The sequence below is a fragment of the Bactrocera neohumeralis genome, chromosome 4, assembly GCF_024586455.1.
Source record: "Bactrocera neohumeralis isolate Rockhampton chromosome 4, APGP_CSIRO_Bneo_wtdbg2-racon-allhic-juicebox.fasta_v2, whole genome shotgun sequence".
In the NCBI taxonomy this organism is placed as follows: Eukaryota; Metazoa; Arthropoda; class Insecta; order Diptera; family Tephritidae; genus Bactrocera; species Bactrocera neohumeralis.
The window spans coordinates 32,654,614-32,726,702 of NC_065921.1; the positions used below are offsets into that span (position 1 = coordinate 32,654,614).

The following is a 72,089-nucleotide window of genomic DNA, read 5'->3' on the forward strand; positions in this document are numbered from 1 at the left end:
AGTCCTCTCTCGACGAACAAAAGCCAAACTCTATAAGTCCCTCATAATTCCCGTCCTGCTATATGGTGCAGAGGCTTGGACGATGTCAACAACTGATGAGTCGACATTGCGAGTTTTCGAGAGAAAAGTTCTGCGAAAGATTTATGGTCCTTTGCGCGTTGGCCACGGCGAATATCGCATTCGATGGAACGATGAGCTGTACGAGATATACGACGACATTGACATAGTTCAGCGAATTAAAAGACAGCGGCTACGCTGGCTAGGTCATGTTGTCCGGATGGACGAAAACACTCCAGCTCTGAAAGTATTCGACGCTGTACCCGCCGGGGGAAGCAGAGGAAGAGGAAGACCTCCACTCCTTTGGAAGGACCAAGTGGAGAAGGACCTGGCTACGCTTGGAATATCCAATTGGCGCCACGTAGCGAAAAGGAGAAACGACTGGCGCGCTGTTGTTAGCTCGGCTATAATCGCGTAAGCGGTGTCTACGCCAATTAAGAAGAAGAATACTTCTCTAAAATATATTTGATCAAATAGTTGATATACTGTATATTTCAAGTATAATGTCACTGGCAATTTTCCTTCTTTATTTTTTAGCGATGTCCATGCCCAGATTTTCGAATTTTTTGCACAACGTCAAAAGCGTATGTAACACGAACTATTAGATATTTTTCAGTACTAGTATCGAAGGTTTACTGTACTGTTTTATTTTACAAATGACTGTAATACTGACTTCGAAATCGTCAATTGTAATGTATGTATAAGAAAAAAGTATAATATTCTGTAATTTTCTGACATTTCATCATGTGTTATTATGTTTTATTGTTTTTTCAAAAATTTCCATTTAATTAAAATATTATGGCATAAAATGCAATTTTGTTGGCAGGATTATATCTATTGTGGTTTTCAACTCCACGCGGAATTTATTTATTGCCCATTTATTGCTTTTCGTTGTTGCTCGCGAAAAGGTAAACACTTATTTAAATGGACATTCCTTTTGATTTATATATATCATGACAAAAATTTTAGGGCCAAACCTGATATGCTTCGCATAAGGAAAAGACTTAGAAATTCATAAGGCCAAGTAAGTCAATCACTTTAAGAAAAGAAAGTACTCTCCAGTTCCTTGCTGCCGATAGTTATGAAGAATGCATTTTAAATGATTTTTTGGGCTGAAGAAACCTACGCTATCTATGGTTGTTACAAAACCTGCTTCTAAATATTATGAGCACCATATTTGTGCGCTGTGGATAAAAATCCAATGACTGACGCTTCAAAATTTTAATTTTACGAAAAACGCATATTTCTAGGAGTGGTAGATTGTATTCAGTTTTTATGTTCGAAACACTTCCCACGATCCCTTAATTTTTTTTAATGTTTCCAAATTTTGGCTTGTCTCGTGCGCGTACTCATTTTTCACTTTTCAATGGATTTCTACGTAACTGATGAAAATAGTTTGAAATTATAAATAAAATAGTTCTTTTTACCCATTTTCCATTTTCTATTAATATTTTTACCAAATAAATGAATTAATGTTTACCTACAACTGATTGTTAGCAGTTGAAAATGCTTGATACTCTAGTCAACCCCACTGGGATAGAGTGTAAAATAGTAAAACCAAAAAAATTGGAATTTGAACGAGTTCAAACGAAATTTGGGTTGAAAACCATAAAACCGAGTTTCAAAACTTCAACCAAAACGCAATTGGGTTTATACCATAGTATCTTAAATATGTTTGTGTTTTTATACTCTTGCAACCAGTTATTACAGAGTATTATAGTTTTGTTCACCTAACGGTTGTACGTATCACCTTAAACTAAACGAAATAGATACTGAGTTATATGTATGTATACAAATGATCAGAGTGACGAGAAAAGTTGAAATCCAGTATGGAAATTGGACAATGGGCGTGGCACTGCCCACTTTTCTGTTAAATCCGATATCTCAGGACCCGACTAATCGATTTCAACAAAATTTAGCACGTAGCATCGCTTTCATATTCTTATATCACAGTACGAAAATGGTCGAAACTGGACTAAAACTACTACTATACGACGATATTGACATAATTCAGCGAATTAAAAGGCTACGCTGGCTAGGTCATGTCGTCCGCAAGGACGAAATCACTCCAGTTCTGAAAGTTTTTGACGAAGTACCTCCACTTCGTTGGAAAGATCAGGTGGAGAAGGACCTGGCTTCGCCTTAAATTTCCAATTGCCGCCAAGCAACGAAAAAGAAGAACGAAACTCGGCTATAACCACATAAGCCGCATCTACGCCAATAAAAAAGAAAAGAAAAGGAACGTTTTTCAGTTGGCAAAGTTTAAAATATTTGTCCAGCACTTGTCCAAAGTCACTTTTCTCAACTTCCTCCAAAGATGTAACAGCATCTCTGAAATAAAATTTTTTATTAATACGAACAATTCCCATTCATCGGAGAAAATGGCTGTCAAGAGGAAATTTCGGTAAAGTAACTTTGGTATTCTTATTGCGTTTTGAATCAAAGGAATGACATTGTAATTGAGCCATCTTCAAACTTTAATTAATCCTCGTTAGAAATCGAAAGTTCGTTGTCAAGAAGAAGTAAAGACTTTTGAGGCAATCCGACTAGGATTTCGTCTAGTTAAAGAATATATTTGCTAGAGGGTATCAAGTTTATGGTGTAGTTGAAGAAGAAGAAGAAGAAAAAAGTAGTAAAAGTAAATTACAATTTACGGGATCTCGAATTTGGCAATGCAGAATATTTGGTGATATTTATATACATAAATTTAAAAAAATAAATTACTTACAAGAAAGCGAGCATTTTAAAGCTTCTGTAATATATTAAGGGGTCAGTAGGGTAATCTGGCCTGTTGTTTTGCCTTTTTTTCATATTATAGAAATTTTTATTCTACAATAGAACTTTTCTCACATATCATGAGGTATATCGTGGAGTGTACATATAAACAAATTTTTTCGGAATTCTTTGATGACATTTGTCGGAAAAATGGCTGGGTGAAGGAGATGCGTTTTTTCACTGGCGGACACGATTTCTCATGTTTGGATCATCTGAAACACAAAAACCCAATTTATTCTTAAAAAGTACGTGAATGGTTATCGACCCTACTAGAATCATGAAAATATGTTGATCAATAAAAAAGTAATTAACATTTTTTTTTTAATTTAATGATCATTGTCAATAAATTATAAACAAAATATGGGACGATAGCCAGGCGTTTTGTGAACATTAAAAAAAAAATTAAGCAAATCGGCTGAGTAGTTACTGTAGTTAGTGCAAAAAAAAAATATTTTTGAAAAAAGATTACCCTACTGACCCCTTAAGCTACTAAGGGATCCGGCCTCGCGTTGCTGTGGTATACATTTTATACTATCATTTATATAATAAACTATTAAATACAGTGAAAATTTTATTTGCGAATAAATGCGAAAACGTTTTTGTCGGTATAAATATCCAAGGGGTTGTACTTGAGGTTTAATTTTCAATATGTTCATACAAATAAATTTCATTGGAAAAAGTAACGAGTTGTCCGCTTAATAGATTGTACTTAATAAACATTAGCAATGTGCATGGTTAATGCAAATGTCCGCTTAATAGAGCGTTCATTTAATAGAGCTTTCACTGTATTTTTATTTATGAATTGTTTTTACTATCCTATCTTCTAAGTTAGTTCGAACTGGACACAGTGTGCTAAATTTTACTAAAATCGGTTCAGTAGTTTAGGAGTCCATTGCGGACAAACAACGTGACACGTACTTTTTTTATATGTATAAAGATTTCAAAATTTAATTCGTAACCTTGTTTTCTATGAACGTTGGTTTTCACTCACTCACGTCACTAACTTTGAAATAAGTTAGTCTAGGACTGAATGTGTTTTGTTTTTAACTTTTAATATTTTTGATGTTAGTTACTTATTTCTAAATTTAAAAAAATCCATACCGCATCAGTTACCGCTATAAAATGCTGCCAAATATGCGTACCGCTCTGAACACATAGAGAGCGACACGACATGACTGCACGACAGTGAACTGTAAAGTGCTGAACACATAGACATCTGTCAAATATTAAAATACACACGTTCTAATCGACAGTTATTTAGAAAGCTGCACGACTACACGACTGCAGGCCGACAGTTGTCGCTCTCGCTTACTTCAAAATATTCTTATATTTTCCAACAACAGTAAAGTAGACAGTAGAGAGAAGTGATGCCACTGATATGTAAAATGTAAAATTACTCAAAGCTCTAACAAACCTGACGTTATTTTATAAATAAAAGCAAAAAATAGCTCTGTTATATCATTTGTAATAACAATTGACAATTTAAAACAAGTAAATTTACCTATTTACTTATTTTTTCATACAAAATTTCACTTTGAACAAAATATTAAAATTTCATTGAAGTGAAAGGGACAGCTGTGTTGTCTTGTGTACATGCCGGCCATTGTTATGTCGCTGCCTTCTTACAAATGTTAATGTAGAAGGATTCACGACGTCATTTACAGTTCACTGTCGTGCTGCCATGTCGTATTGCTCTCTATGTGTTCAGCACTTATCACATAGAGAGCAACAGACTTCTAGCGACATCTGTCAAAAATTAAAATTCACGCGTTCTTAAGGACACAGTTATTTAGGTAGCTGCCCGACTCCATAAGAACGTGTGTATTTTAATATTTGACAGATGTCGCTTGGAGTCTGCTCTCTATGTGTTCCATTACCGTTTGCGAAGTGAGCTTAATAGAAAATTTTTGAGACTTGAGACGATTTTGCTATTCTGTAAGCGACAGTGACAAAATCTATTACATTTCATTATTCAGAGATGTTTTTACACTTGAATGAAAATAAATATGTCGATAACAAATATTAAATTTTCTATAACATAGTAGAAAAATATAATTACCAATAAAAATAAAAATATATGTTGACTTTGTTTCATAATATTTACGAAATCTATGTAAAATTGATTTATTTTTAACCTTTTCGTGTTTGAGTTGCTTACAAAATATAAAACAACGACAATCGATTAATATCTATGATGATCTCTATTCAGTATATTCAAAATGGCAAACAAGAGTTCTTTTTAGTTTTGTGACCTGCTAACAATCAGGTCTCAAATTTGAGGCAATATTTTGAGACTAACGCTAGAGACTGTTTAGTGAATATGAACTAGTCACAAATTGAGACTTCAAAATGTCTTAAATAGTGACTACAGACTGTTTACAAAATCGCGCTATTAGAGACTTGTGTTGGTACCACTGTACGGAATCGCGCTGTAAATGGAGGTGTTTACAAAAATTAAATGATTTCTATGATATTCGGTCCTACCCCCGTTGACCTTTTAATTTTCGTTTGCTAGTTGTTATCGTCGTTTCGTTTCTAAATTCCTATTCTTCAAACGTCAAAGAAAAGTTATCGAAATTTTAAATTAAAATTAAGAAACTATGATAACGGCCAAACGACATTATTTTTCTTTTAGAGAGCATGTTTGAACTATTTTTCGAGTTTCAGTACAATAAGACAACAATCAAAAACTCTTCCTAGCTTCTGAATTCGGAACATATTTTTTATTTTGAATTTTAAAGACTTCCATACCTTAAATATATAAATCATAAATCTTAAACTCCGTCATAGATAAAAAAATCAATTTTACAAACTTTATATACTTTATACCATCTCCTTCGCGACATGGAGGTGCAAATTAATTAAATTTTATCGAAATACCCTTTCAGAAAATATTGAAATTCAATGAATTTGTAAAAAAAATAATTTTTGACAAAGTTGCAGACAAAACAGTATGTTTTAAGTCTATTTTTTATTACAAGTTTCTTTTAAAAAAATTAGAAATTGAAAAACAAAAAATCTTGCGATCAATCTCAAAGCCATCCTATTTGTAGAACTATGAACCATTTCAATAAGATCTACTAAATACTAGTTACTAAAAACTACTAGTTTCTAAAAATCATGACGTCCGTCTATCGGAACGCTGTTTCGAAAAAAACACGATCAAAGATTAAAGTAAGCGACCGGTCTAGGAAGAGGGCCACTCTCCCAAAGGTATTATCTCTTACATTTTTATTTCGATTGCTTGAAATTTTGGGATTATTCTAGACACAACATAGTGTTAAAAAAGATATAAAATAAAAACAATGTTTTGAAATTTCAAAACCCCTTAACTCTTTGAGCAACATAGATTTCAGAAATAATGAGCGATAAGAAAATTTTATTTTCGTTTCAATCAACTTCATTTTATTTAATATAACGTAAAAATTAAAAAACAAAACAATAATAGCGTTAATTTACAAAATTCGTGTAGTTCAAATTATAGACCGCCACTGCTGCCAACTCTATGATACTCTTTGAAACATGTTTTATTCTTCATACATACTTGATTTTTGGATGTATTGCACAAAGCACATCGTCTTCGGCTGTTTTTTCGGCGCTTGTCCATATTTTCTCTTCACAAAATAAACAAAATATTTTTCAGTACAAAACTCGCGGTGGTTTAAAATGAGTACCACTATTAAAATTACTACTTCTAACCATAGCACTTCCGCATAATTTTTGAAATGAATGAATAGTTACCCTAGCAGTATACTCCAAAGTAAAAAAAATATTTTTTACCAATATATTATTATAAAAATATTTTCTGCATTTGAATTCAACACCAAACTGATGCACACACAAATCAAAATAATTTCAAAAAGTTTACTTATTTATGTTTGTATCTTTATTATATGATTTTACAATCTTACAGAATCCGCTTTATGCGCATAGAATTTAAATCCTATATACTTAATAAAATAGCCATAAGAAAAATAGCAGACCAAAGCGTTACAAATAATATTTTATAATATTGTTAGTAAATTGTTGGTTTTACGCACATGTTTCGACAAATGAAACTGCTAATAACTACGTAAACTCCTCTTTAATTTTAGTAGCCCATACAACTAGTGCAGTTAGTGTTTAATCTATTTGGTATAGTTCTTCTATTTTCACAATCTTATCAAAAATATTGTGTATCAATGCCAGTCCGTACCAACCTCAGTGGTATTCGTCAGAAGTTAGGAAGAACAAAAATATATAATCTTAACTTTATCGGACCATACTAGATCTTGCATGTATTGAAGTAATGCTCTTCACAGGCGAAGATTGCAAGTAATAAGTTTTTTTTCGTTACAAGTATTCAAGTAACAAGATCCAGTTCGAAGCGATTAAAATGGCCCAATTACCGTTTGAATAATGATTTAATTGAGGCACCCTATTCGGCAGGACTGCATATTTTACAATTATGCATATTCTTGATACTTCCATTCATTTGGAATTTACTTAGTATTAGCTGTTACGATAATAATCAAGAAAATTACTGGTGGGAATTTATAAAAAAAAAAGGTCGACAGCGCTTATTTTCATACATAAATAAGTGTTATTCGCTTATTTGGTCTTTTTAATTGTTCGTTTAGTTCCAATTAAAAACGAATATTGCGGTATACATATATTCAAATAATTTCTACAGTTAATGAAATTTAAGGAGCTTGTAAGTCTTAGAATTAAATTTTTGCGTATATATGATATATATGCTGACGCCGTGTTATTGGCCCTATCTCGACGGCATCTGGTTTAGAAGTTACGCCTGCCGTTGTTGTTCTCGTGCACACTGCAAAACATAAAAAAAATAATTATTAATATGAGTGTATTTTAAACATACATATGTATGTATATGTAGATACACATTAACAATACTAAAATAAATTAATTTCACACATATGCACAAATTATTTTAACACACTGGAGTACACCCATTTAGTAAAAAAAAAAACCGATTTGCTATATATGTATCTAAACGTATGTATAGAATGAAGGCGTCAATACACTTTGTAAGAAGACAAGGGATTTATTGTTACTCGTGAAACAAAACAACAAAATCACTAGTCTTCCATGCAAAATGTATCTTATTAAAATTAGTTTAGCGAAATATGTAGTTACACAAGCGTTTTAAGCGACCATACCATATTTAACAGCACATTTTTCACCCCTTTAGCCACAGCCACAATCACCACTTTTTTAGTACACAAAAATGAATTAGATGAACAATTATTCAATGTTTATGGATTAGTATGTTTTTCTTTGTCGTTAAAAGTACAATGAATATGAGTATTGTAGAAAACAAAAAATCATGAGTTAGAGAATGTGTTCATACTTTTAGGATGTGTTGGACACCAACCTCTGTTGTAAAAGATACTGAGCCATTTGGATTTGTTTTGGGTTACCGGAAATGGTAATAATACGATCGGTTGATCCGGGTAATGGTTCATCAATTGTGATATAGGCACCAGACTCATTGCGAATGCGTCGGATGCGGCCACCTCCCTTTCCAATGATAGCACCAGCCAACTATAAAAAAAAAAACAAAAACAATATTTCTTAGGACCTATTAAGGCTTGTAACTATATACTCACATCTTTTGGAATTGTAACTTGCGTACTGTTTTTGGGATCATGGCCATTTGGAAGATTTCCTGAATTGCCACCATTAGGCCCATTATTGTTTGGGCCAGGCCCAAAGCCTCCAGCACCGCCAGATCCCATACCACCACCAACAGATCCCATGCCATTATTATTGATTGGTCCACCAAATCCGCCGCCTTGATTCATCCCACCTCCGAAGTTTCCACCACTACTCATTTGGTTGCCACCGAAACCACCTCCCGGGTTACCACCACCGAAGTTGCCTTGATTTCCCGGACCAAACCCACCGCCATTGCCGCCGAAATTGCCACCGGATGGACCGTTATTTCCTCCAAATCCTCCACCGCCATTACCACCGAAATTTCCTCCACCGAAGCCACCACCAAAGTTACCGCCGCCGAAATTACCACCACCGTTATTGTTTCCGAAACCATCATCATTAGCCCATGGATTAATAAATGGGTTGTCACGGCGGCCACCACTGCGGCTACGGTCATTGCGTCCTCCGCGATCGTTGCCAAAATTGCCGCCACCTCCATTACCCATACCCCCACCTCCGCCGCCGCCACCACCGCGACCACCACGTGATTGACGGTTGTTACCACCGCCGTTGCCGCCACCGCCACCGCCGGATCCATATCCACCATATGCATCCGCGTACATACGATCGAAATTGGTGGGATCATAATTGTGTACTGGACCCTTAATAGGAGTCTGAAATTATTCATTAATATATATTATTTATATAAGCTGATTCTTATTATTCAACCGTAAACACTAATCTTACCTCTCGTGTCAGCGTAATCACCTCCCTTATAGCTTCAATCACTTGCGATTGTTTTCCGACGGTCTGTACTACTCGGTCTGTGCTTTGTGGGGCAACATTCGAGAATACCTTCAAAATACGACATCCGATTTTCTGAAAAAGACGTATTCAATTACTATTAATTCAAATAAAATACACACAAGAGAGTTGAATAGCTTTGTTCAAATAATTTTAGACGGCTAACGATTTAATAGACCGAACAGAAATCCGGATCCGTTCCGGTAACATTGAGCTACCTCCTTTCAACATTTATTTCCGAAGAACGTCACTCAAACTGTGTGTCATGTTAAAGATGTCCTTAGGGAATCGAAAATATTGATATCCTTTGAACTTAAATGGTTACTACATACGGATTATTGCATCATTTCAAAACTATATATTTCTAGTCAGTACTTTCTACATTCTCTCTTTCTTATTTGGAACTTGACACTGTGCGAAATAATACGGCACAATAGAGGCTGACCAATGAAACAGTCAATAGTTAAATACGGTGGTCGGGGCGGTCGGACGAACGGATAAAAGGCGACAATTTTACACACCGAAACCTCACACGAAGCTAAAGAGTTGAGTCACAGCCTTGTAAAGTGAATTAAAAACCTTTTTTATTCGCCCTTACAGTATCTACTAACCAATACTCAACCAGTCAAACAAACTTTTATACACTTCACACGTCAATATAAGCATGTAACAAAACAATTTTATTAATTATGAACAGAATCTACATATAACCGCGAATACATACTCATATTGAGCCAAACACAATCATACCAATACATGTGAGTCCAGAAATTATACACCGAGGAATAGAATTGGATGTAATGTTAGCAACTGAAGTGGCTGTGTCATGGTTCCCTTCCGTCATCATAGCATCTATTACAGCCGTCTGAAATATACCGTTCTTTCCTTCCATCGTTATTTTATTAACATTTATTTCGTCAACTAATAACCATCCATCTTATTGATTAATTCAAGCAGAGCATTTTTCACATTCGCAATATATTCGCGTTAAATAAAGTTCAAATATATACAACTGAGTATAAAGAGCGATGACCGAAAACTAAAGGCAGACATCACTGTTCAGACGAGGATACAAATACCGAAATGCCGAAGTATGATGTTACCGTGACCAATCTTAATATTGAACTAGTTGGACTGAATTCATAAATGCCAAAACGCTGTGTCAGCATTGACAATGGTTATCGCCGACTGCTGTTAATATCCACGCGCACGCAACTCATAGGGGAGAACGATACTGAGAAATGACCAAAGCAGCACAAAATGACAGGAAGAGTCGTTCGCGTGGTACACATAAAATTCCATCCATGCTAGTACATACATATGTACTTATAATGGGCCGAATGGATGATGGAGTTTGTAAATGACACAACACTTTCACACACACACCCAAACCGCATACAACAAAAATTCATTCGATATATAGACATGGATATGGCCACGCACTCACACCACGACAGCAGGCAGGCAGTCTCTTCTCTCTAACGTGACTCCATGCTCACAGGACAAAAAGGACAAAATCAACCGAACTTGACAATAAACACATATAAACGATTGTGTGACTGCCTCACGCAACGGAACCGGTGTTCGGCAAACACATGCGCAGTTCTTCGTTTCTCGTATTTTATTGAACATTTACCTACGTACTCACGCATATGTATATATATATACTATGGATGTGGATGTGCATACTCTTATATGTATATTTACTACCGATGTAGGTACATATATTGTATAGAAATAAACTCACCTACCTGCAACATTGTATGAAAAATAAAAGTGATACTGACACTCAAAATCAGCAACTTATCAAATACCAGGCAGCTGAATGCCAGAAGACAAAAAAAAGAGACGAATGCCGAATTTTTCGAAGTAAGAAATAGATGCATTGTTCCACGTAATGTGGTGTTCTCTTATCTACAACATCTAAGAAATTCAGGGAGATTAGAAAGTAGTGCAATTAAAGCTTAGTGAGACAATAATACACTCGTGTCCACCTACTGTACACAAATATGTTATAATTACTGCTGTTCAGTGTGAATTTATGTTCAACGTCACATATGTATATACATATGTATGTACATATGTTCGTGAAAATATCTAATAAAAATTAAAAATGTCCTAATTGATGTCATTGCATGAAACAGTTGTAGAAATATGCGGGGAAAAAGAACATGTATTTGTGGGTATCAGCGGCAGATATTTAAGTCATTCAGGTAGTATGTTTCACAGCCAGCGAATTCGCTTGTACACGTCCACCAGCTGTCGTTCAATTATTGTTGAACCTTAAAAACACAGGAAGAGGCGGATACGCACACTGCCACAAACACACATTGATATAGGTATATGCATAATATATACAGTTACGGTCAAAATAATAGTAGTGCTTCTTTCTGTGGCATATAGTTTAGGATTTATAATTTCTTCCGTTTCGTTATTTATTGTCTTCTCCTCCAGATACTTTTATATACATAGGTAAAATGCAATAAGAAAAGTACTACAATAAATAAATAACTTATCGCTTGCTATTGTAATTTCATAAATGTGAGCTAATCAGGCAGCCAAATTAATAGGAGCGCGTCAAGATTGTAAATATAAAATATTTATTTGGAATAAAAAATTTTCTATCATTTTGTGAAAATCTGATTCAAAAGTTTTCAGCAATGGGATATATTGAAAGGGAAAATTTTAAAGAAGTTAGAAATTGTATAGCGTGGTCCAAAGTCTTTATTAAGAAAACCATAGATCGTTCTGTAAATCTTATGCAGAAAGTCACTCTATGCCCACGAAAAAAGATCTCTACTTTGGGTCTTTTAACATAATAATAACCCAAAGCAAACAAGGAAGTTTACTCCTTGTGGTTTCTAAAAAATATTCTTTGAATTAAAATGAGAATAATCCATATACATTATATGTGACCTGGTCTACGAAAAGGGAGCTAACGTGCGAAAACTAGTTTTCTGGGAAACACCGTTATCTCGTTATTTCTCCGTTCACCGTTATCTCATTAATTTTGACACCTAAGCCCCCTTTCCGTAGACCAGGTCACATATATTTGAATATAATTTTCCACGTAAATCTTTAACGTTGATAATTATTTCTACCAACAATTTACTCACCTAAATTATAACTATTATTTTTTTGACCGCCTAAATATGCCCATTTTTCCAAATGTATGTACATACATATACATATTACGAATATATTATTAAACGAAGAGAACCCAATTGTACATACAATTATGGATACAGTCTTATATGTGCAGAAACGTCTACTGATATTCTTCAACAGAGAATTCAAAGCGGAAATGGGGAAGAATGCATCTGGATTCAATTTAGCAGTTGACTTAAAATTCACCAGTATATCATTTTATGGAGAGGAAAGCATATCGAGTTGAACAATGCAATCTGATCTAAATTTTAACACCAAAGTACTTTAAAAAGCATTGTAAATTAATATGAAATCCCAAGTATGACTTGAAGCAGATGCTAAATGCAGCTGTAAAGGTTCGTTAAACTAGCGTTAAGCGAATTAGACCAAAAATAAATCGTTTACTTAGGATATAGAAAAAAACATTTATACCCTCGATTGAAAGGTAAAACAATTTTCATCTCGTGAGTTTTAAAATAAGGTGCAAAGTTTCGATCTGAACAGTTCCTAACAAGTATTAATATGATATATTAGTATATCACCAATATTATCTATGCCGGGTTTCTGTCTATACTCATAACAGTACTATTCATATAAAAGTAATATTGATCTTTTCATACCATTTCATGTTCATGAAAGGTATAATTAAAGGCAAATACGAAAGTTCCTCACAAAATGCATTTCAAGATCAATGATGAATAGGATACATAAATCCAAAGCGCATCTGTCGCTTGACGCATCTTTGAAAATCTACCTATCACATGCACAAGTATAAACACACACTTAGTTTATGTATGCATGTGTGCCTAAAACTGAAAATACGCTTAAGGAAGAATAGGGCGAAGAATGAGTTCGAAGGACAGATGTTTTTGCTTAGTTTAAATACAGCACCTGTTCAACATTCGTTAGGATCAAATAATTGTAAATCCAAATATTAAGCAAGAAGACTCGGTCCGTTGCGCGGCGAGTGGCAAACGACAGCTGGGAATTTCTTTGCAAGCAATATTAAATTAAATATGGATTTACTTACACCAAAGAAGTGCATGTACATATGTTTCACATTTGTACATGCACACACATACATATGTACGTGTAGTGCATATGCATACATTGTGATTAATATTAAGTTTCGAGAAATTTGTTTCAGAATTGAGGATTTAAATATACTTTGGAAATCTTAATGTAAATAGTGATTTTATAGCCTTGACAGACGGCAGCTTAATCTGGATTCACTGGATTAATCCGGATTGATTAATTCAGGAGTTAGTGAAGATAACTCCGTTGCTAACTCCCATTTAATCCTCAAAATTTTAGAGAGTTAGCTGCATTTTCGTTGACAACATTGTTAAAAATGGCCAATTTTATCTATTGTGTATGAAAATCAAGCTACACAGACAGCTGTTTTTCAAATTTTCAATACTAAAACAAGAAGTTTTATGTTATGATGCAGTTTTAAAAATAGCATGTTGATATGTTTTTGTAATAAAAAATGATTTTGTAACTATTGGGTGGCTAACAACCGCAATGTTTATCTTCTATCCATTTTCATTGAAAATATTTTAAAATTGACTATCAGCTGTTCACAAGAGTTTCAAACCCGCATAACCCATCTCTGTTACCTACAAATTTGGAACTGATTAAGTGCTTAGTTAATCCGGATTAACAATGTCGTCTGTCAAGGCTATTAGTGGCCATTTAAAATACAGAAAGTTGAAGTAGAAAATAAAACCTAAAAGAGCAACAAATCTTTACAATTCGCTGGGCAGAACTTTAATCTAAGCAACAGTAAACTGATCGAACAAACTCAAATGACTGTATGGAGAACTTTTTTATATGCCAAGTATCTTCACGAAAGTTGATCTAGATTATTTCCCAGACAACGCTAAAAACTTCTTACAAATCGTTCAGGTCGGACAACTATAGCATATTGCTGCCATACAAACTGGCCGTTCAAATTCAAGTCCTTGGAGGGAAACTTTTTTTGGTATCTTCACGAAATTGTCATAGATTATTGTCCAAGGTATCTGTACAATCTCTGAGAAAACTGTTCAAATTGGACCCGTTATAGCTTATAACTGCCACTCAAAATGAACGATCAAAATTAAGATATATATTTTTATCCTCATTCACGCTTTCGGTGCAGCCGAAGCAAATTGAGATCTGAAGCTCACCAATCGCATCAATAATGACCTCTGAAAACCGGAATTAGTTTATTAAAAATATTTGCTAACAATTTCTGGCAATAATGGCAAAAATATTATGAAAATGATAGTAGCGGATACAGAAAATATGTTCGGCCGCACTAAAAACTTATTGTAAACTTTCCAAAGATTTGAAATTAATTATTAATGTACCCTTGGAAGTTTTTTAATATATGCAGTACTAATTGAAGACACAGATTTTCTGTTTCTAAAACTTAAAAATATATGTTCGTGGATAGAGTAAAATTTTTGTGTACTTACATCTCGAATTTCCTTAATTTTTTGACCACCTTTGCCAATAATACATCCAGCAAGGCTTTGATGAATAAGTAGGCGCACGTCGACCTCATCATCGCGCTGTAAATGAATTTAATTTCGGTTAATACAAATTATACATATGTACATATACAAGTTTGATCCTAAAATTTATTTAATGGAAACATGTTCAGCTTACCTCTTCGAAATATTTTAACATCTCCGTTACAATTTGCAGTGTTGCCTCAAGATCAGATGATATCAATATGGTGCTATTAGAAAATCGAAAGAAAAGGAGTAAATTTATTTGATAAATAAGCAACAATTTGTCTTCTACATGTTTATGCGCGGCGTTCAGCAATTATCTTCTGACTCTATTTGGCTAAAGACCGGAATTAGATTATCCCATTGCTTGTTACAAAGTCTCATTATAGATAGACTTGTTAAAGGAATGTAAATGTTCATAATAGTTGGCAAACCGACACAAACTCCTAATGAATACAACATCAATACTATCGACAATGGCACTGGATTGGTTAATGTTAAAATATGTTGGTTATGAAAGTTAGTAAATAAGTATTATAATTAATCGTTGATCGATTTCCCAAAATAAATGTTTACAATTACTCCAATACCGATTGTTAATGAATGCATTGTAGAATAAATTTATTATCATAACCGAACGCACATACATAAATTTAAAAATAAATGGGTTTGAATGCAAGCATCAATATATGTAAGTACATGCAGCACAATTACTGCTGGTCATTTATCTTGTTCGACCATAGCTTGGCATGTTCTTGTTTGCACCACACACTGGTTTGGTTTGGGCAGATAAATGTACACGGAGATTTAGCTTGGGCCAAATGGAGGTACAGAGGTGTCAATTCGTGGTCGAGTCTTTATAGACAGGTGGAGCAAATAGTGCTACAAACAAAAATGTATACATGAGGCTGAGGAAATGAAACCAAATTAAGTCAGAGTTATTGAGAAATAGCTAAATGTAAAAATTAGATGAGGTGTCCATGAATTGGTAGTTCAGTTTCATTATGCATTATACTTAAATAATGAGAAAAAGTTTGACAAGTGAACTATATTTATTTTCGGGGTGATTTATGGTAAGTTATTCATGTTTCAAAATATCTGCAAACACAGCAGAAAATCATTAGGAAAGTAAAATGTTTATATGGAAACTCGGAATGTGTGTGTGGGTTGTGGGTGATTTTATACAATTAATTACTAGTTTTGTTTATTAAATCAACTAACGTACGGTGTGTACGATAGGAAGTATATATGTATGTATAAATGGGTTCATATATATCACAAATACTTATGTACCTATAGACGCACCTAGTTTTCTTATTTATAACTTTAAGGAAAAAAAAATTAGCATAAGATAAGAGAAATCAATCCATTACGAGATTAGAGTGCAAGTATGTTAAAAAATACGAAATGCGAATGTACGATATACGACATACGGAATTTTGCAATGGAACAACCAAAAAGTTAAACATAAATTTTACCTAGATCTAAAGTACTGATAAAGTACATAAATTACTTTGATATTTCACAATCTTCGATTTAGATAAAAGGAATCTAAAATATTTTAATGGATAAGTGTTTACCGTTCGGGGCCTTGAGAATCGTCGACAGATACAGTGGCTTTATACTGCATTTGCATTTCATTGGTTGATTGGCACAGTGTTAGGTTTACGGATAACATTTGGTCAGGTTGTTTCATTGGTGGCGTACAATATTGGTGACGGTTTAGCAGTACAATTGGTTGTTGTTGGTCAGTTCGTGTTAAGCACAATTTTTAAAAATGTGATCATTTTCATTACCGGAAATCCCGAGAATTATTTTCACATTTTGGTGAATTGGTACGTAGACGAAATGCATTTTTGTTTATGGATCAGTTTATATATTCAATTAAGTCAATTATATTATATATTATTGTTATTATTAATTTTTTTTAATGACAGATCAGCAATGATTGCATTACGGCACAGCGACAATCAAAATGTCAATGTGAATTTGAATATCAGAGTTGAAACAGATTTGTTGATTTAAAGAGTTTAGATATAGATAGATTTGTTTGTTATATATTGTTCGAAGATACATCGATGTTGGCCAAACAGTTGTTTGGTGGTGGTGGTGGTGATGGTGTTCAGATTAGACCAGGGCCATTTCAGTTGTGAGACGGGCGATCGGGCGTGCAAATAAACGAGCAGGCGGGCGGGCAATCGGGCAGATGAATGGGCATTATATCGTTCAATTTCAATTTTTATGTACATATACATAATATATACGGTATTTTTTGTTGGGTTTGCCGTTGAAAATTTTATTTGAGAACAAACCAGTACGGGGCAGATCAAATCAGGCAGTAGATGGGCGATCGAGCGGGCAGTCACGGCAACGTATATATTTCAACGTTTACGATTTGAGTTTTTTACAATCGAATCGAATCGTTTCATTTCGAGTCGCATATGTACGACACAGTTACATAAAACGAGAGAGTGGGACAAGAGAAAAGAGAGAAAAATTTTCATTTAGTTATGAGGTTAAGTGCAATGGCTTATTAAAAAAGTAAAATTATTTTTTTCTTATTATACAATAGAAAAATAGATCCTAAGCTTAAATAGGTGTACGATGCTTTTTAGATTGAACAGTCCAAAACTTTTAATACCAATAAAAGTATGGAAAGCATAGAGAAAAAAATTATTCAATAATTATTAAAAAATGGTTAGAATGATACGATCTAACTTCATCAAGCTAGAATATCAGTTACCCAAAGTTATTTTGCTTTTTATTTGCAGTTATTTAAGCAATTAACATTATTGATTTGTAATACGATATAATTTTATTTTCTATCATCTAGTGGTGATTATTGTGTTAAAATTTTCACAAAAATTTATCTTACTTATAAAATGTCTGTCTTTATTTTCATAAGATTTAATTTTAATACAACTTGTAAACGGATCGATATTGTCTAATTCTAAAGTAACTTGGGACATATAGAAGCAATGCACTTTGGAATTTTCATAAAACTATTAGAAGCCATTAAAAATCAATTCTTTAAAATATTTTACCTGAGTGCGCATTTTTTGAATATGCTGTCCCCCTTTGCCAATGACGGCACCAGCAATCTAAAATTGAAAAATTTAAAGCTGAATGACTCCACAATTTTGGAACATCAGAATGTCTACTTACATTACTAGGTATGAGGATACGTATTTGGTCATCATTGCGTCGACTACGCTTATCAGCATGTGGGCCATCGTCGTTATTTTCTCGCTTCATCTTCATTTTTTCTGTAAATAGATTCATTGAATTGAATTGAATTGAAATTTTAAAGTTAGCTACAGCTATATAATGTTCTGAAAAACAAATAACCGTACCTCAGAACTATCAAATTAGTATAGATTTTATCGGTTTTACTATCAGAAACAAAGCAAGAAGATAGTCGCTGACAGATTTGAAATGTAAGTTTGGAATCAAATAATTTTTTTTTTGCGAATTAATTTACCTTTATTTTTAAAGGGCAAATATAAGAATAAAACACAAAATTACCTAATTATTGAGTATATGGAAAGAAATCATGATATTTTAAGATTTACAAAACGTAATATACTTAATTTAAAACCCATTCGTCTTTTCAGTCGATAATGCTATATAAATCCGTAAAGTAAGTCGACAATGTTATATAAATTCGTAAAGTAAGCATGTATACGAAGATACAAATTATTCCAAGCTAAATTTCGCAACCGATTCCTCCAGTTCATCAAGTGGACTAGTCTGATCCCTTAAAAACTTCCTTTTAATTTTTCCGTTGCTTTTTTCTTCCAATAAAATTAAAGCTAAAATAGCGGAGCTCATTACTCAACTTTAATAGAATTTGCTTCCAAATTTATTCATTGCTGGTTTTGTCCCATTAGGCTGAACCCACACCGGGTTAGTCAAAACCGTTTTTCTTGTCTCATACGACAACTGCCCATAGCTTCATATGTGACAACCCACACCGAAAAAGACGAAACGAAAACGCATGTTCGTGCTTTGACTTGTTTGAAGAGCTGTTGTCGAACTTCTTATGTATTTTCATACAGCCAACGCACACCAAATGACAAAACCGTCTTCGTTGTCGATCAATACATGCTGAGCTACGGTGCAACCCACAACCGAATGAAGAAAACAAGATAAGACAAAACAAGGCAGAAAAACATGTTTCGTTACTTATAGCTGCACCGTTGTTTTTCATAGGCAAAATGTTATAACTAATCTTTTTGCAGGAGTTATGCTTTTGCGGTAATTTGTATTTTGCTTAAAAATTAATTGTTTTATTAAATACAGCAAATATTCGAATGTTGACACCTGCATCCTTGTGAAATTTCGAAATTTTCTCGGATGCATTCTCTGTTCAGACATCAAATGTGTAATAATATGTTCTGAATCGCGCTTCTGATTGTACGGATGCACCCACCATTCTCTTTTATTTCTTTCATTTCAAAAAACTCAATTACTGAAAATATAAGCGAGACAAAAAGACAAAATGTCGCATTTTGCTTCTCTTGGTGTGGGTTATAGCACAAGACGTTTTTGTGTCTTATTAGTCAAAGACGTTTTTGACTAATCCGATGTGGGTTCAGCCTTAGTAAACAGCTGATGCGAATACATATACATATACATAAATGTTCAAAAAAACGAAAATTCAATCATATTATGTAACAGCATTGGAAATCAGAATTGTGTTGCAATTTTGACAAATACGCAAATCTGTCTTGGATTCCACAACACCCCTGAATACATAATGTAGCTTTTGTAGTCAGTAAAGTGTCATCACTTTTTGACACCAGACAACCAGAGAATCTTTGTAGAGAAACACGGAAGCTATAATACCCATTTTTTATAGCATAAAAGGTTCAATCAGTTCATTCAAACATATTGGTCTTTGATCACCGTCGCCTTCTTGTTTGCAAATTCTCAATGTCGTGAACTCTATAAAATTTGTCAGCAAAATACGAAAATGGTTATCAGGCGGTTCCAGTTCGCCATAATCAACAATATGCCCGCTTACATTGAATTAGCAAAACTAAATTAATTAATGCAATTATAAATATACATAATATATTAACAATAAAGCGTTTCCGATATATCTTCAGCCTCATTAAAAATAAAAACACAATGTTCGAAGAAACACTTTTTGAAAATAAAACTAGTTAGCCGTCTAATCTGTGACATAGTGTCGTTTAAAAAAATTTAATATTTAATTTTTGTATAAATAATTTTGAGGAAATGCTGGCACATTCTTTGGCCGAGTATAAATCCTGACCCGTTCCGTTTACGTGAAAGTGATTGACGTGGGAACGGCAAATTATCAATAACATTCAATTAAGATTTTTCCAAGCGTCCCAAATTTTTTTGATCAAAAACATTTTTTAAACAAACTTCACTCTTGATAAGAATGAAGACAAAATTATATTTTATGCAATTAGTTGAAACTGTCTTTAACAATCTAGATAAAAGTATGTGTATTTTATTTCCAAAGATGCAATTATTATTTATAATTTTAATAAATACTAATTCACAGAGACACGCAACTAAGGTTATAACATTCATTATATTTTTTGTTATTTTTATTGTAAATCCTAAGTATATTATTATTTTATTTTATTTCTTTTAAAAATAAAGAATTGATTTCTATAGGTAAGGGATTTTATTCTTTGGAAAAATTGTATCTCAATTTTATATTTACTATATTTGTCTTTTAACAACTTTTAACACCTAATACCTAAACTCAATTATAAGAGAAATTTCAGAAGCCACTCAAATAAAAAAAAATACTTGCAACGTAACTGAAACACTTAATTAGAAGATACATACACTCGTGGTCACGCAAAACTTACCACTGCACTTTCTTACACTTTATTTCGGACTTTTTCGTTAGTTCGGGATTTTCTTCAATTTTGTTTTTTTTTTACGTCTTTTGTAAGCATAAGTAAACTAAATTATATTATCTAATTATAATTATAGTTTTTAATTTACGTTTAATGATTGAAATACAAATTAGCTTTTCTGTGCTTATACAAAAGCGGCCGATTTTATTGTTTTTAAAGTGATACACCAACTAAACTTCATGTATCAATTAAAAGAAAATAAAAAAAATATAAATATTAATTTCAATTATAGTGTAAATGAAATTAAATTCAAAAAATAAAAAATATGATTTTTTCATCGCATGTCAGTCTCTTACATATTGAGCTCATTTTGTAAAGCTCACTATCTTTCAATTGATTTATCTATGGCTGAATGTGTTTTGTTTTAAATTTTTAATATTTTTAATTAATAACATGTCATTAACTTATTTTTAAATAAAAAAATTTCTATATCGCAAAAATTACCGCTATAAAGTGTAAAATTTTTAGTGGTAAGGTTTGCGTAGTCACGAGTGTATAATACAGAGAAATACTATTGAACAATTTAGCAAAATCGAAATAACTTTTTTAAATCTCATTATATCATAATATTAAAACTGTTTAATTTTATTAAATATCAAAAAATCAAATAACATGTCGATCAGCTTGCAAATAGAAATATCAAATAAATTAACAGATTTAAAATAATCTAACTGAAAATATCATCCATAAGTAGGTAAGGCAATATATTTTATGAGCGATGAAATATGAATTACTACTATCCCAATCAAGACTGAATTAATGGATTTTTGAAATTTTAAATTCGATAATTTGCAACAATTTAAACGCATACAAAATATTAATGAGTTCCCACTTTTTCGTATCAATTTCGTCTTTAAAAATTGTTATTACCTTCTATTCGTAACAGTTATATTGAAATTAATTTAAGTTTTTAATAAATAACACTTATAAAATTTATCACAAATTTTCACAGACTGATTGTTAAATCTTGAGTAAGTCCAGACAGCCGATGACCACTTTCAATGAAATGTCTGTACTAACTATCGTGTTGACGAGACAAAAGCCTTTATTTATTAGCAAAACCTGGCGCAATACTTAGGCTTTGAAATGCCGGCCCATCAAATGCAACCGGAAATCGGCCAATCAAAAACGAGACTTTTTTAACTCCCACTGCAGAACTTTACAATGTACAAAAATTCAGACCCGATCAGCCAAAGTGAATTGACAGAGAAGGAACATTTGTCGATGGTTATTTTGGAAAAAACAGTGACAGACTACAAATGGATAGATAATAAAGGACACGAGACAGGACATGTACATACCACAAACTGACCAATAAAAATCTAACAAATAAATAGATCATTAAAAATTCTTGCCCGATATATAGAAACAGGGGAAGTTTAACGTTCGGGTACCACGCAACCAATATATTAACCTGAAAGACCACAACAGAAAATCTCCGAGTACCTGCAGCTATATGTAATTACAATTTCTGTACGCTTATTTGAATGTACGTGAATGCACGCGCCATTATTGTGTGCAGGAGAGGAGGTATTAATAAAGTTGCATTTAATATTGTCAGTGTATCGTGTTTTTTATTTCATTTTTTTTTTTTTTTAGCTTTTGCGGTCAACCCCTTTCTAGGGGTAAGGAAATTGTTTGAAAATATATCCACATCAAGGAACGTAATCAAATTATGGGAATTTTTAATTGCACGATGGGCAGGCCGGAACAGAACTTCTATCGAAAAAGTAGAACTGAAAACACTACTGATGTCTCAAGTTGTGAATATTTAATAAAGCAATAGCCATTATCTTGTGATTTTAGAAGCAACTTTGTCTGTTGGGAGGGTCATTTAGCTGTGTCAATATCAGCTGATGTTTTCACATTATTTATATTTAAAATTTAGAGCAAGACGTGTATAAGGTAGGAACTTAACAACTTGTCTTTGATAGTTATGGTAATTTTAAGTTATATCAAGGCAATCATGTGAAATTCAGCCAATTGTGGAAAATTTGCTACACCAACATGTAAGTAGGAATGAAAAATTCTACTGCAGTTAGCTTCCTTCGAAATAGGATAATTATTTAAATGACCGTCTGAGTTAAACGCTTACTGTTAAAAATGCATTACACTAGACTAACAGAAAATGGTTCTTATATTTATTGGCTATACTATAGGCGTATTTATAATCGAGTATATATGTATATTCTAGATGTTTGGATAAGCTCTACTCCTGTTTGCCTTTAGTCTCTAATTTACCTGAGAGCACGAGTACAAGAATATCCCTACACCTTAATTGAGATGTTTTTTGTTTGATTAATAAAGCTAAAGAATTATATTGCATACAAAACTTGCAGACTACAGTACAAATTATATCTTAGATATTGATGTATTTAATTTAACACATATATTTGATTTTTGTTTCTAAAGCTCAGGTCGCTCAGTTCATAATTCAAGTGTTATAAATAAATATAAGATACTTCCAATAGCTATCAGAACTCAAAATTTGTGCCTCTTGTTCAAGTTTGAAAATGTTTCGCTTACGTGGACCAGACTTTGGTTGTTGTTGTAGCGACTGAAAATATACCTAAAGTAATTTCGAGGGATAGTGCCTAGGTCCTTCCCCGGATAAAAGTCCGGGTCCGATCCGTTTACTTAGCCTCGACTGTCGTGGTAAGGGGTGCACTATCTTAACTTTTGCATTTATTAATCGATTTTGTTGGTTAGACATATTTTGGATAACTCAATTCTATACAATTCTCATCATGAATCTTTTCTCATAAAAAGAACGAAAATGTAACTTGGTAACTAATTTTTTAGAACATAGGACACAGCAGAGAAATGATAATGATTATCAAATTAATACCGGAATTCTGTACTCTGATACAGTCACAAGTCTCTAAATTTCAGATTTTAAATTAGAGACAATTTTTGCACAAAATCTCTCAATTGAAAATGAACAGGTCTAGTCTAGTTGATGTTTTTTAGAGGTCGATAACAAATATTTAAGTTTCTATAACACTGTCAAAAAGGTTAATTGCCAATAAAAAAAAATAATATGTTGGCTTTGAAAAGGAAGATTTACCAAATTTATTTGAAATGGTTTTTTTTTTTTAACTTTTAGGTATTTGAGTTACTTACAAAATATAAAAAGCGACAATCGATTAATATAATATATATGATGATCTCTATAAGTGAAGTGACTTAAGACTAGAGGCTGTATTGTGAATAGTAACTGATCACAAATTGAAACTTTATTTGTAAATGTCTCAAATATTGACAAAAATATTGACTTACAAAATTGCCCTATAAAAGTATTCCTAGACGTCTGATGCCAAAAAGTAATCAACACATCATTAAAGAGCTGAAGAAAAACATTTGTGCCGACTTCGAAATTAATTATACAATTCACACAGTTGTATTAATGTATGCTATAAATATAATATTTTCGACCGCAAAACAAAATTTATATAGGGATTTCACATAGTCTCATATAGTTATAAGTTATAACGATCCGAAAACATAGTGTTCAAAGTTGTATTTGCGAAAACTTATGTATGCAATCCAACAACAATTTTTTTAAACTAGTATAAAAATTTATGATTTTACGATGCTTTATGACACGTGGCGAGTACCCCAATAATTTCTGCAAATTTTGCTACACAAAATTAAAAAATAATTGTAACCCCGTGCTAGCTGTCTATACAACGAACGAAAATCTAGCATTCTAACAGTGTACATACATATACATATGTATGTATACATATAAGATGATATAGGCATTTGTAATCAATAAAAAACACAATTTCTGTTTCTGGATATGTTTGTATTTAAGATAACGTATACCTGCATCGATTCCAAAATTTTTGAGAAGAAAGTTTAATTTCCACTATATGAAACAAATATATAAATTTATAACAGCTCCAAGTGGAATTAATTTATTTGGAAACAAATACGGAAGGGCTAAGTTCGGGTGTAGTCGAACATTTCATACTCTAGCAACCTGTCAGGGTCAAAGGCAAAAAAAACAAGTATTCACCCGATTTTATCAATTTTAGGCACAAATTATTAGTTATTAGAAAAACACGCTGCCAATTTTACTAACATAACTCACATATATGCCTATAGTCAACCGAAAGTTCGAAAATCATTCTATTAGGAATTTGGAGGCTAAGGGAATTATTGATCCGATTAATAAATTTTTGATACACATGACTACTATTATTAAAAAAGAATTCTCTCTGAATTTATATAATGTATACCACGGTCTTTCTTAAAAAAAAATGCAATTGGAACTTTTACCCACATATTCGGTATCTGGAGGCTTGAATAGACCTTATCGGCACTATTCGCGCAAAATTGTATGTCATTCATTTGCGTTTGTTTTGGTGCGTGATTTACATAATGGAAAGTGAAAGAATCTGATGGAATTTAAAATTGTGATATATGAGAAATAGTCGTAGTTGAGGCTACGATTTCGCGCATTTTCACACTAGAACATAGAAACGTCATGAAAATATTATATACTCAATTTGGTGTAGATCTAGACTTAGAACTTAAGTTGTTTATTACATATGTACATTAAGCTATAAGAGGGAGTGTCCACGCCTCTTGCTGCTGCGATCCCCTTTGCCAAATTTCACATCTTAATACAGTGCTTAGTTATAGCACTTTATAGATTTTCGTTTACGTGTACCAGGATTCATTAAGCCAGCTTCATTTTTACTTGCACAGATGGACACGCGGACAGACAGACTGACAGACAGAAAGTCACTCCGATTTTAAGTAGTCTCATCATATACATACATATAATATATTCATATCATATACTTATTTATAACCCTATATTTTAATCGATTATTTTTAGGTGATACAAACAACCGTTAGGTGAATAAAACTATTATACTCCGTAACAAAATGTTGCAAGAGTTTAAATATATCGCTTTGTACAGGATTTCAGAATACGTTGAAATTAAAGAGCTATGTATATCCACTTGCATACCATATTTGTCGAGTAGCCACGCCTAACTTTGCTGACTGTTGACAAAAGTGTTTTCCAAAGTATACTTCATGTAAATCTACGCACATACATATATATGTATATAAATCAATCATAATGTGTGACTTTCCAACAAAACTCCTTCAGTGCCCACAAAACCTATGCATTAAGTATGAATACATGTCATTGTTTGACCATTTTTGTCCGCATTTTTTCATTCCTCTATCCCCATGGTAACAAAATTACATTAACTGGCTCTCAATAGCAATCCACGACATACTTGTATAGCTCAGATCATACAGGAAAGCGACTAACTGTCTTTAAAAACATGAACGCGATATTAAATAGTGCTTCAATTAAGAAGTCGACCTAATATACAATATACAACGTTCGATTTTTGTTTTCAAATTCAAATAAAACAGGGACATGTGTACCATTCTTTTGGAAAAGAAAAATTATTGAGAAGACGCTAATAACCTCTTGAAAGTTCCTCGATTTCAGATATATTGTATCGAGATTCGTCACTCAATTTATTTGAATCAATTAACCAACCAACTTGATGATATTCCAGAATTCCCACCTCATTGGAAACTATTTGGGAATGTTTAATTCTGCTTTTGGAAGTTTGTAAATATTCAATTTAATATTTAAATGTGCCTTCTTGCCTGTCCCTGTTGTAATTGAAATGTTAAATAAATTTTAACGGTTCTCATCTTTCAAAAGATTCTGTTAATGACAGGTTTGAAATTCGAGCTAAGAAAATTAAACTTTTTTTATTATATTTAATTGATATAATAAAAAATAATTCAGTTCAAAGTTTAGTGTTATTTGTTAGATATGTATATGATAGATAAAACTTTAACATTTAAGATTTCAATTAAATTATAATTTTCTGAACTAAAAGAAGACATATTGTGTAAAGAAATAATTAACCAACTTATCTGTCCCTATCTAGCTTATCTACACGAAAATAATTTATAAAAGGGTGTAATTTAATAACAGGTTCGTACAATAATACAAATATGCATATTCATACATACATATTAATATCTTTCCTAACATATCCAAACATATTGATTTTTTAAATTATTTGTGATGAAGAATGTTGTACATATGGGGAAACATACTAAAAAAAAACAAAACTCGTAACTTTTTTTAGGAATAAATTGCACTCGGTTCCTGTGGTTAAAATAAAGCTACATATTTTCATTTTTACATTAACATATTACACACAGTATCATAATGTCTTTGCTTATTAAGTTCACTAATGAGTACCTATGTCTTGATTTTGTGATATTCTTTTAGAATCTTCTAAATTGAAACAAACATCAAATTGTAACAATCATACCATAAGGTCTTGTACACAAAAAAAATATAGGAGTCCGGGATGTTCGGGCAGTATAGCCAGTGATCAGATTCGACGCAAAAATGTTGCAGTGTAAGTTTCAGCTGAGTATGTGCAGAAAAACAAGTATCGCATTGCTTGCTCGAACATTCCCATACTTAAATCTCAATTTAAATTGAAGTTTCAAATAACATGCTTAATTTTTGGCAGAAGTTTTATATTTTCCAAAGTCTTAGCCTAAAAATAATAAAAATTCGAAAATTTGGATAATCTAAATATTTGATAATACAGAATTTGACAAAAATGATATTGGACGCCATTAAGAAACTTTAAGTACTTTTTGCACTACTAAATATATGTATTGAATTGTTTATATTGAGATATTATCAATATAAGTAAATATTCTGCAGAAACAAACCGGCAGTAATTAATTGTTTTCAATTTCATACCCCCAATATACGAATCTAATTTAATAATGCAAAAGATTATAGTTCCTAGGAAAAAAGGGCACCAGTATTCTTTGAAATTTAATATTGAACCATGTTGTTTCAAACATCCTAATAATGAAACTTTATATACATATAAAACAATTATAACTACTTAGTAAGAAGGTATGAACGTTACTTTGAGTTGGTTTATAATCTTTACTGTTTGCAATAAACAATTTTCAAATAAAAAATATGTTTAGTTGTAAAACAGCGTACTTACTAGTCATAACTGGCGTGAAGACGCAGACTTGACTATCGAGATTAAAACCTTTTATAAACTTTGTTGTCTCTGAAAAGAACAAAATAACATTTTTTAACACATGCATTTTAAGCTATTTAGATAAATATCAATCTGTGGTTCTGTCAATTTGCAGCCGGGGCCACCAGATCTGTTCGCCGGGATAGCTGAAAAAACGTATAGCTATAACAGAAGTATCAGATGAACTAGCCCGCTTTACAGAGGCAAACTTTCTGCTGGGATCAGCAGTGGAGCCCTATATCATAAACCAGAAATTTCAGTTTGAAGAAAGAAAAGAAAAATACTGATATAGAAACCAAACTTGTGCCCTAAACAAATTATAATCCTTCCGAGGTTTGAGATTACATTACTCGTACCCTATACAAAAATTAGTGTCCGTTACGGTTACGTAGACACGAGTGTGGTGGAAACGGAAAAGGCAGAATCTTAGTTACCAATGCTCCTAGAATGAATATTATAGTAAAAATAGTCTTAGGATTTGCAAACGTTTTTTTAAGAGGGCAGGTCGCAGAACATGCCCCATTTATAATATACAATCCATTGCTAAATTATTTAAAGATTTCCCCAATTAAGCATAGCAATGAAAAAGTTTGGTCGTCTATATAATTAAAATTTACTGTTTGAATCGGTAAGAAACAAAAACCAGGTAGTAATATACCCGACCGACGCTACAATAAAGCAGCAACATCATTCATCGTCTTTCTGAGTTTTACAAAATTTTTAAATTCCTTAATTGCATGACTAAGTTATTGATAAATAATCGTTAAGAATGACTTTAAAATAATATTAACAAGCATATTTATACGGGTATGTATATGTCGCGTCTTTAATTAGAAATATTATTAGAGAGAATAGTATTTGTTGAAAAAATTACTTAAGATTTGTTAAATTACTTAACATTAATTGATAGTAATATATTTATTAGGGAGTTAAGGTAATTGTTCATAATATTAGAATAAAATTATTCAAAATTAATGGAAAATATAAGGAAGTCGATGTCTTACAAACTTTTTCATATATTTTTTTACCGCGCACTACTGCAATATTTTCATTAAAAGACTTTGCCGTAATTTTCAATTAAAATATTTCGAAGATCCTTTTTTACCTAATATAAATAATATAATTTAGTCATTCCCATTTTATTACTCACAATTTTCCTTACGTTACAAATATTCTACCGCCTATTTTTTTAAGCATATGCAATTCACGTTACTCACCTGATAATATTTTTATCTACGTCCTCTAATAACCGATATTTCGCACTTCAATCAAGATAGCCTTGTCGTTATAATTATATTACTTATGAATGCAAATTCAATTTTTATCAAAATCTAGATTGATTCTCAACGGTTTAAGTCGACAAGAAGACGATAGAAAATGTAGCTATGCGAAATACAAGCGAAAAGAATTGCAAATGGCGACACCGACACAGAGATGCATTCTGTTGCCAGAGTTGCTTAAACAATAACATTAATACTAGGCTCCATTCTCAACGAATGATTACATTATACCACATTCACATCACAGCGAACTGTTTTATTTGAGTGCCATTAGAAATTCTCTGATATTACATAAGGGGTATTCTCTTGCTCTTGCAAAGCCCTTGCACGGTGCACGAATTGCAGATTTTTCCACCTAATGCAACTGCACAACAACAAACACACGCAGAATAATATTAGCAAGAGCTGTAAAATATGTCAGACCAAAACCCATGTTTATTTTCGTGCAATGACACGTAAAAATACAATTGCAACCCTGTGATAGCTGCCATTTTACTTAAATACATATTTTAACGTTAAATTATTGAGGAATGTAAATTTGAAATAGATTTTATAATTTCTATTTAAACTATAAAGATTTGTTACAGTTTTTTCTCTTAAGAATGAATGCAGAAGGTGCGCCAATTCACAATAGCCATGCACAATAGTCATTTACAATAAATTGACCGAATCAGCCGTTCATATATCACTAGATTCTACAATGGGTGCTCTCGTGCCCGTGAATATTTCGGTATAGGATTTTTGCAATCTGCAATCTTGCAAGAGCAAGAGAATCTCCGTATAGTGATTAAATAAAATTATATGTTCACGGTATTGGGGCTTCAAAAATAATTCTAAATTTATAACGTTCTAGGTTTCCAATTTCCGAAAATTTGCTTTCCATACTACATTATAACGTACATGTACTCAAACTCATTTAGTTAAGTTCTGTTTGCACAGACTTAAACAATTTGAAACAAATACATACTCATTTTACATGCAGTCAATGAAATTATAGGCAGCTGACATTGTTTCTAATTTTTTATCTACAACCACAGTACATAAGAACTCATAACACCAAGTCTGTTCTGTTATTACGAAACACCATGCTCACATTAATTCTGTAATTAAACTTAACTATATCCACTTAAGCTTAATTTAAATCAAATCATTACTTCACGAAAAGATACCTTCGCTATACGATTGATATTCAAGTGTTACTGCGGAATCGACAAAACTATCCGAAACCCATTTGTATAATCCTTTATCCAAGCCAGCCCACTATCGGTTGAGTCACCGCTTAGTTTCTATGATAAACAATTAGTAATCCTAACCGAAACTCTTGTGTACTTGTAATTGTTCATTCCCTTTTACCCGGTAATTTAGCCGATAGTTGAGTTGATGGGAAGGTATTCTCGCTATTTCACATAGAAATTTAGCTTCGCTTTGCGTCAGACAGGAAAGTTCCATGTACGCTTTTGTATGAGTACGTTTACATAAAAAGTTTTCCCCGCGAATCCAAATAAATTGTTGGAAAACTTTAATCAGTTTACGCTTTACCAAGCAACAGTCTTCGTCGTGGCATGTCCTTTGTTTTCTGCCCTGCGTTGTTTTGGAATGAATTGTCACGCAAAGCGAGGAAAGTTTATGTGTACATGGTTTGGGTAGTACATGGTGCCGACAAAATTTCTATTGATAATAGTCAATATTTTTCGATTTCAGCGCCACATACATGTCGGCAAGTTTTTATTGCACAATGTGGAAGTTTGTAGTCGATGGATACCAGAAAAGACGAAGGGACTGAGACACGCTTTTGTCCGAATCACATGCAACTACGCTCACTTCATTAACAATTTATGCTTAAAGGTTCGTATTCTGCTCTCAAGTAATTGCTCAAGAAAAAAATACATTATTTCTTCAAGTAATTTTGACAGCTGCTTACGCATTGTGAATGATCGACATTAGAAGAGCAAGAGAGAATAAATAAAGAAAATGAACTTTGTGTGTAATGTGTATGTATGCATTAGTGTAATAACATAAATATTTTCATTGCGATTTAGAGAATGTTGTTGATGATTCGTAAGTTTTATACCACATTTCAGAAGTAACTATACTTCATAATAGTGGTTTTAACTATTTTGGGATGAATTTAACGATTACTTTGAGTTTCCTTCAAGAAGTTGTTGATTAAGATAGACATTTATTGTTTATCCTTCAGTTTCCGCATGACGCCCGGAACACATAGGGCGCGAAAGACTGCAAGCGACATTTGTCACACTGATAAGGTCCAATCTGTTTGTTTGGCTTTAATCTTTCGCACAATACGCTCGATAGAACCTTATACGGGATCTTGAGGAGACTTATCCCACGGTAGTTGGCGCAGATATATGCTATATATGCGCTAAATATAAATAACAGTTCATTATCATCATCATTCAGTTACTCGCTAGTTAAGTTAGCATTACGGGTATATACTTGAAATTAAGAAATATAATATTGAGAATAAAAAGGGCTAAATCTTATACTTAAAAAATATACATGAATTTTATGAATTTATTTGGAGTAAATTTTAGAATAGCATCTCCCGATTTCAGGGTTAAAATGGGTATGTATGAATAGAGGAGTGTATAAATATATGCATATATTTGCCGCTGACTTATGGTTTTTGAGATATTTCCCTTTATTCATACAATAGGGGTATTCGCTTGCTCTTGCAAGATTGCAGATTGCAAAAATACTATACCGAAATATACAAGGGCACGAGAGCAGAATCTAGTGATATATGAGCGGCTGATTCGGTCAATTTATTGTCAATGACTATTATGCATGGCTATTGTGAATTGGCGCACCTTCTGAGTAATTGTTTTCATCATGTGGACATCTTGTTAAGACAAAACAAATTTGAACGAACGCAAGCAACTAATCGCATGCTTTGTTGATGCTTTTGTGGAACCTATTGTTGGCCCACAAAACGAGCGATTGTGATACATTTCGTTTGAAATTGAGTACGAAATTTTGCATTACAATTGTTTGAAATATTAATATTTTGGTTGCTAAACAATATGTAATTAAAAATTCTCAGTGTGGGAATCCCAACTGTAAAAATAGCTATCGATACTTAAAAAAAAAACTAAATAAAAGAAAATAGAGTGTGAATGAAATAAAATGGATGATAATAAGATGATGGAAAACTTCCAGTTGAAAGCCAAACCACAGGATAATGCATCACCACGTGCAACTGAAGAAGTGGATTTAGAGGAAAAGCATAAACAATTGCGGGGATTTGCAGAAAAGTTGAGAGCTGAATACTATGAAGCTTACCGCCAAATGACTGCAGAGTTGAGGTTAGAATTGTTTTCCAAAATAGCAATATTTGGATGAAAAGTGTTTTTCAGTTTGAAATAATCGGCGCCTTTTTTCGGTCGTGGGTTGTCGTAATGTGTTGTTTTGCGTATCGTATTGCACAATCCCCGGCCTGAAAATAACGCTGTGAACCAGCAATTTTAAACGAAACATATATGTATGTATGTAGTCAATACCTTTAAATTTGATTGAATATATCATTCCGATATCGCAAGGGGCGGTCGGGGGATGAAAAGGAAGGAAGATTAGGGCACAATTCCGATTTCTTTGGCGCCGCGATTTGAAGGTACCGTTGGAAAGAGGAAGTCCTCCTGATTAAAAAATATATAAGGTTATAGGTACCGCAAACGCTTAGTTTAGGAGATATTCGACCTTAAAGTTCAAAAATTCCCAAAATTCGAGCATTTCAACAAGCTATTTTACCGCATTAAACACACTTTACTCACATTTTTCACTTCAAATTAATTAATTTAAACTATAAACTTTTAAATAAATCCACATTTTACACTTTTAACAGTTTTTTTACCGAAGAAATCTTTATTTTAAAAATTACATTTTACACTCGTAGTGAACATCATGTGTGTGCTAAAATTACGACGAAATGGAGCGCTGCCATGTGATAATAAGGAAATTCGCTGAAATGCCTTTTTTCCCAAAAATTCCTCTATCCATTCATATGGATATGTTCTTTATTTAATTTAATAAACAAATATGTAATATTATATACTAATATTATATAATAATATTATATAATAATATTTAACCATTTTGTAATGAAAACTCAAACTTTGTTTGAATATTAGTGCAAGATAACCAAAAAATATTACCACTTTATAACGAAACTCAATATATTTTTTTTATTTTAACGCAGAAAGGAGTACTATGCGAAAGTACTTCAGTGACCCCGGGTATTCGCTCGACCAGGGTTATTTTTTAAAAGCGCGGCCGAAGGCCGCCAACGCAGAAAGGAGTATTACGCAAAAGTACTTCAGTCACCCCGGGTATTCGCTCGACCAGGGTTATTTTTTTAAAGCGCTGCCGAAGGCCGCCAACGCAGAAAGGAGTATTACGCGAAAGTACTTCAGTCACCCCGGGTATTCGCTCGACCAGGGTTATTTTTTAAAGCGCGGCCGAAGGCCGCCAACGCAGAAAGGAGTATTACGCGAAAGTACTTCAGTCACCCCGGGTATTCGCTCGACCAGGGTTATTTTTTTAAAGCGCGGCCGAAGGCCGCCAACGCAGAAAGGAGTACTACGCGAAAGTACTTCAGTCACCCCGGGTATTCGCTCGACCAGGGTTATTTTTTTAAAGCGCGGCCGAAGGCCGCCAACGCAGAAAGGAGTATTACGCGAAAGTACTTCAGTCACCCCGGGCATTCGCCCGACCAGGGTTATTTTTTTAAAACGCGGCCGAAGGCCGCCAACGCAGAAAGGAGTACTACGCGAAAGTACTTCAGTCACCCCGATATGATATAAATTTTACAATATTATTATAGATTTTTACTTATTTATTTTTATTAAACATAAATCGCATATTATACAAATACATACATATGTATAGTATATATGTATATATGCATATGTATATAAACAAAGAAAAATCGTTAAGAATCCTACAAATTTGGTGTTTGAGATGTGGCAACGCTCGTTTTCCTCATAATTGTAAACAATCTAGCCTTTGCAACGATGAGTGTTCTAAGTGATTTTTAAATTAATAAATATAGGTAAAATATTACAAAATAAAAGTGAAATGTGAACTTATTTCAATCTTTAAAGTGTATATTTAAATATAACAAGAGAAAAATGTGAAAAAATTTAGAGAAACATAGAGAAATAACATGTTTTCTTAGTGCAAATTTTTGAATTTTTAAACGTGAATATTTCAAAAAATATTAGTTATTTTTACATTATTTTCGGATATTCCTCCTCTGGAGAAGCTACCCTATCCGCACATACCCCATTTATATGGAAATTCGTTTTTTTTACCCCGCCGCCAAAGTAATCGGAATCGTGCCAAGATTAGGAATGTGTAAAAATAATGTTGCTAGCACTTAAAATTTTTAAAATATTCGCTTTAAAAATTTGTATAAATAACATGTGATATTTCACAATGTTTAACTAAATTTTTTCACATTTTTCTCTTTGTATATTGAAATATAAGAATGTACACTTTAAAATTTGATAAAAGTTCACATTTCACTTTTATCTTGTTTTCTTTTAGCTAAAGTTATTAATTTAAAAAAACACTTAGCACACTCATAGTTAAAAAGGTTGGATATGAAGGATTTTTCAATGACCGCGTTTTCTTTGTTTGTACTTTCACATATTTTTTTTTTTGAATTAACTAAAAAAAATCATCCAATTTTTTTCAAGAAATAATTGAGTATGCGAACACTTTTTCCACATACTATATGAATAATATTTGATTTGTATTTAATAAACACAGATAAGTAAAACTTGATTATAATTTTATAAAATGTATATGGTTCTATAATATTTTTATATATTACAAATTTTATATTATAATAAAATCATGTCACAATATTATAAAAAGTTTATTATAATGTTATATAATAATTTCTATTAATTATTATTATATAATTGGGTTGAGTTCTGCGTGTCTGAAGTACTTTCGCGTAGTACTGCTTTCTCTATACACTATTACGTAATATAATATTATTATATAATATTACTTATTTTTTTATTAAATTTAAATAAGAAAATATTTATATGCTTGGAAATATTGTTTATATCCATTTTAATTGGAAATATAATTTATAGGCTCTTATTTTTATTGCTAACTAAGGAAACGAATTGCTCTTATTTGCTTATTATCATATGGCAGCGGACATTTTCCTCATAATTGTTATCACATAAATGATATCCACAACGAGTGAAAAAAAAAAAAAAAAAAAAATGTATTTCTTACTTAAAAAACCTGCAAAAAGTTTAAAATGTGAATTTGTTTAATTGTTTGCAGTTTAATTCAATTCATTTGATGTGAAAAATTTTGTGGTTTCTTTCTATCCATTTCAAAAGATGTACATATATTGTAACATTAAATTTAGCATATCAAAATATTTTTTTTTTTACACAAATAAAAAAAAAATAATGCTAAAGCTAAAAATGGGCATAATTTATATCAAAAAAGTTTACGTACACTAATGATTATTTATATATGTAAATCAAAAATTTAATTTTTTTAATGTTAAAATTCTCAATATGAAGTTGGTAATTGAGGATCTTGGCTAATGGGATATTTTGGTTTTGGTATAGAAGTATTCCTATTTACTCCATATAGAAACCCCGCCCCAGGATCACCAGAACACAGTTTCAACCCCCAGCACTCAAAGGTACGTAACATCATAGAGCGCGTTATAGGAGTTTAAAAAAGTCGTTTTCGTTCTTTAAAAATTACCTTGCTGTATACGCCACTAAAATCACTAAAATTAACAAAGATAATCAATGTATGTACATATGTTGTGCACTACAAAGACGGCGAATATCGTCACTACCCTACCTTCTTCTTGATGTTGCCTCATTTCGTACTGACACTCACTATTATCATTAAATGTTAATAAAAAAAATTCCGTGCAATTCGCTTGGGCTGCCATGCGCTTTAGGAACGAATCTTGATTTTCGGAAACACGTTTTTTTGCTGCTCTTGGTGTATCTACGGCTTCCCTTCATGTCTGTGGACGTTCTTCCTCTACTATCGTTGAAGGTTGCTTCACCCCAAAAACTTTGGAAAGTTTCCACTAGAAACTAGACTCCAAAGTTTTATGCGCAACATTTTTACGAATGCATCCCTTCTAGTCAGACCATATCCTAACAATTAAAAAAAAAAAAAATACAGCTTAAAATTCATTCATATTAATATTCTATCAAATACTACTTACTTTTTTCCATCCGTTAACGTCCTTCTGAGGTGGCCTTTCAGCTATGTGGCTAGCTCACTTTACTTTTCCTCAACACCCACTCTTTCGCTTTTTGAGTTTTGTTTTTAATTTTTGTGTTTTCCCTTAAAAGTTCAAAGGATAACGCTCACATACATTTTGTTTATTTTTATTTTATTTTATTAAATACTTACATTTTAATATATGTTTTTTAAGCAAACAATTGAATTGGATTCAAAATCGCTATCGATCTTGTCTTGCTGAATATGGTCAGTGCATGTCGGAAGTTAGTTGTGTCCGAAGTCTGGTCGGCGTAGTGTCTAATGTCATTGTCGTAATTGAGTAATGACCTCTTGATGTTCCTAGAAGGCGGTTCCGCTCCAAGCAGGTGACTGCAGGGGTGATTTCTGCGAAAACATCCCATCAGGAACTGCCTGGAGAGGAGTTCATTATGCTCCTTAACTGGGAGCATACGGACCTCACTATGTAGATGTTCAATAGGAACCTCAGGAGGCATCCTGTCGTAGTCCGGAGTCCACTGTTCTGACCAGTCTGAAGCTTCTTCATTTGCGTTCCACTGCATACCATATTGGTGCGACGTAGTCGAGGGTCGGCCGGCCGATTGCCTTGTAAGTTACCAACAACGTTTCTTTGTCCTTTCCCCATGTGCTGCCGGCTAGCGACTTGAATATTTTGTTGCGGCTCTGAATGAGATAATCGCGATCGTATGAGAATATCAAAAGTTACACCTAAAATCTTAGGATTATTGACAGTCGGAATCTTGACGCCATGGACTGCAATATGAAGGTGATGTCTGTACTCCTTCGTCCAGTTTGTAAATATGGTCGCTGTGGATTTGGTGGGGGAGAGTGTTAGGTTCCGTGCAGAAAAGAAGCGTGCAAGGTCGGAGAGATAGACGTTTACCTTTGGGCACTTGCTATCGATTCCATTGCCCTACGTAAATATCGCGCAATCGTTAGCGTACGAGGTTACGGAAACTCCCTCTGGCGGCTGTGGGAGTTTCGAGATATAAAAGTTAAACAATAGCGACGAAAGGATACCACCCTGCGGAACCCCTTGTTTAATTCTTCTCTGTCTCCTCGAAACAGTGCGGATGGTTGACGACTGCTCAGGTGGTCCAGGGTCCAGTTCTTCAGTCCTGGAGGGAGCGTAGTTTGTTCAATGTCATGCAGTAGCGTTGTGTGACTGACTGTGCCAAATGATTTTGACAAGTCCAGGGCTACGCGGATTGTTCTCTCACCGGGTGTTTTCTGGTAAAGGCCACGAACTATCTGGGCGTTTATGACGCCAAGTGCTGCGGCGGTACTGTGTACTTTTCGGAATCCATGCTGGTGGTTTGCTAGGCTCAGTTGGTGAGTGAAGGTCGGGAGTAGCAAGGCGATTGTCAGGTGGTTGTACATCATGATCATGCGACCGATTATTAGATATGAAGCGGTGGCTTGGGTCTTGAAAGTTTCGCAGACTCCGGTAGGACTTACACTATCGAAGCTGCAAACTGCAAACGACTCGCCTGCTTCTGCGTACCGTGTGGCATGGGTACATGTCCGACGGTGGCACTTGCAGTCATGCTGGATCTCACATCAACACATACCACTCTAAATGACAGCAGAAGGGTATGGCAGAGGTAAGGTAATCTCTTCCCATCACATTAAGGAGTTAAGTGACGAAATACCACTGACTCTTCTTCGAAGGGACAGCATTACCAAAAGTATAATCTTCACTAAGATGTTCAAGGTAACCCTCAGCAGTATGGCTGGAACAATTTCGCTATCGAGCTACTGCTTAGGGATAGTACAATCAAATGGTACACTGACGGCTCGAAAATAACGGAGGGAATTGGCACTGGAGTCGCAGAACCACGCACCAAACTTCATACCTATGGATAGTTTTCCGAGCATATTCCAAGCAAAAGTCTTTGCTATAAGTCGGTGCTTAGAGTTAAACCTGCAAATCGCTATTGGGGAAGAAGTGTATAGAACGGCTGAACAGTCAATCAGATCGCTACCGTGCACCTTATCTGGGTGCCCGGTCACAAAGATATAGCCGGGAATGAGCTGGCTAATGAGCTCGACCACTTCGCAGCATCCACCAACATGGGAGGACCTGAACCGTTTATTGCGGTTGGTCCCTATACCATAAAGGAGCTGCTCCGCAAGAATGAAGGGGTGGGTAGGGAGGTGTATTGGTAACAACTCCATGGCATGCCCCGCGTCAAGTTGCTAATGCGTGGTAGCAATCTTAAAAGGTTTAAGTATGTAATGAACCTCCCAAGGGACAAACTCAGGCTACTTGTTGCCTTCTACACTGGCTTTTGCAATCTCAAGAAGCACTTACATAACATGAACCCAACTTCTTGTGCGAATACCCGGTTCTGCGACATGGATCCTGAAACTCCAGAGCACCTGTTAATTGAACCCATTGCAGTCTGTAGGCTCAGGATAAAGGCCTTTATATCAATGTTTCCAAATAGGGATCACATCGCCTCAATAGTACTCAGCAGTATACTGGAATTTTTTTATATCCTGGGGCTAAGTAAGTCGTTGTGACTTAGGAGAGGCCCCAATAGACCTTAAGTCGCCGATCCTTAAGTGGCGATCCTTATTTATTTATCCAATCTAATCTACCAGGATAGCAGGAAACAAAGTTTAATTAAAGCAAAAAAAAATTAAAGATAATATTACAATTCGCGAAAAACCATGGAAATTGATCTGGCTTAGGTCGCGGAAAAATGTGGCGCAATATCTTGTGAAGTGATACAACAAAAAATAATTTGTTCGGGAATGATGCGTGCCGCATATTATATATTAAGCATAAACCTGGTAGTCGGTGCGCAGTGACAGAGAAATCACAATTAAAGTTGATACTTTTACATATACATTTATACTAAATTTTGGGTTAAATTCAAAGATTTTGCTAAAAATACATATATTAACAATATACTATATGTATAGTATGTATATACAATATATCTTTATGAATATTGGAATGATATTTGTGCTTCCATTTTCGATGAAATTGAAGAAATTATTTTTAATAAAACTGTTTGATTTTAATTTGATAATGTTTTATCTGTATGTGCTCGCAAAAACAAAACAGTTTACTGGGAAAATAAACATTGCAGTGAAAAAATTCTGTAACGTCAAATTATACAACGCATCAGTTATCAATCTTGTTTGAGGTTGCATACTGACGATGTATAAATATTGTAGTCATACCTTTTCGATGCTTTACAGTAGTACGCTTTCGAAGGCAGCCTCTATATTACTCCTATCACTCATATACCTATTCAAAATTCCGGTTCATTGGAAATTGATTGGATTGGGCTTATACAGTGTAAGCCAACTCAATATATTAAATTTGGCATCTTAATCGTTAATTTCACGCGAACCTCGACCGGAAATTTGTAAAATATAATGCTTGCTGATTCAATGAAATATATCCGTAATTGGCAACAAACAGTTTTTGAATTTCTTGTATATACTTTTTGTCACATTTGAAATACCTATGTTAGAGATATGTATAATTAAAGTCAAATATGATACTTTATTAATAACATGACTTTTTTATAGGCCTTCACAATTAGACGGGTTCGCTGAAGTGCTAATGGAGCATCAAAAGCATGTGGTACAAAATCAAGATGAATTAATTTGTGAAATGAGAGAACAGTTGATGCAATCCCTGAAGAATTCTTTAGATCGATTTTGGGAGGAATATGATGTTACGGATCGAGTAGCTGAATTGGAAATGCTAAAAGAGCAATGCAACAAATTTAAAGGAAGCTCATGGTACATACTCACATTTAAATAATAATAAATTTGGTCAAGTATTTTTTTTAATAATATTTGTACTATTGCCCATTTCAGGAATGTCCGTCTAATGAAACCTGTAGAGAGGACTTTGCCGTTACGAATGCGTTTTAAGGAAACCAGATTGCGCTACCTTGAAAAACAACTGAGTTATCAAAATGAACAATTGAAGGTATTGCTGATAATCATACCATAATTAAAAAAAAATCCGGCAAAAAGAGAGGAAATCAATGCCTGAACAAAAAGTTTCAGAGTAAGAACACGGCTTATTCAAGACTTGATTTAACCATAATAAACTAGAAGTATACAGTGAATCAAAACAGTTTTGGCACACCTCAGTTTTTCCACTTTGCTTCAATATAACTTTTAATTAACTGAACATACCAAACAAAAAACAAACATATTTGTTTAAATAATGTTTTTTTAATACATATGTATGTATATACAAAAATTAAAAACAAAAAACTCATACAAGTAGGAGATTATTAAGAAAACAATGAAAAATAGTCATATTCATATCAAAAAAGTATTGGCCCAGAATATAAAAATGGTAATACAAAAGATGAAGAAAAAGAAATTGAAAATGTTTGATATTTTGTTGCACCTCCCATGGCTTTAGCTTGCAAACGCTTTTGCATACTTGCGACCAAAGGGGAAGTCTCCCGACTGGTAATATTGGCCCATTCTTCCTTCAAAGCATTTTTAAGGGATTCTTTCGAAGTTATTTGGTGCTTGCGATTTTTTTTTTTCAAGCAAATGCCAAATATGTTCAATGGAATTGAGATCAGGGGATTGTAGAGGTGTTTTCAACTGCTTGCAGTTATAAATTAACCACTCTTGAACCAAACGCGAAGTGTGTTTGGGATCATTGTCTTGCTGGAACTGCCATTTCTCTCCATTTAAGCCCAATTTAGTTACGCTCGGAAGCAAATTGTTTTTCAAAAGGCTTAAATAAACAAGCTTATCCATTTTTTCATCTATAAAAACAAGATTTCCAACTCACCGCTATACACCCCCACACCATTACGTTTCCGACGCCATGCTTGATTGTTTTTAAGATGTTATTTTCTTGGTGCTCCATGTTGGGCTTTCGCCATATTTTTTGAGAGCCATCCGATCCAAATAAATTGAATTTGGATTCATCGCTAAAAATCACGTTTTTCCAAACAGTTTCAGGTTGGTGTAGGTGAGTTTTAGCGAAATCCAACCTCTTTTTTTTGTTAGCTTTTGAAAAGCTTTTGTAGGGTATTTCGGACTGTCTGTGAGCTAAATATTTTCTCCAGTTGTTCCTGCATTTTTTCACTCAATTTTACAGCCGAAATTTTTGGGTCTTTTGCCACTGCGCCAACAATGGATCGTTCCTCCCGATCAGAAAAATTTTGGCCTCCCAGATCTGTAATTGCTTTCTATTTTTCCGCTGTTTGTGTAATGGTTTATTAAATATCTTACACTGATAAATGATCTATTGACAATTTGTCCTATTTCGCGAAATGATTTTTTTTCCAGGTACAGATTCAAAATGAGTTTCCGCACTTCAACGGTTATCTCTTTTCCGCGACCCATTTTGCTCAATATATGTCAAGGCTAAACACATTACTAAAAGTCAATTGCTCTAATTATTCATTAATATGCAATATCTAACAGAAGTCACCAAAAACGGGATCAAAGGAAGTCAACTTAAAGAGGAATATGCAAAAACCATGATGTGTGCCAATACTTTTTTGATGTGTTTTTCACTGTTCCTGACTTCTTCTCTAGATTGGGGGGGAGTGGGGGGTGAATGTAACGGTATATTTTCACTTGCATTTTGTTTTGTTTCTATCAGTTACACTATGTACAAAAATAATTGAATGATATTATTTTTTATTGCTTTTTAACTATCTTTTTTTAGAAAATCAAAGTGTGCCAAAATTTTTTTGATTCACTGTATATCAGAAAGATATTTTTTTTAACTATTTAATACCCCAAGGACAAGTTTGACTAAACAGACTTTCACAAGAATTAGTTCATTTTTGTTTATTCATGAAGGTTGTTTCATTTTTCAAACACTTCACCTCGATTCCTATCAAAATTAACGACGAGGATTAATAATATTATATTATAATAATAGTTGGTATTTAATGTCCCTGTGCGTTTGAACTCGAGTATTCTAATTTTTTGTATACATATAGATTTCTTATTTTTATTTCAGAGTTTAATGGCGGTGAATTGTAGAGAACGGTCTCGGATTCGCAACATGGAACAACAAAGAAAATCGATGTTAGTGACTTTAGTACGATACAGTCAAGATATCGAAAAGAGAAAGTCGCTTGCGAAGCAAATAACAGCCGATTTAATTTTTAATACTGATTAAGATTTTGTTTTAAAATAAAAGTTATATTGAGTTATTTATATAGTTTTTGTTATTTAGCAGTCATATTGCTGAAGGCCAGTAATCTATCTCGTTTCCGTTATGCTTGCATTGAATACTAACCATAACATCTTTATTTGCAATAGTCGTCAGAAGCTAGCAACAAAATACTATTGTATATTTACCTTTTAGTCATATTAATGCATCAACAGACAATGTAAATTCTTAAATAATACATGTCTCACAAAACCGATTAGTAAAAGTAAATATTACTTAAAAAATTCATAAACTGTTGAAAGAGCAACTATTTTTTTGTTTGAAGATAAATAAAAAGAAAATTGTAAAATTTGGTTTGTCCGGAAAGTAATAAGACTGAGTCGATTTAAAAAAATTTATTGAACCAATCGTTCTTCTTCTTCTTAATTGGCGTAGACACCGCTTACGCGATTATAGCCGAGTTAACAACAGCGCGCCAGTCGTTTCTTCTTTCCGCTACGTGGCGCCAATTGGATATTCGAAGCGTAGCCAGGTCCTTCTCCACTTGGTCCTTCTAACGGAGTGTAGGTCTTTCTCTTCCTCTGCTTCCCCGGCGGGTACTGCGTCGAATACTTTCTGAGCTGGAGTGTTTTCATCCATCCGGACAACATGACCTAGCCAGCGTAGCCGCTGTCTTTTAATTCGCTGAACTATGTCAATGTCGTCGTATATCTCGTACAGCTCATCGTTCCATCGAATGCGATATTCGCCGTGGCCAATGCGCAAAGGACCATAAATCTTTCGCAGAATTTTTCTCTCGAAAACTCGTAACGTCGACTCATCGGTTGCTGTCATCGCCCAAGCCTCTGCACCATATAGCAGGACGGGAATTATGAGGGACTTATAGAGTTTAGTTTTTGTTCGTCGAGAGAGGACTTTACTTTTCAATTGCCTACTCAGTCCGAAGTAGCACCTGTTGGCAAGAGCAATCCTGCGTTGGATTTCCAGGCTGACATTGTTCGTGGTGTTAATACTGGTTCCTAAGTAGACGAAATTATCTACAACTTCAAAGTTATGACTGTCAACAGTGACGTGAGAGCCAAGTCGCGAGTGCGACGACTGTTTGTTTGATGACAGGAGATATTTCGTTTTGCCCTCGTTCACTGCCAGACCCATTTTCTGTGCTTCCTTGTCCAGCCTGGAGAAAGCAGAACTAACGGCGCGGGTGTTGAGGCCGATGATATCAATATCGTCGGCATACGCCAGCAGCTGTACACTCTTATAGAAGATGGTACCTTCTCTGTTTAGTTCTGCAGCTCGAACTATTTTCTCCAGAAGCAGGTTGAAGAAGTCACACGATAGGGAGTCGCCTTGTCTGAAACCTCGTTTGGTATCGAACGGCTCGGAGAGGTCCTTCCCGATCCTGACGGAGCTTTTCGTGTTGCTCAGCGTCAACTTACACAGCCGTATTAGTTTTGCGGGGATACCAAATTCAGACATCGCGGCATAAAGGCAGCTCCTTTTCGTGCTGTCGAAAGCAGCTTTGAAATCGACAAAGAGGTGGTGTGTGTCGATTCTCCTTTCACGGGTCTTTTCCAAGATTTGGCGCATGGTGAATATCTGGTCGGTTGTTGATTTTCCAGGTCTGAAGCCACACTGATAAGGTCCAATCAGTTTGTTGACGGTGGGCTTTAATCTTTCACACAATACGCTCGATAGAACCTTATATGCGATGTTCAGGAGGCTAATCCCACGGTAGTTGGCGCAGATTGTGGGGTCTCCTTTTTTATGGATTGGGCATAGCACACTTAAATTCCAATCGTTGGGCATGCTTTCGTCCGACCATATTTTACAAAGAAGCTGATGCATGCACCCTATTAGTTCTTCGCCGCCGTGTTTGAATAGCTCGGCCGGTAGTCCGTCGGCCCCTGCCGCTTTGTTGTTTTTGAGGCGGGCAATTGCTATTCGAACTTCTTCATGGTCGGGTAATGGAACGTCTGCTCCATCGTCATCGATTGGGGAATCGGGTTCTTCTTCTCCTGGTGTTGTGCGTTCACTGCCATTCAGCAGGCTGGAGAAGTGTTCCCTCCATAATTTAAGTATGCTCTGGGCATCAGTGACTAGATCACCTTTGGGGGTTCTACAAGAGTATGCTCCGGTCTTGAAACCTTCTGTAAGCCGCCGCATTTTTTCGTAGAATTTTCGAGCATTACCCCTGTCGGCCAGCTTATCAAGCTCTTCGTACTCACGCATTTCGGCCTCTTTCTTCTTCTGTCTGCAAATGCGTCTCGCTTCCCTCTTCAACTCTCGGTATCTATCCCATCCCGCACGTGTAGTGGTCGATCGTAACGTTGCGAGGTAGGCAGCCTGTTTTCTCTCCGCTGCGACACGGCACTCCTCGTCGTACCAGCTGTTCTTTTGCACTTTCCGAAAACCAATGGTTTCGGTTGCAGCTGTACGTAAGGAATTTGAAATGCCGTCCCACAGTTCCCTTATACCGAGTTGTTGACGAGTGCTCTCAGAGAGCAGGAGTGCAAGCCGAGTAGAAAATCGTTCGGCTGTCTGTTGTGATTGCAGCTTCTCGACGTCGAACCTTCCTTGTGTTTGTTGACGTGCGTTTTTTGCTGCACAGAGGCGGGTGCGTATCTTGGCTGCAACAAGATAGTGATCCGAGTCGATGTTAGGACCTCGGAGCGTACGCGCGTCTAGAACACTGGAGACGTGTCTTCCGTCTATCACAACATGATCGATCTGGTTGGTGGCTTTTCGATCCGGAGACTGCCAGGTAGCTTGATGTATCTTCTTGTGCTGGAATCTAGTACCACAGATAACCATATTTCGGGCCCCGGCGAAGTCGATCAGCCTCAACCCATTTGGGGATGTTTCGTCGTGGAGGCTGAATTTACCGACCGTAGTGCCAAATATACCTTCTTTGCCCACCCTGGCGTTAAAGTCGCCAAGCACGATTTTGACATCGTGGCGGGGGCAGCTCTCATAAGCGCGCTCCAAGCGCTCATAGAAGGCATCTTTGGTCACATCGTCCTTCTCTTCCGTCGGGGCGTGGGCGCAAATCAGCGATATGTTGAAGAATCTCGCTTTGATGCGGATTGTGGCTAGACGTTCATTCACCGGAGTGAATGATAGTACTCGGCGACGGAGTCTCTCTCCCACCACGAATCCAACACCAAACTTGCGCTCCTTTATATGGCCACTGTAGTAAATGTCACAAGGACCTACTCTTCTCTGTCCTTGTCCCGTCCATCGCATTTCTTGGACGGCGGTGATGTCAGCCTTTATTTTCGCGAGGACATCAACCAGCTGGGCAGCGGCACCTTCCCAATTAAGGGTCCGGACATTCCAGGTGCATGCCCTTATCTCGTAGTCCTTATTTCGTTTGCCATGGTCGTCATCAAAAGGGGGTTTCTCTTCCGAGGCTGTCGCTTTCTTTTCATTGGGGGTGTTTTTTACGTGGCGGGTCCCAAACCCAGCGCACAACCCTAAGCAGGGGATGTTTCGCCTTCTCACATTAGCTCGCCTTCGAACGGATGTTCTTAGGCTACCCAGAGGATACTTGGTCAAAGACCGGAAGTTGTGAGCTGCTTGAGCCATGTGTAAAAGAATCGTTTCTGGCCACTCCCAAGTGAATGGCGATCAGAGAACTTTCCTCACTTGCGTGAACTTCTACACATGACTCCATCCTCCAATCCAATCGTTACAATCCTTTAAATACATTCAAAATAGGCTCCTTCTACGTCGAAGCAGCGCTGCAAGTGCGATTTCTAAGCTTTGAAGGCGTCACGAAAGGCATTCTCCGCAATAACCTTGAGAGCATGCTGCATGGATCCCCTCTGTCGTCTCAAAATGCTCGGAAGATTGCCTCTTTGTCTCGGGATCATATTCAAAGTGTCGTCACCTGTGATTCTTCTTCTTTACTGGCGTAGGCACCGCTTACGCGATTATAGCCGAGTTAACAACAGCGCACCAGTCGTTTCTTCTTTTCGCAACCAATTGGAAATGCCAAGCGAAGCCAGGTCTTTCTCCACCTGGTATTTCCAGCGGAGTGGAGGTCTTCCTTTTTCTCTGCTTCCCCCGGCGGGTATTGCGTCGAATACCTTCAGAGCTGGAGTGTTTTCGTCCATACGTACGACATGACCTAGCCAGCGCAGCAGCAGTCTCTTGATTCGCTGAATTATGTCAATGTCGTCGTATATTTCATACAGCTCATCGTTTCATCGAATGCAATATTCGCCGTGGCCAACGCGCAAAGGACCATAAATCTTTCTCAGAACCTTTCTCTCGAAAACTCCTAAGACCGACTCATCAGATGTTGTCATCGTTCATGCCTCTGCACTATATGGCAGGACAAGAATAATGAGTGACTTATAGAGTTTGGCTTTTGTTCGTCGAGAGAGGACTTTACTTCTCAATTATCTACTCAGTCCAAAGTAGCACCTGTTGGCAAGAGTTATTCTGCGTTGGATTTCCAGGTTGACATTGTTGTTGCTGTTAATGCTGGTTCCAAGATAGACGAAATTATCTGCAACTTCGAAGTAATGACTGTCAACAGTGCCGTGGGAGCCTAGACGCGATTGCGACGACTATTTGTTTGATGACAGGAGATATTTCGTCTTGCCCTCGTTCACTGCCAGATCCATCTGTTTCGCTTTCTTATCCAGTTTGGAGATAGCAGAATTAACGGCGCGGGTGTCGAGCGCAATGTTATCAATATCATCGGCATACGCCAGCAGCTGTACACTCTTATAGAAAATTGTACCTGCTCGATTAAGTTCTACAGCTTGAATTTTTTTCTCCAAAAGCAGATTAAGAAGTCGCACCTAAGGGAGTCGCCTTGTCTGAAACCCCTTTTGATATCGAATGGCTCGGAAAGGTCCTTCCCGATCCTGAAGGAGCTTTTGGTGTTACTCAACGTCAGTTTACACAGCCGTATTAGTTTTGCGCGAATACCAAATTCAGACATCGCGGCATAAAGGCAGCCTCTTTCGTGCCGCGTGTCGATTTTCTTTTCACGAGTCTTCCAAGATTTGACGCGTGGTGAATATCTGGGCGGTTGTTGATTTTCCACGTCTAAAGCCACACTGATAAGGTCCAATCAGTTTGTTGACGGTGGGCTTTAATCTTTCACACAATACGCTCCTTAGAATCTTATATGCGATGATGAGCAGGCTTGTTCCACGGTAGTTGGCGCAGTTTGTGGGGTCTCCCTTTTGTGGATTTGGCCGAGCACACTTAAATTCCAATCGTTGGGCATGCTTTCGTCCGACCATATTTTACAAAGAGGCTGATGCATGCTCCTTATCAGTTCTTCGCCGACGTGTTTGAATAGCTCGGCCGGCAATCCATCGGCCCCCGCTGCTTTGTTGTTCTTCAGGCGGGTAATAGCTATTCGAACTTCTTCATGGTCGGGCGATGGAACGTCTGCTCCATCGTCATCGATTGGGGAATCGGGTTCGCCTTCTCCTGGCGTTGTGCGTTCACTGCCATTCAGCAGGTTGGAGAAGTGTTCCCTCCATAATTTAAGTATGCTCTGGGCATCGGTCACTAGATCACCTTTGGGGGTTCTACAAGAGTATGCTCCGGTCTTGAAACCTTCTGTAAGGCGCCGCATTTTTCCGTAGAATTTTCGAGCATTACCCCGGTCGGCCAGCTTATCAAGCTCTTCGTCCTCACTCATTTCAGCCTCTTTCTTTTTCTGCCTGCAAATGCGTCTCGCTTCCCTCTTCAACTCTCGGTTTCTATCCCATCCCGCACGTGTAGTGCTCGATCGTAACGTTGCGAGGTAGGCAGCCTGTTTTCTCTCCGCTGCGACACGGCACTCCTCGTCGTACCAGTTGTTCTTTTGCATTTTACGAAAACCAATGGTTTCGGTTGCAGCTGTACGTAAGGAATTTGAAATGCCGTCCCACAGTTCCCTTATACCGAGTTGTTGACGAGTGCTCTCAGAGAGCAGGAGTGCAAGCCGAGTAGAAAATCGTTCGGCTGTCTGTTGTGATTGCAGCTTCTCGACGTCGAACCTTCCTTGTGTTTGTTGGCGCGCGTTTTTTGCTGCACAGAGGCGGGTGCGAATCTTGGCTGCAACAAGATAGTGGTCCGAGTCGCCCAGCACGATTTTGACATCGTGGCGGGGGCAGCTCTCATAAGCGCGCTCCAAGCGCTCATAGAAGGCATCTTGGGTCACATCGTCCTTCTCTTCCGTTGATTTGATGCGGATTGTGGCTAGACGTTCATTCACCGGAGTGAATGATAGCACTCGGCGACGGAGTCTCTCTCCCACCACGAATCCAACACCAAACTTGCGCTCCTTTATATGGCCACTGCAGTAAATGTCATAAGGACCTACTCTTCTCTGTCCTTGTCCCGTCCATCGCATTTCTTGGAAGGTGGTGATGTCAGCCTTTATTTTTGCGAGGACATCAACCAGCTGGGCAGCGGCACCTTCCCAATTAAGGGTCCGGACATTCCAGGTGCATGCCCTCAAATCGTAGTCCTTATTTCGTTTGCCATGGTCGTCATCAAAAGGGGGTCTCTCATCCGAGGCTGTTTTTTCTTTTTCATTGGTACTGATTTTTACGTGGCGGGTTCCAAACCCAGCGCACAACCCTATGTAGGGGATGTTTCGCCTTCTCACATTAGCTCGCCTTCGAACGAATGTTCTTAGGCTACCCAGAGGATACTTGGTCAAAGAGCGGAAGTAGTGAGCTGCATGAGTCATGTGTAAAAGAATCGTTTCTGGCCACTCCCAAGTGAATGGCGATCAGAGAACTTTCCTCACTTGCGTGAACTTCTACACATCACTCCATCCTCCCTGATCTCCATCGCTGTCACATAATCAGGGAACGCGTTTGAGAGAAAAAGAGAGCCAATGCTAAAGTTTCGTATCATCTTATCCATGGTGAGCAGTGGACATATAACGGGTGACCCAAGTACAAGTACTTTTTCAATAGCCTTTTTTTGAAAGATCGCGCTTAAGTCGAGTCAAGCTGTCATGGTTTTTTGTTCAGTATTGTTTGGCATCAAACAAATCGTTCAACTTTATTGCGAAAATTCACATTCTGTAAAGATTGTGTTTCGCGCGCCTCCCTCAACTTATGGTCAACATAATCGAAAAACCATCACCCATCTTGAGACCCAGCGTTCACTAATGGAAAATATTCGACCGAATAGATCATGTCCAGCACACAGCCGTTCTTGAAAAGTTCCAAGAAGATTCGAAATTTTGTTCAGCGATCATGCCCATTTCTGGCTCAATGGGTATGTAAACAATCAAAATTACCGCATTTGGAACGAAGAGCAACCTGAAGAGATTGAAGATCTGCTATTTCATCCAGAAAAAAACAACGGTTTGGTGTGATTCGTGGGACGAAGTAGAAAATTTTACGTTTTGGGCCGGTCGTTTGGGCACCAAAATCATGTGATATCACACAGCTGGAATTTTTCCTGTAAGGATATGTAAAGTCTAAATTGTAAGCAGAAAGTCCCGCTTCGATTCAGACCTTGGAGCAAAACATTACGTGTGTCATTCGTCAGTTATCAGTTAAAATGCTCGAACGAGTTATCGAAAATTGGACTGAACGGATGAACCATCTGAGACGTAGCCGCGTCCAACGTTTGAAAGAGAAATTCTTCAAAAAATAAATGCCAAAGAGCGTTCTTTCGAATGATAAAAAACATTCCTCACTAAATTTGCAGTTTCTTTGTTTTTTTTCCTTTAAAAAAGTAGGCAACCTCGAAATGGATCACCCTTTATATAAAAATAAAACGCTAATTCGTTATAAGACCGCATAACGTCCGAAACGCAGCGCAGAAAGACGTGAATCTAGTGAGTTTATATGAAAAACTAAATTGAATTGTCTTTATTTTACATTCTTTTATACAATTGACTTCTTAAGCCTAGATACAAAGTTTCACCTTACATTCTAAAAAGTGCAGAGCTTAGGTGTTAGATGATGTGCTGTCTAATTCTACTTAGAGCGTGCCTTAAGTTATAGTAGATGGCCGTTTCCTAATTGGCAAAGTGTCAATAACATATTTGACACAATCGTTAAATAATGATTTTATATGATACTTGTAACTTGTACAGGTATTCCTTTAGTACTGTAAAAGGTCCCAACGCAGGACTTTTTGAAAAATCGCCGCCGATTTTACCTTGTTATCTGTTTATGTTAAAAGTCAAAACAATTCATACTATATATAAAAAAAATTTATTTCAAGTCATAAGCATGTGTTAAATATCATTTGAATATCTTTTTACTTCAAAAAACAAAATAACTTCATACAGCTGCTGCGAGGTCAAAGTAGTTTTGTTTACATACATGTTGTATGGTTTATACTGATTGAAGTTAATGAAGTTTTTACACCAGCTCCAGGTTTTGCGGCTACTTTGCTAGATGATGGCCGAACGACTCACATACGAAAACATTGTTTTCACTTTAGATGATCCTGTAAGGACTTATCCTGCTAACGCGGGCGCATCTTTTTTCTGAGGGATCACCGGAAATGGCATCGCATTAGCCGAGTTTAAAATATATATATTTTTTTTTATTTCAGAATTTCTTTGTTAATAGTGTATGTGTGTAAAAATTAAAAAATTCTAATAAAATATTTAATTTTTTATATGAGAAAATAATTGTTGAAAAAAGGCTGTTTTTTATCCAAGGAAACCCATGTAACCCTTTAGAATATATTTTACTTATTATTTATTACTTAGTATATTGGTTTGATTATTTTTATTGTTGAGCCTGATTGTACTTGATTTGATATACATATGTATTTATTTGTATATTATTCTTGAAAGTTTTTGTTAATATTTTTCATTAAAAATACCTTTTATTTACACCTCTGTACCAAAAAAACGATGATTTCGAACAGGTGATTGGAGCTGTGTAAAATTTTTGGGAACCATGTAGGACGTAATCTACTTAACCTTTATTATTGGCACACCTATTGCTTTTATAACTAAGTGTTGCATTCGAGCAAGATAAATTTACTTAAACCTTTCCTGAAAATTCACAATTCCCAAGAATCTGTGACGGGAACAGACACAGAGTTAATACAAAATTTATGCTTTGTCACCATATTATTTCTTTCTTTGTTATGTTCGTAAGTAGGCACAGAAGATTTCTTTGATAAAACTGTATCAAATTTAGAAAAGATTGTTGGAATTGATTAATGAACGTTTCTTTTAACTATACATACATATGTTTTGTGACGAACACGAATGACAGAGTAAAATAGAATCGACAATAAATTGTTAGAAGCGACCAGACGGCGAAACGTTTAGTTGCCAGAATGTTCGAGTGTCGATGTAATAATCCACTATTTAAGGACAGCCGGATTCTGCAGCAGTCTTTAAATTGGGACTTTTATTTAATATTTCAAAATCCACCCATGTATCGCAAATGGGCCAGAAGTGTCTTGGGAATTAGGGTGCAGTGAAAAGTGTTGCTAAAAGCAAGCAACGTCATTTCTACTGAGTGCCAGGTCACAAAGGCATCGAGGGCATTGAGAAATCCATGCATTGTCTATACGACGATCTGGACAGAGGCATGGTAAAGAAAATCAAAACCGGATGGAACGAGCTACCTGGGTAAAAAATCCAAAAGTCATGTGTAAAAAGGTAGATGTAGTCAAAATTCTTATTGGCACTCGATAGAAGAGACTTTAGGAAGATGATCGAAATACTAACTGGTCACTGTCTGGTGGCGACACACGCCCGCCGAATGGGGCTGATAAATCGAGAATACTGCCGGATATGTCTAGAACAAGGCACCAGAGGAACAATGGAGTATCTCTTGTGCATTTGTTCCGCATTGGCAAGACTACGCTGTAAGCACCTGGGATCACCACGGTAAGATAAACTGGAAGAGGTATCGATAGTGAGGCCACAGTGTTTGTTGAAATTCGCGTTAAGCGCAGGTATCCTAAAGAATGTCTACGCCTCATGGGCCGATCGCACTCTAGAGTAAGTTACAAGGTAGACGATTTATCGAGAAAAAATTCGAAATCTTCGTTTTTTTTAGGATTTGATTCTGTAGGAATTGAAACATATTATGTGGACATTCTTTTGTGATCGCGTTTCTCAATATAAATACCAGGTTGTTCAATAAGTTTTGTCGTTTGATAAGAAAAACATTAAAATACTGAAGTGAGAATCCCGAAGGTCGGCAAAATACGCTTGAAACCCCGTTATGACCTCTTCTTTTGCTGAAAAACGCTTCCCACTCATAAATTTGTTGAGTTCTGGAAACAAATGGAAGTCGCCGGTGGGAAAATCTGGTGAATACGATGGATTCGCCAACAATTCGAACTTTAATTCATGGATTTTAGCCATTGTTATAATGCTGTTGTGACACGGTGCGTTGTTGTGATGTAAAAGGTTTTTTTTCTTCTTCAAACCGGGTTTTTTTCACGATTTTTTTCCTTCAATTGCTCCAAAAGGTTGCAATAATATTCAGAACTAGTTTTTTTTACCAGTTTGCACGTAATCCACAAACAAAATTCCTCTCTCATGCCAAAAAACTGATGCCATAACCTTTTTGGCCGATTTCCGGACACGAACTCGTTTCGAAGCCGAACAACCAGGTTCACACCACTCTTTAGTCTCTTGTTTTCATTCAGGATCATGGTGGTAGACCCAAGTCCCATCCATAGTGATGAATCGACGCACAAAATCCACTTTATCCTTTTTAAAACGCCCCAAATGTTGCTGAGAAAGTCGCATTCAAATGTGTTTTTGTTCCATTGTTAGCGAATTCGGCAAACATTGTGCGCACAGCTTTCTAAAACCCAAAATTTCAATTAAAGTATGGCTCACACTGGCTAATGAAATGTGTAGAGTCTCTACTAAATCACTCTCAGTCAATCGATGATCTTCCAAAACCATATCCTGTATTTTGGCTATGACTTCTGGTGTTGATGCGCTTTTTGGACGTCCTTTACGTGGATCGTCTTCAAGGCTTGCACGGCCACGTTTAAATTCAGCAACCCATCTTTCAACTGTTCTAATTGTAGGTGAACAATCATTATACACTTTTAACATTCGTTCGTGAATTGCTACACCTTCGGAAAATAAGAATTGTATCGCTGCACGATATTAAATTTTTCCATTGTAAAAAATACTGTGACACGGCGACACTAAATTACTTGTAAACAAAGAATGAATTATGGGCTAGTAGCAACGCCTTCTCTCATCGAACGACAAAACTTATTGAAGGACCTGGTATGTATATACACACTACGTACCCACAGATTCAGCCACAGGCATTAGCCTTTCTACAGTGTGAATATAGAAAATTAAGATTACAACTTATTCTGGTCTAGAAGCATGAACTTCAGGTAATTTTTAAAGTGTCGTAAAAAAAGGCAATTAATATTTTTAGTATCCATTTTTTTTTATTAGTTATTTGTTAATTTTAGAAGAGTACAAAAAAAATTAAGAAGTAAAAAATTTCAAAAATTATGAGCTGACGAAGTGGGGGGTCTCTAAAAATTTCCACGTGACCATACCCATGATTTCAACCCTCCTAGTTATCTGAAACCAAAAAAAAAAAGATTATTAATCTAGAATAATGTCGCAACGGCCGGACGGAAAAGTGGGAAAATTTTTTTTCACAAAATGGCGACTGCCTGAAAAAAAATTTTTTTTTGGATCACGTTTTCTGACTATTTCGAATTTTTTAAAAATAATAAAAATAAAAATTTGGGGATGGGGCTAGTTCCAACCATAGACAAGCCTAAAAACTCTCTATAAAAATTTCTAGTAAATCGGTCCAGTAGAACCTGAGAAATCGTGGGTATCGTTCCGAAAAAGTCAGTTTTGAGAAAAACGCGTTTAAAGTTTAGGAAACAATTCTAGTGAACACGGACGCCACGTCACAAAATCGGCTGTATCTCCGAAATTAAGTCGAATTTTGAAAAATCCTTCCAAGGCCATATTTTTGAAAGTCTAAACTTTCAAGATATGCAAAAAAAAATCGATTTTTTCAAAATCCTGGAGAAGAATACCCCCTTAAGGTGATATTGAACGGATACCACGTTAATTAATTTTAATTTTACAAAATCGGAAAGAATGTTCAGCCAGGCTGGATCGCGTATATCTGATTGAACAGCACTAAAGGCTAAAAGCGTCAACAAATTTCTATTTGTAAACAAAAACAAGTGAGTGCATTATTGAGGAATAAAGTACTCAAGGGAAAAGTATTTTAAGGATAAATTTCTTAATCTCATTACATTAGTAAATGTATAAAAAAGTACTTTTTTATAACTCGTCACCTTTCAGAGCAGTTTATATAGTAACATGAAAAATTGCAACTTTATAAATTTTTATGGTGCTTTTTGTTATTGTTCATGTTTTGTTTTTTAAGGAAATTCAAAGATTTTTTCATAAAAATGGAGTGTAATGCAAACCAGCGAAAGGTAAGTAGATTTCAAGTACAAGGACTATCGATGGTATTTTTTAAACAATCGAGTTGTCTGACTGTCGCTAGTTTTGCAGCTCTAAGAGGAGAGACTAAGAAAAAGAAGACAAATTGCTTTGGAGCCATTTGGCGAAATCCTCCATTCTCTTGCCTTTGAAAGAAGAACAGACATTCACAACGTTGTTAAACATATTATTTTCTTATATTGAAAATAAATAGTTTAAGTAGATCAGAAATCTGAAAATTTCCAAAATTGCCAAGTCCATAACATAAAGTGGTATTTTGGTACAGTCTTTCCTCTAGCCCCATATTCGTAATATAATTTAGAAGTTTCGGTGGTAAAAGCTATTTCAGTACAATTAGCACCTATTAGACGTAGTTTGGTGCCGAAATTGGGGAAATCCGTTCATGAATTATCCATTTCCCCATATACTATATGCAATGTAGTTTTCATTGTTCTAATAGACTTTATTTCGAATATATCGGCCAAAGTGAGATATCCTAATAAAATTGCCCACAAAGGCCTTTCGCGAAATGTTATCTTAGACACACCTATGCACACACACACAACTATTAATATGAAACTTCTTATTCCGGCCGATGTAGATCAGTCTCAATGAGCCGTTTGGTTACTGGCACTTACATTTTCAACTCTGGTACAGTCGATCCATATCCATGGTATATACGTACACACATATGTACATAAATTTGAAGGAAGTGTGAATATTTATGATTACATATTTATGTATGTACATATGTATATGTTGGGTAAGATCATAAAATTCACTCATTTAGTTGGTAATATGTTTTAACCGCGAACAGTTAGTTACACCAATCTGTTCAATGGATTGAAATACCTGCATTCGTCTGCCCACATCTCCATAACAGACAGCTTTTAACCGTTAACAGCTTATTTCAGTTTAATACATGTACATATGTATGTTTATCTTTACACTGATTATTCGCTCGCAGATGCCTTGGCACATGTTTGTACATGTGTAAATACCTAATATGTAATAATGTATATAAGTAAACTGTGTATCAAAAAGCGCAACCGAGCATATTGCCTAGAAATATGTGGTAACTACTTCATCTGTTCGTGGATGAGTGAACACCATGTTACGTTTCCAGGCCACTGGCCGAACAGCTATTGTTTGCAGTCTACTTGTGCGTTACCGTGATGATTTTACTAATATGCACCGCACAGTTTAATATATGTACATACATATGTACATGTATGTTATATATTTGTACATGTAAAATGCTTTAATTAATTTAGCAAATGTTCTCTTTCCATGCAGTACCTATTTATATATGCGAATGTTCTTGAGTATCAAATTTAAAACGTGGCATGCTCGGATATGGACCTAGCTACTCACAGTTCCACATCCTGTGCCATTATTCCTTCGAATTGCTTTTTACATAATTTATGTACTTCAAATATTTTGAAATGTTTCTTCTTTTTCTAATTGAATTGAGTTTGTGATGATCGAAACTTTTACTGAGCAACATTTTTTGCGCTGCATTTTTGCTAATACACATTTTTATTGAAAATTTACTATAACGAAAGTAATGAATTCGGGGAAACGCTGCGGGTACGTGTTATTGATGATTATAATAACAGAAATTCTCAAAAAGATAATTTCTATAAAATACAAAATTCTTCAATTCAGCCTTCAACCTCACCAATAATTCTGACCTAGATTGGGAACAACGACAGTTCGCAGTAAGGAATCGTGGAGGCCGACCAAAAAAACTGATGAAAGAACTGAAGGCGCAATTGTGAGAGGTGAAAAAGTTTCAGTTTAAAATTGATTAGCAATTGGTAAAGGAAAGTTATTGAAACGGATTGTTACCAATCGATTTAGTATTTTCTTCAATAGCCTTTTTTTAGCAGATCACGCGAATCATCACGCTATATAACGCGCAAATTCTATCAGGGTGTCATGTTTTTTTTTCAGTATTGGTTGGCATTTCATCACGGAAATACCTTCGCCTGTACCAGAGAGGTGCTAAACGTCAAAAACTCCTGAACTCGATCAGCTGTCAAAGTTCAGGAGGTTTCGTAATTGGAAATGAGGGATGGCCAGATTGAAATCTTACCAAAAAAATATGTAAACGGAGGCATTTGTTATATCGTTCAAGACCACTTATAAAAATGTACAACAATGAAAATTAAATAAATTTGTAAAGTTTAAATCTATGTATTTGATAAAACGTTTTGTAATGTGAACCATCACTGGAAAATATTATAAAAACACCAATTTTGAGACGCTTTCACACTGGAATAAGTTGGGCATACCTTAATCCTTGCTGTACAATATTTACAAATCGTTCAATTTTATTACGAAAATTCACAGTCTGTATAGAATGTTTTCAGGCGCTTCGCCCAACTTATGGTCAACATAATCGACCAATGAGCGTACTATTCGTAACACCGTGACTCATATTGAGTCCCAGCGTACATTATTAGATAATATTCGACCAAATAGACCACGTCTAGCACGCAGTGATGAAAATATAGCAGCTGATAGAATATAGCTGAGAGTGTACACGAAGACCGTGGAGAGTCGATTCGGCGTTATTCGCAGCCGAATTCCATTCGGACTGACGTTTGAAACGACTTGTCGCTTGTCGTAAAATACGTCGAGAACTTAAATTGAAAGCGTACAAAATACAGCTTGGGGAAGAATTCAAGCCTTGAAAAATTCCAAGAAGATTCGACGATGTTTCGAGCCAAATTTTATTCAGCGAAGAGGCCTATTTCAGTCTAAATAAGCACGTAAACTAACGAAATTGCCGCGTTTGGAACGTAGAGCAACCTGAAGTAATTCAAGAGCTGTCATTTTATCTAGAAAAACCAGCGGTTTTGTGTGGTTTGTGGGTTGGTGGAATCAGTGGTCCATATTACTCCAAAAACGGTGCCGGTGAGAAAGTAACCCTCAATGGCAACAATTATCGCGCCATGAAATTGAGGCTCGTGATCTCCTTTCTCACACCATCCCAGCATTTAGTAATTGATTTATAGTGCTTTTAGTAGTTTTGAACAGGACCGTTCTATTGGGAGTGAACGAGATTTTCATCCGATTTCATCCATTTTCACACTATAGGTAGGAGTTTTTGTAGTATTTGTGCTGAGCATGGAATATGCACTTTAAACTTATTAAAGGGCGGGGCCACGCCCACTTTTCCAAAATTCTTTTCCAAAGATGCCACTTCCTACTGCGATCCCCTGTGCCAAATATGAGTTTTATATCTTAATTAGGTGTTTAGTTATGGCACTTTATAGGTTTTCGGTTAATGGCGATTTGTGGACGGGGCAGTGGTCCGATTACGCCCATCTACGAGCTTGAACTTTTTTTTGCAATAACGAACCTGTATTTCATTTTTTTACTCAAGTTACAGCTTGCACGGATGGACGGACAGACAGACAGTCAACCGGATTTCAACTATTCTCGTCACCCTGACCATTTATATATATGTATGTGACCTGTCACTGGGAAAAGCTGAAAAATAATCGTCATTTATCTCATTAATTGTTCTCCTTTTTTTGACATATATACATATGTTATATAACCGTCTCTCTCGATTAGTTTTAGGTGATACGTACAATCGTTAGGCGAACAAAACTATGATACGCTGTAGCAACTGGCTGCAAGAGTATAAAATTAAATACCATAGAATGTTCTTTCGAATGATAATAAACATTATCCATAAGAATGGAAGTTTCTGTGTTTTTTCCTTAAAGAAGTAGGGAATCTCGAAATGGTTCACTCTTTAGAATGGCCGATAAGCAAGTGGAAACTGTTCTTTTCAGTGATGAGTTCAAATTAAATTTAGTAGGAAATGATTCCGTCTGCTACGTTTGACGATAGTTACGGTCTGGAGATTCTTTTCTGGTTCTAGTTTGGGGTTGCTTCATCGAATAAATGAAATCATGGATCGGTACGTCTATAGAGACATTATGGAATCCGTAATGCTGCCAAATGCTGAATGGAAAATGCCAATTAAGTGGGTCTTCGACCCAAAGCATACGGCAAAGGTCCCAGAAACATTTATCCAGAGGAATAAAGTGAATGTAATGGAGTAGCACCCACAATCCCCAGACCTTAACCTCATATAAAATGAGTTATAAAAAAGAGAATTGATCCCAGTAATGTGGCAAATGCTGATCAGTTTTTCAAAAGAGTCCTGGAGGCATGGGGAAATATACCCCTAACGATAGTGGATAATCTTATAGCTTCAATACCGCGGGGGTGCAAAGCACTTATTGAAAGTAATGGGTTTTGCCGCAAAATACTAAGTTTTTCTTCTATTTTAGTAAAACTAATGTATCGTTTTCTTTGAGTTGCAATTGTTTTGTATTTTCTATAATTGCCGATTCTACACAATTTGATCTGACAGGCATTAGAAAAATATTCTTTCTAAGTTTTAGTAACATACAAGTATTTCAACGATTGATTTATACTCAAATTTTGACAATTTTTAGTCAAGAGAATACGGCAATATACATATGGGCGAAGTTTTATCACGGTATATCCCTTGCAGCTTGATTTGTTTACTGGATGTGAAAGAATCAGACGGAAGTTATGATTGTGTTATATGTAATATGTATGTATTTCTTAAAGAAGCTGGCTCCCCATTAAACAGTATTTTAACTGGTGACTTAAATGAATACATTTTTTATCATAAATATCTCCATTACCGCGTTAATTAAAATTATTTAAAAATATATATTTTCTCGAAGAAAAATTAGAGATGTTACGGCTTATAATGTAAGTTAATATATACCAAATTTAATTGCAATTCTATCAAGTTTCGGTTAGCGCTTAGCTTTGCTGAAAAGTTTCTTTATGACCCGAAATTATTTCCTAAGTTTTGATCTTTGCAAATTAAAAGTTGAAATGTTCTTGCACTACCAAAGACTGTTTAGAGACAAATTAGTAATTATCTAGGGCGCAAGTTTAATTTTGTTTGAAATCTTTGTTTTTCTGTTTTTTAATTTTTTATAAAATATAAAACAATTTATCCGACTGCTTTTTAGCTTTGTATATAAATCATATATAAAAGTTCACAGATTGATATTTAGTTAGATTACAATGGCAAATGAGTGGAGTCAAATGCAGGAACAATTAGAGAACAATTTTTGTAATAATAACAGTTGTCATACTATACAATAATTATATACTATAAGTAAGATTATTCTTTCTTTTTTATACTCTTGCAGTATGTTGCTACAGAGTATAAAATTTTTGTCATTCTAAAGGTTGTTTGTAACATAATCCGTTCTTACTAGATATTGAGCCATCGGCAATGCTAAACATATTTTCGGACGCAAGTTTTATAGAGGAAAGCGAGGTGGAAACATTCAGGCATTTTCTTAAGAACATATCCTCCAAAGGATTTTTAAAAATTAAAATAATTTTATGTGACAATTAAAAAATTCGGCCGTTATCGATTTTTTAAACGCGTTTTTCTAAAATACTTTTTTCCACACGGTACCGGCATTATCTCAAGTTATATACAACCGATTTATTGAGTCTTGTTTTGTGTGAACCTTCATATAATTTGCTGTTCTTTCGTATCTCGTGACAAAATTTTATATTTAATATTTAAAAAAAATGCAGGAATTTTCAAAAAAAATAAAAAATGATTTTTATTTTCAAGCAGTCGCCATTTTAAAAAAAAAAAACTTTTTCGCGTTCCCTGAGGTAGGGGCTATAACAGCATCCTTATTGATTAAGAATTTCTTTTGATTTTTTTTCAGACCACCAGGAGAGTCAGAATCAATGTCACCAGGATGCGCCATTTTTACACAAGTCTCTCCCCCCCCTAATTATTTTAATTTTTAATATTTTTTGTAAAATTTTTTTTCTGTATTCTTTAGATATCAATAAAAACACCATACAAAAATGGATAGTAAAAATATTCATTGCCTTTTTTTACGACACTTTAAAAATTACCTGAAATTCATGCTTCTAGAGTAGAATACCCGTGAAATGGAAACAACGCGGCGGTGTTACTTTCGGCGAAGCAGAAGACATAAACGAAACTGACGTAATAGAAAAATTTTCGATCTTATAGTATATCGTTGAATATGTTAGATATCTTAAAGAAATTAAGGGAGCGTCGCCCACTAATAACAGTGTATTCTGGTGACTTAAATGAATACATTTTTTATCATAAATATCTCATTAAGTTAATTAAAATTATTTAAAAATATATATTTTGGACACGAAGAAAAATTAGACTAAGTGAGTCTACGGCTTATAATGTAAGTTAATAGTATACCAAATTTAATTGCAATTCTATCAAGGTTTCGGCTAATAGCGAAAGTTAACTTCTTATGCAATGTTTCTTTATGGTGTATATTTTTGCCAATACCAGAAATTATTTCCTAAGTTTTGATCTTTGCAAATTAAAAGAGTATGAAATGTTCGGTTGCACTCGAACACAGCCAGTGCCGGCCCGCCCATAGAGACAAATTAGGTAATTATCTAGGGCGCAAGAATTGTAGGCCGGCATTTTGGTAAATTTTCTTTACCCATTTTATTTATTTAACTAAAATATAAAATAATTTACGAAATTACTTCATTTATTTGTATATAATATCATATATAAAAGTCACAGTTTGATATTTAAATTATAAACAACAACGAGAGTATTATTAATTTTTTTTGAATAATAGTTTTGTTGCTTGGCGTGCATTGCTAAACGTTAATTATGAGTATCCCGTTGATTAGCACAAAAAATATCAAATATTTTTTTGTATGTACATTTGTATTTATGAACTAGGGCGGTCCTGAATATAGAAAAAAATATCCTTACTTGTTAATTATGATTTTGGGATTAAAAATTAAATTTTCAATTTTTCAATTCTAATTTGGAAATTAAATTTTTATGTAATTAAAAATTAGTAGTGGTATAGTATTATATTATACCGACCTGTATGCATACGTGAACACGCATGTACGAGTACGTATATTATATTATTGAGTCTTGTGAAATGTTGGATTCTCATAGCATTTGCTGTTCTGTCGTTCTCTTGACATAAATATTATATTAAAGGGTGATTTTTGGACATGGGATTTTCAAAAAGAAATAAAATGCATAGAATTTGAAGTTACAGCCAAGAATTTAGCTTTATTAAAAGGATAAACGTTTGCAATTATATTTATGAAATGAGTTTCGGCAAATGATGGTCGCGGTTGGCTCGAATAAATTACAGACAAGAGCCCTAATTTTCGAAAACTTTTCTCAGCAATTGGGGCCGTATGTCAATAATAACGTGCTGAATATTCTCATCCAAGGGGTCAAACTTCTGGAATTTACCTATGTAGACTTCACATAAATTCCACAAAAATTAGACCAACGGTATTAATTCATTGGCTATATAGTCGTTTTGTTGGAACCAACATCCTCCTATTCCGGCACAAAAGTCATTAATCATGGTTCTATGGCACTTCTCACTGGCCTGACTGTCCGGTTTTATTTTTTAAGAAATATGAACCAATGATTCATTCTGCACTAAGAGCACACCAAACAGTGACAAGATGTAACGATGTCTCAATAACTTGCCTTTGCCAATTCGATCAAAAGTGATATTCATCGCTGAACAAAATTTTCTTGTGAAAATCGGGATCGATGGCCAAATTGTTCAATAAAATGGATGGGAACAGTCTCTGAGGATACGTGTTATTCATTAGAATAATCGTGTTGCGAAACCATCCATGGTTGTTTCTGGCCGATTATATCAACCGAATATTGAGCGTAGCGCGTGATGTGTCGCGCAACCCGAAGCATTATTTTGGTAACAAACGATGCACGTTTTGCAAATGTTGTTTCGGAGTAAGTCAGTTCATTATGAAATAGCAAACCAAACTGAGTATAATTCAAATAACAGCTATCAAAAAGATCAACTCCGAAGAAAGTATCGCCTCATTTAAAACTACACGTCCAAAATAACACCCTATATATATATTCAACTACTTAAAAACACATATTCACAGCGATAAAGCGTTAATCATTGAATGACGAATTACATCATGGTCAAAGTGAATCGTCAATTCAACCGCCTGAAAAGAAGAATTTTTGCTTTGCCACTTTGTCATATTAGCACAACGGAATCTTTTTGCCCCTTAACTTAACTGAATTTAATTATTATTTAACATTTACAGTGGATGACGTGATTTGCATACCTGAAACGTATGAAATTGTTGGTTGCTTGAGATACTCGCACACAAATGAATTATATGTTTGCAAATATACACTGTTGCTTGGTTATACACACATGCATGCATACATATGTACATATGTATTTGCGCATGTTTGCTTGAACCTTTGACCGGTGGAGATTTGGTGCCAAGTTGACGCCATTATGTTCCTTTGCGGTGAACTGTAAAGATTGCGAATGTTTAAACAAATAAATTCGCTAAATCAGAATTACATTTGTATGTATGTATATGAGAAATACATATGCAAATACGTATACATATATTGCTTCAGTAGACATTGATATCAAAATAAAACAGAACATATGCATATGCTCCCTGGTCAGCTGAAATTATCTTAAAATATTTGAAAATCGGTCTACAGCTTTTCTTAGATTTCATAAACTTATATTCTTCAATATCGGTTAATGTGAGAGATATCTTGGACATTAAGGGGCTATACCAGTGTGACGCATGAAAAATTAGGCGATTTTCGTGAATTTTTTTAAAAGAAAGTACTAGATTGAATGTTTCGACGTTCTATGGACGTAATAGAGTATATTTTTAGCTATATGAAAAAAAATTTTTTTTAGAAAAAATATTGAAAAATAACGGAGTTATGTGCTGTCTGCGGAAGTGCCGAAAAAAAAGTGCCTCAACTGCTGGCATGATTCCGGTCGAATGAGTAGCTGAAACAAAAAAATTCAAAATGTTTATTAAACTTAAATATATTTTTCTATACAATGAACTACGATCTTTGAAAAATATCAAAAATTAAGAAAATGGCGTAATTTAAAAAAAAAATCGTTTTTTAACGAAAAAAATGGTGGTTTTTAATCCCAAATTGACAATTTTCAACCAATCAAAAAGATCGTAGTCTATTGTATAGCAAATGTATTCAACTATATCCAGTTTTAATTTGAAGTCGATCGGTCAATTTCTCGTTGAGCTATAATGTCAGCAATTTTGAAAAATGTCGTTTCGAGAAAAACGCGTTTAAAGTTTCACTTATATATGTTTGCACCTCTGAGCGGTCGCTATTTAGAACGTTGCCATTCAAAAACTATTGAAGATACGACCTCGCCGATTTCACAGGATATTTTTGAATATATAAACTATCGAAAAAGTAAACAAAAAAAAGTAAACGTCCTATCGAAACGAATTAAAATGCGTTGTATTTGGAATTAAATTCTCTTCTAGGTGAACCTAAAATACCTTATGAAAGTTGACATTAATCCGGTTTTTAAACGATTTAAAGTATTTTTTTTTTTAATATGTATTTTTTTTAATCTGCGAAAAATTGTTGAACTTTTCACTTTTTGTTGAATTTTCTTGGTTCACCTAGGAACTACACTATTGAAAATTAAAAATTTCTTTTGTTTTTTTGTTTCAGATGAAAATTGCAACCTGCATCTTGCCCGCCACACAGAAATTGCACACACGAGGCGCCTCCGTAAATTTCTTCAAACATGAAGAATATCTAATCTATAATAATAATAAAATTTGAGAAGACTCTTCAAATATATAAGAATAAATCCTAGAAGTTTCATTTCAATTAGACATTTCTTTCCTTTCCAAAAAAATCCTTGAAAATATAGATTTTTTGAAGCCTCTAAAGCAGGTACATTTTTATCATCAATATCTCATTAAGTTAATTAAAATTATTTTAAAATATACGATATTTTTGAATATATAAACTATCGAAAAAGCAAAAAAAAAATTTTTTTTTTGAAAGTGTCACACTGGTATAGCCCCTTAAAGCGCATCATGTATATGTATGTATATATGTACATATGTATATCGAGCAGTCAACAAGATATCTAAAGAAAATATTATGCACATTACTGTTCGACTTTTAGTATACATATACTTAACTGAAAAAATAAATAATATATCAGATTGCCAAAAATTTCGAAACAAATCGAAATTTTTCAAAGGAGAGAATGAATGTCTTAAGATTTTTTAGGGTGTAAAATTTTTGGCTATGCCAGAAAGTGGTTCTTCCCTACAATTTACCTTTCGTAAATATTTGTCCATATGGTGTTGCTGCATTCCATTTTATCACTCAGATGCTAGTATGTCCGTATACCTTATGACATTACTTGACTAACTTACCATACCAATGTCAATCCAATAACCCTTAGTTCAACACTAAGGCTGCTATCTCACTGGCCTCGGCGGAGATACGGAGATACCGCCAATTAAAAGAAAATTGTGGTAGCGAGATGAAATAATAATTGAAAACTACCGTTATATCTAAGAGAGATATGTACAAGAAAAAGCAAACATTAATTCGTTTTTTTTTTAACACTTGTCGACGTCATATAGTCAACTTGTTTTCGTTAACTGTAAAATTTTGCATGCTTCTTCAGAATAATAAAAAATGTGCACTTGCTCATATTTTAGAAATGATTAAATAAAAGTAAAGATTTTTAGATATTCATTTTCTGCGTTTGTCAAAAGTTTTAGATTCACATAGATACGTTTTGAAAACATCGGTGTTCTAAAAAGTAATTTAATGACAAATGTACAAAGAGATAACATCGCTGTGTTGTAGTCTGTCTTTCTAATGGAATTAGGCGACGTTATGGACCGATAAGGGGAAAAATTTAATCCTCATTTATAATTTGATATATGTACATAATTTGATCGTTATGGCGGAGTAAAAGTTATACTCGCTATATGGGAACTAAGGTATGGATCATTTTCATAAATTATTGCTGATGTTAAGATTAGCATTTCTACAAATTTATTTACAAAACATTTCTGATGTTTACATTCTAATTCTCCGGAAAATTTAAAGTTCAATTTGAAAGAGATAACAGTGCTGTGTATAATATGTATTTGTATACTAATGTACTTTGTAATGAAAATGTTGCAGCACAAATAAAATAACAAATTATCGAACTTCCAATTTTAATTAGCAGTTATTTGGCGCATTCAATACAATTATTATCGTGCCAAGTATTTATGTATGTATGAAAAAGGTCCGACAGAATTCAGTCGAAAGTCAAAGTCAAAACCAACTGTCTAACCTAGTTTTCGTGCAAGTCAAGCCGAAGTATGGCGATCATTTCAAGCATTTCATTAAGCGCCTGCGGTAAATAGAAAAATAGGCTACTAAAAACGTATCGAGTGCTTTTAACGGTTTTTAAACTTCAATTCATTATGCAAATTGTTAGTGCGAATGTCATCGCAGGAACCGAAGCACGCAACATTTAAGTATAAGTATATACAAGTATGTATTGTTTGCACTCATTTCTATATAGGATTGGGCCACTGTTAGAACAGGTGATAGCTGCGTTATATCAGATTCGACTTTTCCACTTGTAGTCACATCTTTTTTTTATTTTTTGATAAAATGTTGTACTTGATAATAATCAGTATTGTTCTTATAACGTAGAAATCAAGTTGTCATTTGCATTATATGTGACCTGGTCTACGAAAAAGGGGCTAACGTGCGAAAACTAGTTTTCTGGGAAAAGCTGTTAAAAATAATCGTCAGTTTCTCGTTATCTCATTAATTGTTCTCCTTTTTTTTGACACCTAAGCCCCCTTTTCGTAGACCAGGTCACATATTTTCTTCGTATATCGAACCTTAACTAAGTGAAAGTGAAAACATACATACATACATACATCTCTTAGAAACCAGTTAGAAAATATATAACATAAAAAGTAATATTTTTTATTTTATTTTTTATATTATATTACGATTAGCGTGTTCAAAATTTATCGACTATGCTTTACTATTTACATAAGAAGAATTAATTGTTATTGTGTTCCTTGGTTATATGAATATTTCTACATTAGAACGTCCAGCGGTCGTGTGAAATTTACATTTTCATCAAAACGCGTTGCACGTGATGTACCGTTGTGTGTGCGCGCAAAATGTGCTGTATGGATGGCAAGGTGGTGAATCGCCGTTGTTTAGTAATGAGAGATTGGTGCTGCAACTTACCGCTGGACAATGTCTCATTACACAGTGATATATATGTATGTATGTATGTGCATACATGCCTACTTATACGGGCGATCGGAGCGTATCGAAAGCGGCACGCTGTAATTGGTGATGCATTTCTTAACTGCCGATGTTGACAGTTCTGTGCAATTTAGCGGGAATACATACATACATACATATGTACCTTCGATTCAACACCGTACTAAGCCTACATAAGTATTCATATTCCCGTTGTTAACCGCTTTTTTGTTGCCAATGCGCTTTATGCTTCATCTCATAATATCAAACGCTTAACCCAGGGCCGAGCATTAAAATGCAATGATCACACATTAGTGTAATAATTAATCAGTTATAATTAGCATTTTTTGCTACCATAAAATATTATTACACAAAATTGCAGATCGCTTTAATTTCAATATACTATTTATTTATTTCGTACTTGGGGTGTAGAAATGTTTTGTATGCGCGAGGAATGTCTACTAATGAACATTTGATGATTGGATAATATATAAGGTGTATTCCAAAGTAAACAGAACTTTTTGAATCTAGCGCCACCTGGTGGCGCCGTCTATATGTCGACTGGTGCGTTAGAATCTGTTATCTTCATCGATTGTCCAGTGAGAATTTCATGACATTTCATTGATTGGAAGTGAAGTTATTGCGTTTTAAGTGTCAGTATGTTTGTGTTATCGGTGCGAAAATGAGCTTAGAACAAAGAGCCAACATTAAATTTTGTTTTAAAATTGGTAAAACATATACCGAAACGTTTCAAATAATGAAAAAAGTTTGAATGAAATAAATTGATTTTTACGAAAAAACCATTTGTTCTGTTTTTTTAATGTCCTGTTTACTTTGGAACGCACCTTGTATGTTTGATTAACGTTAACGGCTCCAAAACTTACGTATAATTTACCAAGAATTACCATATAATTAGAATTACGGATTTTATTGTCCAAACTACACAAGCTAAGTAAACAATTACTGGCAGGAACCTTGCCCTAGATACCCCTATGGAACCAGAATCGGCAGAAACGGAATTGACAAAAAGAACTTCCATATAGCGGTATGGGTCGAAACTCTAAAAGCAAGATAAGTCTCATAGTAATCAGACCAGGATATGATACAAGTACGTTCCACTTATCTAGGTAAAAATCAGTGCCCACTTTATGCTCAATTCAATATCTCACAAAATATTGGACTGATGTGAAACAAATGCTCTTCAAAACATTTTAATGGTGCTCACCATATAATACAAGTATATACAAATTACGTGGACATATTTTGCTTTTTGAAAACTGCAAAATGATACGCTTGGAATATCGTTATTAGAAATTAAATAGAGATTAATAAAGGAACAAGCAAAAGTTGATTTTGAGCGTATAGTTAACGGCGCTGTCATAATGTTCACCTAATGAAACTCGGAATGTATAAAGTTATTCTATACTCGTATAAAACGGAGTGTTAGCAGCGCAAGCAGCATGCACCTCGGCTCTCAAGGCTATTCGAAAGAATGCCTTCCGTGTCGCCGTCAATGCTTGTAAATCGTGCTGGCAGCGCTGCATCGACGCAGAAGAAGCCTATTTTGAAAGTTTTTAAAGAATTGTAACGATTGGTTCAATAAATTTTTTTTATATCGACTCAGTGCTTTTACTTTCCGGACAAACCCTGTAGTCTAAAATAAATTTTTTTTAAAGTCCTTCTAAATGAAGAAACTTATACAGAAGGGAAAGGGTCTCTTATATGTAAATTAAGTCTTTCTAACAAATGCAAGTACCATACATTTTATTTAAAGAAAACGTCTAAGGATCAAAGTGTCATAATGATTGAGTAAATAATAGATGGTAATTGCAGATATTTTATTGCATATGATATTTAAAAGGACGATTGATTTGATACAAATATTTACTTAAAGTATCATACATACATACGTTTATTATTTTCCAAAAAAGTTTAGCAAACTTGTTAATAACAGAGCGAGTTTTCTCACGGGGTATTTTCGTATGGTTATGTATGTGATATGTGATGAATATGTATGGCTGTTGCATCTGTATGCCAACGTGTTTGCGATCTACAGAGCGGACCTGATAGTGTTGGTAGCTAGGCCTGGTAAACTTGTGTGCGGCTAGGACGGCGGCTTCGGTCAGTGAGCGCCGGTTCCGCGACTGAGTAGCTTGTGGCGCGAAACATTCAGTTTGCATTAAGCCAGAGAGCCGGTCGGACGCGTTTCTTAGTTTCTTCGGGACTTCAGTGTACGTGTGTTAGCATTACTTTTGTTTTTATTTGGCTTTACTATTCGGCTGTCTATTTAAGTGTTCGCATGTTTGTTAGCTCATCATCGTCGTAGTTTTAGGTGTGTGTGATCTCCAGCTGTCTACTGGTGCAATCCGCCTTATATGCCCGAGTGTGTTCCTTGTATTTCTTATTCGGATACAATTTAGTGGACGTAGTACAAACATTCGAACTAGAACTAAAGCATCAAATAGAAAACTCAATTCGCCTAATGTTTCGTAACATCCGCAGAGCCTTTGTTTCAAATTCTAATAGTCACGCAAAACTCACCTACATACTACTACAACTGCTATACGGTCATCAATAAGACTACTTTTGAATACATTATACGCATATTTATATGAATATATATATATATGTGTATGTTCTTAATAAATATTGACGTAATTCGGCAAAGGCTTTCGTATATGTTTGGTAGTTTCGATGGATATCCAGTGAGGCGTAGAGTGGTGAATTCAAAGTGTAATTACAGTTTATTTCTAAAACTTGTGATCGTTTCAAGGTTTCAGCACTACAGTACAAAAAATATTGCAAGCCCGGTGAATAATTAATGGCTGTGTGTAGTGAAAATAAAATATAATAGAATCCCCTCGCGAATATTCGGTTTCATTTAGCGAAGCTCTCGTTCACATATTTGTAAACCACATTTTCATATTTTCTTCTTTAATATAAGTAATTTCTTAATGACTAAAAAAATGGATTTCTGGTTACAGCGTTTTTAATTCCAACTATAAAATGATCGGCAATAGAGTATGGGGAGCTTTAAGTCTCGCCTGTTTCATTGGAGTAGCGATATCATCATGTGGACTGGCTCAAGCAAAAGGTGAGAAAACAAATTGACTCGAAGTAGCTTTTTAAGTGTATTTAATAGTGTTCCCTGTTTTCGTTCGTTACTAGTTTCTGTATTTAATTGTGGGGCTGTTATTATTATGCGTCGAACCGCAAGTGTTTAAATTTTCGTGATGTCCTTGTGTAAAATATACATATCTGGAAAAAAGAGTAAAAACAAAGCATTAGCGTAACATTCGAAAAAATCCAATTCTTATGTAAAATTTAAGAAATCTCTAATTGTACTATGTTAGAAATGATATTTGAATTTTATAAAATGAAATGTGTGGCATGGCTATAGATAACGCGACTGCTATGAATATCGGTTTTATCCAACTAATTTGAAGCGAAATGCAACAAAATACCAGTCTTTAAAACTATTAATAAAGAAATTAGATTTGATCACTATTAGAAAATATTCCGGCGTGCGGAAGAAACAACTTTGTGAAATAATAAATTTGGAATATTTTTTTTTATATATATGTATATCCTGTTTTGGTAGTATTATTCAGATAAAGTAGAAGGATACACAATCATGAAATTATCAAAAATAATTTTTTTTTTTTAATAATTTATCAAATCTTATTAAGAATATATGGGAAAAAGGTTTTTGAAAATGCCTTTTGAAACTTTTCATCGGAGTAAGTTGTGCAATAAAAATTATGGAATCTGTGTGTTTTGCTATGACAATGAAATTATTGCTGTTTTTACTCAAGTTTACAGCAACAATTTTTCCTAACTGGTTACTCTTCGTCTTTTAACATTTTGTGTGCGTCCAAACGCCCAGAAAGCAAATTTTAAAATAATTAGAAGGGAGGGAGCGGTAAAAATTTCCGAAACCCCTTATAATCACTCTCTTGCAGTACACCAAATTTAATTTCGTATTTCAGTTTGAAATACAGCCAGAATTTGCTCGCGAGAGCATGAGAAATATGCGACGTTGTCCGATTTGCAATGCCACTTCAACAACTTCATATATTCACATAAGATTTAAGGTGGAGTTGGCAGACGTAAAACTTGTTTCGCAGTCTACACACTGCACAAAGCCTCGTTACTTGAAAATTACTCGCTGGAAACTCGTAGATCTACTAATACGCTTACCGCACATTCAAATCCATATATAGAAACGCTTATTAATAATGTGCATATGCACACCATATACTCACACACACATACGTATATATACATATGTAAGGTGTGTGTAGCTGACACTCACATAACATACATACATATATAGATGTGCATATCTGCGATATCTGTATGCATTTGTACATTTGTGCTATTGTTGTTGTGCGCACTCCAACGCCACATGATGTCATAATTCACGCGAAAAGCAAAAACAGAAGAAGTGAAAAGCATTAAAGTAGTCTAAAAAAGCTGACCTCGTTATTTTCCTGGCTCTCTGCTGTCGCTGGCCTGATCGTTTAGTGGAATTGATTTACCACACTCAGGCGGAAAATGTATTGTACTTGCTCAAGTGTTGTATCATTATGTAAATAGCTTTCTCCGTTCACAAGTGTGGCCATACACACAACAACAAGTAACGCAATTTGGGTTGACATCGACGCGTGTAAGAACATTGACGAGCAGAAAATTTTCTCGTGGGCACAGCGAATCGGTAACATTACACTCCATTCAATTACACAAAATATTCACGCATACATACATACAAACACATATTTATATATTCGGTAGTATGTGGTTATAATATTGGTTTATGTTATGTCTGGCATTCAAGTTGGCGGCGAGCAAGGCAAAGTAAACAAAAGACTT

At 34.9% G+C, this 72,089-nt stretch overlaps 3 protein-coding genes and 3 long non-coding RNA genes across 17 annotated transcripts in view; 4 read left to right on the top strand and 2 right to left on the bottom strand.

Annotated features, from left to right (window-relative positions):
- Positions 1 to 6,695: 6,695 nt before the first annotated feature.
- LOC126757242 (heterogeneous nuclear ribonucleoprotein K homolog) lies at positions 6,696 to 29,343 on the bottom strand. 7 transcript variants are annotated; one of them, XM_050470991.1, is made up of 11 exons: positions 29,145 to 29,343; positions 27,889 to 27,957; positions 18,114 to 18,214; positions 17,993 to 18,049; positions 16,529 to 16,572; positions 15,103 to 15,175; positions 14,910 to 15,005; positions 9,244 to 9,375; positions 8,448 to 9,170; positions 8,189 to 8,382; positions 6,696 to 7,645 (listed from the first exon to the last, which is right to left on the bottom strand). In XM_050470991.1, the coding sequence occupies exons 2-10, from the start codon at positions 27,893 to 27,895 to the stop codon at positions 8,191 to 8,193; spliced, it is 1,425 nt and encodes a 474-aa protein (XP_050326948.1). In that variant the 5' UTR covers positions 27,896 to 27,957; positions 29,145 to 29,343; the 3' UTR covers positions 6,696 to 7,645; positions 8,189 to 8,190. The 7 variants fall into 7 exon arrangements, with proteins under 7 accessions (XP_050326948.1, XP_050326944.1, XP_050326945.1 ...); XM_050470987.1 differs by having other exon boundaries at positions 8,213 to 8,382; positions 29,145 to 29,342; XM_050470988.1 differs by lacking the exon at positions 27,889 to 27,957 and having other exon boundaries at positions 8,213 to 8,382; positions 29,145 to 29,342.
- LOC126757263 (uncharacterized) lies at positions 21,871 to 22,662 on the top strand. Its single transcript, XR_007666719.1, has 2 exons — positions 21,871 to 22,384; positions 22,454 to 22,662. It is a non-coding gene; the product is annotated as an uncharacterized LOC126757263 (long non-coding RNA).
- LOC126757264 (uncharacterized) lies at positions 25,794 to 28,478 on the top strand. Its single transcript, XR_007666720.1, has 2 exons — positions 25,794 to 27,273; positions 28,043 to 28,478. It is a non-coding gene; the product is annotated as an uncharacterized LOC126757264 (long non-coding RNA).
- Positions 29,344 to 32,191: 2,848 nt separating the features above from the next.
- LOC126757256 (uncharacterized) lies at positions 32,192 to 42,662 on the top strand. The gene is made up of 4 exons (XM_050471024.1): positions 32,192 to 32,530; positions 40,035 to 40,250; positions 40,329 to 40,443; positions 42,463 to 42,662. Exons 1-4 carry the CDS (start codon positions 32,352 to 32,354, stop codon positions 42,622 to 42,624), a joined length of 672 nt encoding a protein of 223 aa, XP_050326981.1. The 5' UTR covers positions 32,192 to 32,351; the 3' UTR covers positions 42,625 to 42,662.
- Positions 35,050 to 39,260, bottom strand: LOC126757261 (uncharacterized). The gene is made up of 4 exons (XR_007666717.1): positions 36,639 to 39,260; positions 36,448 to 36,569; positions 36,069 to 36,376; positions 35,050 to 35,991 (listed from the first exon to the last, which is right to left on the bottom strand). It is a non-coding gene; the product is annotated as an uncharacterized LOC126757261 (long non-coding RNA).
- A 26,682-nt stretch (positions 42,663 to 69,344) lies between the features above and the next one.
- Positions 69,345 to 72,089, top strand: part of LOC126757243 (uncharacterized) — a 23,320-nt gene continuing 20,575 nt past the window's right edge. The window contains exons 1-2 of one of the 6 annotated variants that reach the window (XM_050470998.1): positions 69,345 to 69,448; positions 70,202 to 70,311. In XM_050470998.1, coding sequence (XP_050326955.1) covers positions 70,224 to 70,311 — 88 coding nt within the window. In that variant the 5' untranslated portion in view covers positions 69,345 to 69,448; positions 70,202 to 70,223. The other 5 variants (XM_050470997.1, XM_050470996.1, XM_050470995.1 and 2 more) reach the window with 5 other exon arrangements.

Excerpts from the sequence above, each read along its gene's own strand:
- LOC126757242 (XM_050470987.1), bottom strand. Across the intron at positions 9,171-9,243 it reads TGATTACGCTGACACGAGAG|ACTCCTATTAAGGGTCCAGT; the intron begins GTAAGATTAGTG and ends GAATAATTTCAG. Across the intron at positions 8,383-8,447 it reads AAGTTACAATTCCAAAAGAT|TTGGCTGGTGCTATCATTGG; the intron begins GTGAGTATATAG and ends TTTTTTTTATAG.
- LOC126757256 (XM_050471024.1), top strand. The coding sequence starts at position 32,352 with ATGGATGATAATAAGATGATGGAAAACTTCCAGTTGAAAGCCAAACCA. Across the intron at positions 32,531-40,034 it reads CAAATGACTGCAGAGTTGAG|GCCTTCACAATTAGACGGGT; the intron begins GTTAGAATTGTT and ends ACTTTTTTATAG. Across the intron at positions 40,444-42,462 it reads ATCAAAATGAACAATTGAAG|AGTTTAATGGCGGTGAATTG; the intron begins GTATTGCTGATA and ends TTTTTATTTCAG.